The 72,089-nt window shown below is 42.4% G+C and overlaps 2 protein-coding genes across 2 annotated transcripts in view; both read right to left on the bottom strand.

The window, feature by feature from the left end:
• Nucleotides 1-31,829: 31,829 nt before the first annotated feature.
• On the bottom strand, nt 31,830-37,267 carry sost (sclerostin). Its single transcript, XM_084568330.1, has 2 exons — nt 36,380-37,267; nt 31,830-33,854 (listed from the first exon to the last, which is right to left on the bottom strand). Exons 1-2 carry the CDS (start codon nt 36,639-36,641, stop codon nt 33,451-33,453), a joined length of 666 nt encoding a protein of 221 aa, XP_084424456.1. The 5' UTR covers nt 36,642-37,267; the 3' UTR covers nt 31,830-33,450.
• Nucleotides 37,268-60,748: 23,481 nt separating this feature from the next.
• Nucleotides 60,749-72,089, bottom strand: part of dusp3a (dual specificity phosphatase 3a) — a 12,781-nt gene continuing 1,440 nt past the window's right edge. Inside the window, exons 2-3 of the mRNA XM_084567803.1 lie at nt 67,557-67,789; nt 60,749-61,103 (exon numbers count right to left, since the gene is read on the bottom strand). Coding sequence (XP_084423929.1) covers nt 60,874-61,103; nt 67,557-67,789 — 463 coding nt within the window. The 3' untranslated portion in view covers nt 60,749-60,873. The remainder of the gene's footprint in view (nt 61,104-67,556; nt 67,790-72,089) is intronic.

The raw sequence follows: 72,089 nt of genomic DNA, 5'->3' as shown, positions 1-72,089 counted from the left end.
TGCGTAGTAAAGCCAAAGTAGAAAACCACAATGCTATTTCTCAATCCACTCTTGGTGGGATATTTGTGGGCTATAAACTATCACAATGTTTCTGTTCCCAAAACACCCCCCCCCCCCCCCCCCCACACCTGTTATGCAGCCGAATACATTTTGGCAGGTAAAAGCTTTTTTAATGCGTAAATTTGTGAGGATCTATGACCAAGATGACAACCTTGCAGTAGGGTGTATTGTTAACTAAATGCTGATGCTAATCAGCATAGCAACACACTAACACTGATGTTTAGCCATTTTAGTATGGCTAAACATCAGTGTTAGGCTTGCAAGCCATAACGCAGTATGTTACGGCTTGCAAACAGTTGACACAAACACACAAAAAGGGTAAAATTCATTAAAGTAAGTACGTAAATTAATACAAAATGGCATATACCACCTAAAGACACCGTAAAGCCAGTGCAAAGGGATGTAACAACCATCTTTGTGAACATAGTGTCATGCATTTAACTTAACTAGCATGCTATTGTTGGCTAAATTGGAAGTACACCTGAGACTAGCAAACAATCCCATACTGTTGGACATTTCTATCTACAAACCCATGCAGGGTGGTCGAGAAACAAATACAAGCAAGAGATCACCACACACACAGGGAAAGAAACCAAGAAATTATCAATTCATTTAAAAAAAAAAAAAAAAAAGTGGTATAATTGGTGTAATTGTGTAGTGGTTTGACATGCTGGACAATGGCCCAAGGCAATGTGCCACACTGTGCACATTTATGCCACCCCAGCTGGGCCCTGGATTCATTGTGAATAAATTACCAATATTATCACCACTTCATCCACTGATTTCTGTCTCGCTGCTTTGAAAGGCGTTTAAAAATGGCCTTGTCCATCCGTCTGGAGTAATGCCTAAAAAATCCCAGTTTGTAGTGTACACAGGAAACACAAGGAAGCTAAACTACACTGATAATAACTCTTCACAGTCACCTCTGCAAATGCACTAAATGAACGCATCTGTAAACATTTTGCTGCCAGGTTTTACAAGGTGCGTTTCCAAAACCACTCAGAAGTGATACACACATTCACACACGAGTTGACATAAATACACAAACACACAGATAAAAGAGCAGAGGACACCATCCAGGAAAGGATGTCCAACCCAGAGAAAGGATGGTACACTGCTTATTCACCACTGGGGTGGGAAGTAAAGGTACTGTATGCAAAGCTTCTCTATATATGGCATGGAAACAGTTCTAATTGTATCAGTGAGAAAAGACACAAATCAGACATCATGTCGTGGGTGTTGTCTTGGAGAATGAAGAGAACAAAACAGAAGAGGACAAAATAAAATTCATGAGACGACAGGGTCATCCTTCACGAAGTACAGATACTAAGAAATGCCCGCTGCTTCTGTGAACTGCTAAAGTCCATCTCAAAGTTTCCTGCACGGACCCGTGCTATTGTTGGCACATTTACTCACCATCATCGGGTGTGAAGTGATATTGTTTATGTGCAGTGTTGTGTGGCGTGACATCAGCTGCATCTGTAAAAGCTGGCTTCCTGCAGCCGTGATTACAGAAATTAATGCGAAGCATGAGCAGCGTCAAGTGATGTGCCAGACTCCCACTGCGTGAAGCCATGTGCCATTTTCACTGGAGCTCCCCCACCGCCACCGCCACCACCACCACCACCACCACCACAGTCCTTCTTCTAATGTTAAAGGGCCTCTTTAACCCTGGTAATCACTTTAAGATGTCAAAAAAGAGCACTGTGTTTCTGGGCAAAGTATCTATCACAACTGATGTCTGCAGCATTCTAATGGATGTTGAGCTGGAATGATAAAGGGGCTAGTTCAAAGCAAAGCACTCCCTTGTACCTAGGAATCTTTAAAAGCCCTCCTCAAAGCCTTTGCAAGCATCTCAACTGGGCACCACCCTTAAATAAATTTGGCTCCACTGCCGGCGACTGCCAAGAATGTAATTGATGGGGACTGACCAGTAATACTTTGAATGCAAACACTAAGGCAGGATTGTGATGGTTCAACAGCATTTCTAGGAAGGGCCCTCGGTCTCGGGGCAGTTTACTGGCTCTCTGTAGGCAATGGGTGAGGTGAAGCAGAAGGCTGACATGTAATGCACACTGACAAAAGCCCCTGGTTTTCATTTGGACCTACATTTACTACATTTTCCGCTATTAAGTCTCAGAACAACAGAGAATCAACCTAAAGCCCACGCACTGAAGCAGGGGACTTAGCATCATGCACACTGAAACATAAAGAACTGCCCCGAGTTGATGCATAGATGATGCACAGAGTGTACACTGGTGTGCACAAGGGACGGACGGTAAAGCTTCGTAACGCAGCTTGAATGAATTAACCCAGAGCACCTTGAAAACGGAACTAAAAGCTCCATCTGTCAGAAGGGAATGACTCTCAGCGCACATAAAGCCTGCAGGTACACACAAACAGCCAGCAAACAGCGTGACAGCGCCTCCAAATATTTAGGCTGCGTACCCATATACTCTACTGTAGGTAAATGTTCGTGATTCATCAATGGAAGTGCGTGTATGTACTTAATCATGCTCGTGCGCGTCCGTGACTCCCATGTTGCCATGTCAGCACAGGGTGGCAGCTGAAGAATTTGGCCACAACATTTATCGGCTTCACCTCTCCTGTCGAATCCTCCATCCATCAATCAGCTGTCAAAACTGCAAAAGCTGGAACTGCTGCTCTTTTGTTCCCACACACCCACTGAGGTACTGTCCTGAATGCTGGGAGACTGGGAGCACTTTTGTTAGAAGAAAGCTAATCCATTACACTAGATTTAGGCTACAGTAAATATGCATACTGACTGGATCGCACAGCTTCCTGTCGGGATGATGTTAAAAAAGAAAGAAGAGGAAACATTAAAATTATTTAAATATCTCAAAATGTCTTCTCACAACGTAAATCACAATTAAAACATTGAATTAAATGCAGAATCTTCGGCCATTTGCATGTAATAATTTCTTGGTTTTCTTATAACTATGAGTTAAATATTATTATATTTGGTCTTTTAGTCAAATAAAAAGGAAATATGACAATACCAGTCCGGGTTCTCCAAATATATGATGGGCGTTTTTACCATTTCAATTAGGAGAGACTTCCTTCCTAGGGGGGGAAAGGGTAAGGCCGTTCTTAGTATAGGAAACCACATGGGTCTAGACGTTGGCGGTTTGGAAATCGGGATTTGACGCAGAGGGGACTCCGATCAGCTAAACCCAGGCCCCGAATGCGAAGAGGGTGGAGGATGTCCGCAGCAGTTTCCAGTGAAATTACAGCTGACAAAAATAGAGGAGAACTTAATTTAGTTTAGTTTGACAGCAAGGATTCGCTGATTGAGATTGTGGCAAAATCCAAACGATTTAGCTGGAAACTCCTGTACTCAGCTCATTAGAGGAGCAGGAATAGAGTGAGCGGTGAATAAACGAGGGAAAACACGGAGTCAATCAAAAACACGTCAAGTAGCCTCGAGACTCTTTCGCAGAATCCAGAGGTTGAAATCCCAATGCAAGCACTGGGGCGACAAGTGGCAAGGAAAAGCTTCGTTTTAACAGGAAGAATCCTTGAACAGAACCCAACTCATATAGGGGGGAACCCATCTGCTTGAATCCGGCCGGGCAGAGACAGAAAAAGAAAGAAAAGGAGATGGAGAGAGGAACACACAGCTGGTAACAGCGGTACACAAATGCATGGATAGAGAAAGAGAAGAAGTTAGAAGATAGGTGCTCAGTGCATCATGGGTCCCCCAGCAGCCTGGACCTATAGCAGCATAAGTAAGGAATGGTCTAGGGTCATGTGAGCCAACCCTAGCTATGAGATTTACCAAAGTAAAAAATCTGAAGTCTCAAAAGTGGAGAGCATGTATGCCTCCGGAACCCAAACTGGGAGCTGGTTCCATAGAAGAAGGGTCCTATAGCTGAAGGCTCTACCTCCCAAAGTACCAAAAAGTAGAAGCCTGCAATTCTATTCAGGTAATAAGGTACTATGAAGTCTTTGAGATGTAATGCACCATGGTCTTAGGGTTAGGGTTAGGGTTACATACAGCCTTGTATGTAAGGAGGAGGAGTTTAAATTGGAATCAGTTTAAACTGGAATATGTGGAAGTACGTAAGTGTCAGACACTGCAATTCAAAGAACTACAATAAATACAAAGCTAGTCAAGGGCCAAAGTATTTCATAAATAACTCCAAATCAGACCTCATGCCTCTTACAACAACCAACTGAGAAATTTCTGCAACACTTAATCAGACAAGAAAAAATACAGAGAACTTTCTTTCCCCTCTCCTGATGTGGGTTCCTTCCATGTTCCCGAGTGCTGATAGACTCAACATGCCCTTGTTTAGAGAGCCGTGGGATGACGAGTATGTGAGGCTGGTGATGGAGGGATGCTGGGACAGGGGTGTGGAGGAGGTAAAGATAGAGAAGGTTTATTGGTTCGGCTTTGACCCCAGGGCTCTCCCAGGTCGGGATCGTCTCAAGGGACGCCCGCGCCGCAAAACCCAGAGATTGAGCTCCGCGATAAGACCCCTTTGACTCCGCCCTCTCCCGCTATCTTCATCTACAACCACCGCAGAGGGGGTAAATAGGGGCTCACAGTCAACACAACCGCCTTTCCCTACTCTCCCTCCTGCACCCTCTGCATTCCTCTAATGCCCGCGGGATGGGTTTATTTCTTTTTTTTTTCTCGTACGATTGCGTATGTTCCACACATGTTGCACGCTGCAGACCTCAGTACACACAGAGACACCTTGACACATGCACAAACACAGACGCACTCGCAGGCACAATCGCACTCTGATCTCGGATTTGATAGATGTGTGAGGCCCTCTGCAAGCGCACAACATGTGTGCCATATGATGCTACGGCCCCAAAGCGAGATGATTCAATCAGGATTTGAGTACACGCTGACAACTCAATAGTCGCTGTCCATTTAGAATAGCTATCTGACATCAGCCTTTTACTGCAGCGATGAGGTTAAGACCCTCTGTGGACGCCCATGATGCATTTCCCCCACATCTGACTTGCATTTGTTTACATTCATTTATCAAAGCATTTGATGTAGCCTGATTTATTTGCATGAGCATTTTTGTTTGTCCCGAAGGAGGTTTTGAACTAAAAGTTTGGAGTTCATCAACAAATACTTAAGCCAAGCAACATTTATATGAGACGTCCACAGAGGCTGGTAGAAAATTATGCGTTGGCTTGTCAGCAACATTAATCAAAAGGCTTTTTAAACAGTTTTTTCACGGAGCACTTTTCTAAAGTTTTAAGCAATGCTGTTCTTAATCTGTTAAATACCGAAATATAAAACATGATGAAGATTGCAGTAATGGCTTTCTTTTTTTTAATCTAGTAAATTTGACAGTTATGCTGAAAATTTTGATGTTAGGCTATAAGTTTACTGCGATTTGTATTCACTCTGCATTTAGTCTGACACCTTAATAAGTCTGTGCTATCAAAAAGACAAGATTTGGATTAACTTCTGTCAATTATTTAAACATATTTTAAGTTTTTTAAAGCGGAAACAATTAGATATCGGAGAACAACAAGCTCCATATCCAGACATCATGATTAAGATATTGTAAATGGCAAATTGTTACCCATTTGCTCAGTCGGAAAAAAACTTTTTCAGTAACTCTGACTGTTTAATTTACTTCATAATGTTTCTCTGTTTTTTTTTTTGTGTGGGCAGGTGTAATTTCCACTGTGTTTATCAGAACGTTTTAACATAAAACAGCTGCCTATTGTGTCTGGAAACTATCCTGAGAGCAGTGAGAGTGAACCAAAGCCATAAAGCTGAGGCGGTAAAACCAAAATTGCAAGCTGAAAGATGTTAAAACACTCGGTAGAGCAGAAGACAGACAAACAGCATAGCCGGAACCCTTCGCCAGGGTGCATAATCGCTTTTAATATAAACGTAGCAGCTGTTCCTGCAGGAGAGCAGATAATATCCAGAATGTGCTACAGGAGCAGACTGCTCGAGGACAGCACGCTCGCATGCTAATGATGCAGGTGGCTGTAGCAGGTACATCTGCTGTGGGCCACGCGGACCTGGAAGGGGAACGATGATGCTTTCGATGATAACTCAATCCTTCCATGGAAAAGCTTGAGTCAGAGGGTGAACATCCTCTCTCGCATGTGTCTGTTGGAGCGGGCTGCACGTTGGAGGTTATTAGATTACGGCCGTACCTGCTCGCCTCGCGTCCCCCAGATGAAAGTGGTTAGGACAGCTCAATTAGGAAATTATGCTTGATGTTTCTAATCAAGCGCTCGGCTAGAACAAAGGGGAAGGAGACTCACCCCGGCCCATGGGGCTAGAGCACACGGATGTGGCCACGGCGATGTGTGTGCGCTCATATGCATGCGAAATCTGGACGAGTCCCAGTCCTTTGAATAAAAAGCATTCATTCAATCACTCTGCTTGTGCAGATATACAACATTACTCCCTGCTGCCTCCTTATTGCTCCCACCGATGATTACAACTCTGAACATAAATACGGCCTTTATTAAATAACTGCTTACACTTTAAGACAGTAATAGCTGTTGTTTGGCTGTCCGTAAAGACCTCTCTGCAGGTTTACATTACTAAACCGCTCTAATGAAATAGAAAATATCATGTTCAACCACAGCCATTCAACATCGCTTTGAGCCGCACTCCTTTAATGGACTGGAGTTCAACCATAGTGTGCCATGTTTTCTTTTGACCCGAGTTCAAGCGAAAGAAAGGGGTGATTTAAAAAAGAGCCACAAAACCCAACTGTTGTTTTAACCATTTAAGAGATTTTGACCACAAGCCAGTGCGCTGTAACAGTATCCGCTTTTATGTGCTCGTAAAGCCACTTTTTCACACCGCAGCGCTGCCTGTTTGTGAAAACACTGGCAACGGGAAGAAAAAAAAAGCGTTTGAAGTATTTTTATCGATAGATGCGGCGTTTAATTACAAGTGCCGCTTACAGTGTGCATGTCTGGAGAGAATATGATTTATTTCCTGAACAATGGTTGCTTTTTTTTATGGTGATGTGACATGTATAGGATGACAAATGCAGATTAGAGGCACAATCAAATGTATGGTACATTCTGTTGGTATGTTTTCGGTTACTTCGGAATCATTGGCATAACATTAATATTTCCACCGTGCATGGAAACAATAATAAATCCGACTTCAGCCTCTGATTCCACTCCCTGTGCATTTAATATACATTCAAACTGCATGGCTCCCAGGCCCGTAACATTATCGCAATGTAAATGTCTTTTCTGGGATTTGTGTTGTTGCAGCCACATTGGGAAACCTTGAATAAATTGACTACAGCGTGCAGAGCTGGAAACAAACTGAGCAGATAGAGCAGTGAGGTTGTCCACAGGTCACGTTACGAACATGAGGGGTCACTGTTAATATCCTCTGTGGGGGAGATCACATCACTCCAGAGGAGAGGAAACCTGGCAAACGGCCATGAGTTGTCAGTTTGTCATTGTTTCACCTTTGTGTTCACTTTTTAAAAAAAGAAAAATGTGGGCAAAAAAACCCCCCAAAAAACTACTCAAATCAAAGTAAAGTGTACTCACTACATTTAACACAACTTTGCTTCACTCCCGGCTGGTTCTCCATCCTTTATCATCCTTGTCAGCTGTCTCCATATCTGTCTCCCAGGAGGGCAAAGTGCTGTTCTAATGAAATTGTTCAACTTGACTTTGGAAGCACATTAAAAGAAGTGGGTGGACAACTTTTAATGCGATCAAGCTGAACAAAAATGGCCAAAGTAAGTAGGCTGCCCGCTTGGAAGCCGAGACGTACTCACGTCAGAAAACACACAGTCCATCTCCCCTCTCGCTTTTATTCACATGTGTTCCATGCCAAGATTTTTTATTTTGTTTTTTATTTCTGTTTTATGTCTAAGTCACAGCAACCCGACAAAAAGCAGTCCAACGTTTTGGCTGAGAAAGATGTCAACTTCATAGTCCAAAGAATGAACGTTACAGTATTTTTGTGGTTGCCTGATTTTTCCTCTTGTGTCAAAAGCAAACGTTTAGCATGTCCAGAGAGACCAGTTAAGCATTTAAAATGAAAGCCCAGTACTTTAAGACCAAACACTTAAAGTCACCAATAACAATTAACATTCGTTGCAGATGCTTGTAGTGCCAAATGTTAGCATGTGCAGCACTGCGACCATGTTAGCACGATAACATTGAAGCATTCAAATCACTGCTGTGTCTAAAGTACAGAAAGCAGCTAGCAGACACTTTATCTTCATTTTTGTTTTAAGTGAACAAGCTGCAACATAACACTGAGATAATTCAAGAGCTCAGTTATGTCAACAACCCGTGTAAAAACATTTTGGCTAAGAAAGATGGTTTCTCAGTAGAAATGTTGCTGGTCCAAATGGGATGAAACGCACTTGACTTTCAAAATATTTCCATTGACTTGACTGTATATAAAGATGGACAAACCCTCTGTGACGTCACCCCAATGAGTTTCCCAAAGAGGGGTTTTGATGCTCACTGTGGTGTCTTGGCCGCCGCCATCTTGGCAGTTCCTGATTCTAGCTACGTCCAGCAAACCCATAAAATGGTAAATGAGATGGAGTGTGATTAAAGCTGAGACAGGTTGCTGAAGTTGAGGCAAACAGCTAGCACCCACCTATCATCATAAGTCCTTAATTATGCTTAACCTTAAAGGGGATCTACTGTTTTTTACAACCTGGACCTTATTTCTGGCATAAAATACGATGTGTAATTTGTAGTCGTTCGGGAGATACTTAGAGGGTACCGAAAAACACAGCCTCTAAATAACGCATTATCTGCCGCGAAACACGTTCATTTCACCAATATTTTGTTATCGTACGCTAGTGCTATTCCCCGTTGAGTCCGGAGTTAAGTGTTATCATCATCCAGGGTCTGTAGATTGGCCTACAGACCCCAGATGATGTCTTCTGACCTGGGTGATGTCATCTCTGAGCACCGCGCGCACCCGCAACGGTCGGCTTGTTTACCTGTAATTTGCTACTTACATTGCTACAGATAATGCGTTGTTTAGAGGCTGCGTTTCGGTGCCCCAGTCACTCCCACTATATGGATATATGCAGATCTAAATATCTCCCGATGACACAAAAGTTATACGGGTGAGTGAATGATCAGATTTTATGCCGGAAACAAGGTCCAGATTGTAAAAAACAGTAGTTCCCCTTTAAGCCTTTAAACCTTAAACAGGTGAGTTTTTTTTAAATTACTCCCTATACAGTTGTCAAGAATAGTGAAAATAGCTGTAGACACCAAAAATACGTTATTTACTAGCCTGTAAGCATGTTTATTTTAGTTTCATGTTTATTAAGTTTGGCATTTCAACATGGAGGATTATGACTCGCTTTCAGTGAAAGCCTCAAGTGGCCAGTCAAGAAACTGCGGTTTTTGGCACTGCAGGCTTCATTTTTCAGCCCAGGAGTTTGTAGTGTGTAGGACTGTTGAAAAATAAATAATTAAAAACCTCAAGATCTGCGTTGTTCTTTATAAAAAAAAATGCCTCCCAATGTTTTCTCAAAGAATAGAGGAGGTCCAGAGAATGAAGTCTGAGTCATCAGGCTTGAAGGCCTGTCGAACTCTCCCAGGTGCCTTGTATGAGTGCAGCGAGCAATGGGGTGAGTGTGACGATGTTATGGGATTATTTTTATAGAACTGCAGCATGAGGACACTTTGCCTGTGTTGCCATGAATTATTCAACCCCCATCTGCGTCGTTGGCGAAAGCGGTGTGTTTTTTGGGACTGCTGAGAAAGTGGGAGCTTTTTTTTTTTTTTTTTTCACGGATGAGATTAAACGCCGGTTGCCATTTTATTATATGACGCGTCACCTTAGATGTACATTCTGCTGCCAGTGCCTCGTCCTTGGTGAGCTGTTTAAATTCATGACAGAGCTCCCTGCTCCCACACAAGACAGCCTCCCCTCCGCCGCCACCATGCACACACTCACGTACCAGCGTGAAATGTGCCACACACACTCCTCTTTCTCTGCATGAAAGGCCACTTTGCCAGGTTTGCCGCCCTGCCAGGCCTGCCTCTGAGAACTGCTGAATGCGTTGACTTGGTAGAATGAAGACCACCAGGAAAGTGGATGACGAAAGCCTCCGAAAGGAGCTCGAAAGTTGCCAGTTTGCTGGTTTGTCAGCTCAGAGCCAAAGTGCTTAAAACCCCATTGTGACAGCACACCCACATACAGGTATTTCAATGCCTCAGATGAGACTGGAATCATTTGTATCCCGGTTTTCCACAACAAAGTCTGAAAACGCTAAAAGACATCAATGTCACGCTTCGACGCAACATCATTCTGCGATCTGAGCCCAGCTGTGGACAGGTGAAATTGCTTGAAAAATAGCAATAGCCAAAAAGTACGCTCAAGGGAAAGCCCTCGTTTTCCTTGCATCATTAAACTGAAATACGTCTTGGGTAGCATAACCGCTTTCACTACCACAGACCAGCACGTCTGCCACGCCTGGCGCGGACCTTAAAGCGTGCATCATCATTTTCCAGCGCATCAGTAGTCAAAGTGGCACGACTGGGCGAGAAATAGAATGGCGGTCACAGCCAATAGTTAGTCTGCGTTAAGTAGAACACATATGGACTTCTGTTGTGACTCCTCCTCACTCAGGCACCGCAAGAAATGCTCAGAAAATATAAGGTTACCTTCAACTAAATCTCAAAGAGATGGAACAAATTTCCTCCCATATGTATTCACTCACTGGCATTAAGTGCTCTTACGCTGCATTAGGAGACATATTTGGTAGGGACACAGATCTCTGGCCAGTAAGTCTAAATAATTCCATGTATTAGATTTGTGGCATTGGCACTTCGTATTATAACCAACTCCGGTAAGGACCCAATCATTTGAATCAAGGAGTGCATAGTAGAAATCAACTTTTCATTTCTATGTTTAATTATTGAAAATGATCAGGAATAACCCCAGCACTCTATTCTATGTCTAGGTCATTCCATTAATGGTTGAAAGCGGTTCAGTCAGGCTTGCACGCTGCGTAAAATGTCCATTTTGTGAAAACCGAGCTATTAGACCACGCACAAAACCAGCATTTTGAGTTAAAATGTAACACTGAAGATAAATGGCTATAAGAGCTGCCTTGAGTCATGACAGTCCCATAAACTGTGATGTGAGTGGTTGCAGTCTATGTGGTCCCGCCTCGGTTTATGGAACTGTCTGACTCAGGATGATTAGATGACCATGCTCATCTAAAAATCACATCTACAAGAGAGATAAACTGAAAAATGACTGATGGACTGACTAGGCAACGAAACACTGTAGGCGAACAGTTTAACAGAAATGTGCAAATTGGCAAGTTACTAGGTCTACCTTCAGTATCTGCATGTTTAAATGAAAGCTTTGCAATGAAGTGTACTATTTCCTACCTTTACCTTCAGAATTTATATATTGTTCCTTTTCAGAATCATGTCTAGGAAATCTGGAAAGACCAAATGCTGGAAGGCGTAATACACCATCTTTTACTTCATGATGAGCGCTCCACTCTAATACTGTACACATTACATTGGATTCCCTAGGGGGCTAGGGACAAGATGCCAGAGGTGGATTAAGTATATTAACAGAGAGTGCTTTGTGTCCAATAACAACAGCACGCTAGGTTTTTTGTTAACAGTGATCAATTTCTATTGGGGTCAAGCTGTCTAGTAGGCTTAGCATGAGTGAAATAAGTAACGTCAGCAAAGTTAACATTCCTCAACTTCTCTGTTAAATCAAAACTTGTATAGCTGTGTAGCAGTGAACGGGGAGTTCTTGCGGTCATAACTCAGTAAATGTCAGCGCCCCACTTCCTTAACTGACCTTTGTCTTGAAATGTCAGCAAGTGTCATCAGGAATGTCAGCGAGCATGTGCTTTAAGCTGCAGTTGTTCCCTAAGTCCTCCAAACATCCTGTAAACTCATTATCACTTTTTGTTAATATTTTAACCACACAGATTTCCCTCCTTACTGTTGTATGTATTGTTATTCCTGTGCTGTATACTAACCCTGATGAAGGCTACAAGCAAAATGTTGGTCCGTTTGATGCATAATTTATGTTTGGTGTCTTGTCTGGATGCATTTTGATCAAAGTTAGAGGAACACTCCGTGACGTCACCCATAGGTTTCCTGATTATGATGTCTCTAGTCTCTGTCATGTTGCCATTCCTGACTTTACCAAAGTCTTGGCTAATTCAAAACATATGCATATAAGAGGAGCGTAGTGCTTTAATGCTAACGGCAAGAGAGCAACGAGCTACAACATATTTCCAATGAAAGGCGGCAATATGTAGCGACAAGCTTTGTCTCTACGGGACAGGCGTGACGCGCTACGTATGAAAGTAAAGCTGGCTTCATCGTTTTTCTTCCCATGTTATATATACAGTCAGTGTTTTTGCGTTGGCCTCACCCTTTCCAAACAAGTTAGAGGATGATGAGGATTGATGATGTCAATTCATGCTTGAGAGACACTCCATGGTGACAATATCTGTGGGTTTTAGCCTTTGTCGCTCATAGTGTGAACGCCCCAAAAGGCAAATGACGAGCAACCTGCGAGGCTACTAACCTGTCAATCAATCATGTCCTAAATTACTAACAACTTTAACAACTGAGCTATATTAAATCTCTCCCCTGCACATTTGTCAAATGCCAACGTATTTATTTCTGCTGTAAAGTTGGATATTTAGACAAGGAGGACTATGGAGATTGACTCGCTTTTTGGAGCCTGCTCCAAGTGGTCATTCGAGGAACTGCACTTTTCGTCATTTGCAGCGTGTTGGCTTAAAGGAGAACTACTGTTTTTTACAACCTGGACCTTATTTCTTATTTTCTTTACTCACCCATATAACTTTTATATAATCTATAGTCAGTTGGGAGATATTTAGATCAGCGTTTATCCATATAGTGGGAGTGACTGGGGCACCGAAACGCTAGTGCTATTCCCTGTTGAGTCCGGAGTTACATGTTATGTTGTCTTCTGATGATGATAACAGGATACTCCGCACTTAACGGGGAATAGCACTAGCGTTTCGGTGTACTAGTGTACGATAACAAAGTATTGGTGAAATGAACGAGTTTCGTGGGAGATAATGCTTTATTCAGAGGCTGCGTTTCTGTGCCCCAGTCACTCCCACTATATGGATATACGCAGATCTAAATATCTCCCGAATGACTGCAAATTACACAAAAGTTATATGGGTGAGTAAATAATTGTATTTTATGCCAGAAATAAGGTCCAGGTTGTAAAAAACAGTAGTTCCCCTTTAAGTTTTTAGCCCAGGTGGTTGCTACTTGGTCTTCCATGCATTGCTTTCATTGTGCTCACCTGAAGTTTGCCAGATGAATGTACCATGTGATGTTTATAAAGCCTGAGAAAATAAAACAGTAAGATTCCAAGCATAATATTTTTATGGGTGTTAAAATATGCAGTTAAACTTAATCCATTAGAGTAAATGAAAGGAGAAAAAAAAGCCATGAAACCCATGAATGTCTGATTAAGGTCACAAAATGTAGCTCATATTATTAGTTTGAAATTTGTGGAAGCATCAAACTAACTAGCTAAACTCTTGATAAGTGCTTTAAGAAAGACAGAGACACTCACAAGAGAATATAAGAGAAAACACGAATGCTATTAAATGATGGATCTTCATGTCACATGTATCCAAATGATGTCAACACTGAGCTTAACCTAAGCCACACGCATCCAGCAGGACTCAGCTGCAGCAGAGCTACACAGAGAAAAGTCACATTGAACTAATTATTAACTCCTACATGCGTACAAAAAAAAAGATGGTTCCCATAAACGCAGTCAGGCACTGATTACATATCATAAAATCTTATAGTACTGTGTTTTATCATGGCATTTCTCATCTCTCTATACTGTTTGGCGTCAAACACTTTGTCATCCGGTTTGCGCTTGTGTTCCCTGACTGCACCGAAATGTGCAAATGCTCGGCTGATTTACTGAGTGCCAGACAAGTCGTGATCTCTGGCCTTTACAGACAGCCAGTGGCAGTAAAACACACTCCCCATATGTAACCCACCTCCTGCGCTAATGAAGCCCATAAACCAGAATGTTTGACAAGCGGCAAACACAGCTGAGAGCGCAGGCCTTTTTAATCGGGCCTCTGGAGGGAGACCCACACCTACGGGGAGAGGACCCCGGGACACTCTGACATACATCAGTCACGACAGGGAGGCCCAGGGCCCTGTGCATGGCTTGAGCAAGGGACCGTCCCCGAGGTCCTCGGCTGCACAGGTGCGCGATGGAGTCACAGGGAAAGGGGGTCAGGCCCCGCCGCGAGTGACTGTGCAGGATTGGAAAGGGTTCGTGCTGTCACTTTTTTCTTTTTCTTCTGAGTCACATTGTGAAAAGAGTTATGTCATCCACAGTTCAAATCACTGGCCGCTGCAGTTTGCGTGGCCTATAGGAGGTTATGTTTTTGCTTTGTTTCTTGAAGGATAACTGGGGTTACTATAATAACATTTAGAGAATCTTGATAGCGGCACTCGCTCTAGTTTCTGAATAAATCTTGGAGGCCAGCTGTGATATATTAAAGCCTGCAGTAAATTTGTCTCTTCACTTTTTTTTCCCCATATTACAACTCCTGTGTTCAATTGCTACGATACTAAACCAAGCTTTACTACCAAAACATGGCATGGGACATTTTAGACCAGAACCAGCCATTAAAAGTGTTTATTTAATCAAACTCATCCCATTTAATATGCACTGATCTCTATTACCCTTAAACCACCTCAGGGTTAGATTTATTACTGTCGATGCCAAAAACATTTTATCAACCGTACTCAAGATGTTGGACAAAATTAAGGCTGGTCCTGCCATTATGAAAGATTAATCAATTTCACATGGTGAAAGGAATAAAAAAAAAAAAAAAAGAGCTTCCATCGGAAAATAAAAGCAACAGATGCTGAACCACTCCGAGGCAGAGCCTGCCAACCGAGGGTTTAGCAGAATGATTCCCCGGCCATTTTTTCCCTCGATCTTGCAAGGAAAATAAAATCTCTCCTTGGCTGCAGATTAAGCGTAGATGGAGGGGGGTCAACCTTGCTGATGCCTTTTCATCATAATTTATACTCCATCTGTCGGCTCAATCAGCACCTCGGAGACACCCGGCTCTATTTGTCCACAGAGCTCTTATCCCTGATGGATATTGCAGCACGTTTCAATGATCGCCATTAAAAACATACACCAACTGACCCATCCTGATCGCCTTCCTCTTTTACGGTTTCTGTAGATACAAGCGGAGTCAGATGGCACTCTGTTTCTCAAGACACAAACACAACGTGTGATCCAAAAGGAAGACATTAACTCGCAAAAGGTTTTTCTTTCTCCCTTTGGTGATCTTGGGTTTCAGCACAACAGGCCTTTTGGAAGCTGTTCTGTTGCTATTCACGAGAGGACGCATGTTTTTTATGGCGCAAACATCAGTGGGGGTATTTTGCTTTCGCCCCTCACTTGTTGAACTTGTAACATGAAGTCAAATATTTGCCGTGCGCGTCAGATAGCTTTGGCTGAGGAGTCGCATGTATTATTTCAACTCTATCTACACTACTGTGCAGTCCAGTGCAGCACTACGTAATGCAAAAAAATGACACTGACGATTTGTTAAATGTTGCTAATTCAGTCCTTGGGGTTTTTTAGTGATAAAGAAGAAATGCACCTTTGGGAAATGAAATATCGCACAAAATATTTGGATTGCTGCCGGTTTCAAAGGAAAATCCTCCCAGCAAAGCAGAATGAGGTACATTTCTAGTGCGAAGGAAGTGCAAGAGTTTTCTTTTACAGTAAAATATGCCGTATTCGATCTTTAATTAAGTCGTTCATTAGAACTGACCAGTGCTATAGTATCTGCTGGGAAAAGAGATCATTGCACATACTGAGAAGTTGCATGCTACTTGCATGCTACAGTGAGCTGCACAAAGTGTACTGTTCAGTATTTAAAGGGGAACTACTGTTTTTTACAACCTGGACCTTATTTCTGGCATAAAATACGATCGTTTACTCACCCATATAACTTTGGTGTTATGTGGAGTTGTTCGTCAGATATTTAGATCTGCGTATATGCGTATAGTGGGAGTGACTGGGGCACCGAAACACAGCCCCTAAATAACGCATTATCTGCCACGAAAGTCGTTCATTTCACCAATATTTTGTTATGATATGCTAGTGCTATTCCCAAGTGTTCCCTGAGTTTTGCAGCAGATAATGCGTTATTATAGGCTGCGTTTCGGTGCCCCAGTCACTCCCACTATATGGATATACAAGGATCTAAATAACACCAAAGTTATATGGGTGAGTAAACGATTGTATTTTATGCCAGAAATAAGGTCCAGGTTGTAAAAAAACAGTAGTTCCCCTTTAACATATTAATTAAAATGCATGCACAAGCATACATGAACATATGCATCCACATACATTTGACACACAATGGCACATTGGATCAACTCTAGACGTATACAGTTTTATGTGGATACTTCAGGTTTTAGTTTTCTATTTTTTTCTGTCCATCACATTTATTTCAGACTTGTATTTACAAGTGCTACATAAAACTTCCTGAAAAAAAGCAAAGCATGTTCCAGGGAGTAACTCTCCGTCACTTTTGGGAAGATGTGACTTTAGCCTGTAAGACATTATTGTTTATGGGATAAATATACTGCAGAAAAACTAAATTAATGACCTAGATGAACCAGGTTTGTCAACTTGTGTTTAGTCACAGGATTGGTTTCTCCTGTTTCACCTGTGTCTCATTAATCCCTCTGCCCGTGTAGCTCTGCCTTTCCCTGTCAAGTCGATGTGATGTTACCCCTGTTTGTCCTATATTCATGCTTCCTCATGTTCCTAAGTTCTCATCTTGGTTTTGGTTCTTACCTAGTTTTGAAGCTGTGTTTTTGGACACGCTTCCTTTCCTTGCAGCTGCTCCTTAGCTTGTACGTTTTTTTTAAAGTCATTTTGTTTCCAACTTCTGCCTCCACTCTGCGTCCTGCATTCGGGTCCTACTTCACCAGAAACCTCATTTGAAATCCCACTGATTTTAGTGAGTAAACAAAAACAGTTCTGGTTGTGGAAAAGGAACTTTCTCCAGAGTATGTTATGTGGATCAGGTTATACACTCTAAGTCTTGACAGGGATGTTTGGGAATCCTATCAAACGCGATTATCTGTGAAGCTTCTCAGTCATCAAGGTCATGGTATATGCAACAAAACAAGCTTGTATTTTTTTTTCTTAAAGACATTTCATCCGAGCAGCTTTGTCAGTTCTGAAAGACTGGTGGGGAATTGGAGCTCAAATCGGAACCTGCAGCGATCAGCCAAAACATTAAAACCGCTGACAGGAGAAGTAAGTAACATTGACCATCTTGTGACACTCTGGGAAACCTTTGGACCTGGCATTGGTGCGGATGTTACTTAGACATGTACCTCCCACCTAGACCAGACCAGGCACCTCCACCCCATAGCAATGACACTCCTTAATGGCAGCAGGATGCACCCTGACACATTCACACACACACACACACAAAAAAAAAAAAAAAACGGTTTAAGAACAACTCAAAAAACATGAAAAACAGCACAAGGTGTTGACCTGGTCTCCAAAGTCCCTAGATCCCAAACTGATCAAGTATCTGTGGATGATCCACAGAGGCCCCTCCCCTCAAAGGCCCCCACTAACAACATTCTGTTGCCAGACACCACAGGACACCCTCAGAAGGCCCATGTCCATTCTGAGTTACAACGGTTTTGGAGGCACAAGGGAGGTGGTCATAATGTTATACCTGATTGGTGTATGTGGGTGTTTCCCACCTGAAACTTGCATGAAGGCATAAACAAACACTATTAGGTCATATTTAGAATGTCTGAAATGAAAATGATGAAATTTCTTCTGCACACTCCTCTATCTGGATATCATCATGTTGTTGTTCCCTCATGCTCCTGCTACACAGTTACCCAGAACCCGTTTTTTGTTTAGTTTTTTTGTTTGCATATTTGGAAAAGCTGTGACCGTCTGTTAAAATTCTGTGTAGGTCTTTACAGACTCAGTGGGACATTTGCCTTTTCATCTGCTGAGTGCTTGGTCTGTTTCTTTACAAACCAAATTTTACAACCCGAGCCCAATTGGCCCGTACAGACACATACCATGCCAGGGCATTTATAAGAACTGTGTGTGCGTACAAGAGGGCGTCTGGTGTTTGGAAGGCCATTAAATGGACTAATTGTTTGTCGAGTTATTTACTTCTAATCGCATCCCTCCTGTTTTTGACAAATCACAGCTGTGGAGGCATCAGCTAGAATAGAAAGGGTTTACTTGTTGGACAGCTGTGGGGCTGCAGTGAAGAAAGACTCCAGCAAGTCTGCAGCAGCAAGGTGATCGAGTACTGTTCAAACCCTAGGAAAAAAAAGGATGACGATGAGGGTTGAAGGTCAAGCAAATAAGAGAGACATTTGAATTTATTTTCATTCTTATACTTTAAGTGTTTCTAAATTTTGGCAATTACAGTTATGTTTGTGAGGATTCTCATTCATCTGCGTCATGGTATGCTATCTAAATATTTAAAACAAAGCAACCAGACTTGCTCACTATCAGCTCTCATCCAAAAGGCTTCTTCAGTTCTAAATGGACTGGTTGATTTCTACATTACAGGCGTCTTGAGACAAGTTGTCCCTCTATGCTGAAGGAGAATCTGGTCTGGATATTTCTTTGTACCAAGGTCCGACAAAGATTATCTCAGCCTGGAAGCCAGCCCGACTTCCCCCGCCCACAAAACTTTTGTTTGCCAAAAGCTGATCTAGAGTCGCTCCGTTGGGAACTGATTATGACCCAGCAAAAATCTGCCAGGCCAATTATTTCATTTGGGCTGTTACAAAGAAAAATAATCCTCCGCTTGCAATTGAACAGTCCCACAATCAATCCGAGCCATTTTGCTGTAAACAAATTAAACTCCACGGTGCTCAGGTTACCTGTATGACTACGTCGCCACGACTCTTCTGTCCATCATTGCATAAATGATTTTATTGGCCTGACCCAACACAGCGGTTCCAGACCGACTTCCAGGCAGGGAAGGTGGTCCGAGTTCCAGCTTGGGTGTTTACGGATACACTTTTAAACCTCCTGAACTGCTCACGGGCTCGTTAGGGCCACGCCAATTAAAATATAAAATATAGCGTGTACGTGTTTGAGACGTGAGAGAAGAATTTCTGTTAGTAATAAACCTTCTCCTTGCATGATGCAACCTGATATCAAAATTGGTTCAAAACTCATGTGGTCCAAATGTATCTTAAACAATCCCACAAGAGGGTAAAAAAGAAAAAGCCCGGGACTACCACCTGTTTGTTTAGAACTGAAGGAGCATTTTGGACGTGAGCAAGCCCAGATGTTGTATTTAACATATACAGTTATGCTTTCTTGCCAAGAGTTAGAGGACAGGGTTGAAAATGTATAGCTTGCAGCCAGTTAGCTTACCTTAGCTTGGATTTGTACTCCCTGCAACCAATGAGAGACACCAAAGAAATTAACAAAACGATTTGCTCATTATTTGATGTTTCAATTTTTAAATTTTGATGTGTTTGTAGGCATATGTTTTTAAATTTTGTACAGATGCAGGCAAGCTCTTTCTTTTTGACTTGAGCCTTTATGCTAAGCTAAGCTAACAGGCTTAGCTTCATGGTAACCTTACAGATGGCGAAATTAAGTTAACCCTTTTATCTATTTCTGGGAAAGAAAGGAAATAACTCTCGACGAGTCTTTGTAGTTTTTTTTTTCTTCCAAGTTGTGTTCTCGTTGCACCAGAGTGTAGATGTACTCTAATAGGAGAATGTGTTCCCTTTTGATCTTGTACCCCTTCATCAGCACACATGCTGCTCCTCTCTCTCTAGTTGTTGTCAGATGTGACATCTGATACTTCGTAGGCCATCTCACAAGATCTCCTGCTCCGCTAAGCCCCTCCATGGCTGTGGAACGTCTTACTGAGTGACGTGATGGAGCTCAGACGAGACGGAGGAGGAGAGCCTTTTAGGGGCTGGCTGGCTGGCGACTCTGGCAGGAACACGAGGCACCTGCACAGAGTCATGAGACAGACTGCCTGGGGCCCCGATGGAGACTTATGGGTGCTGTCACAGGTCCAGGGCCGTGTCCTTACTGTCGCGCTGCATGATGGAGACCAGAGAGATGCTTTTATAATCGCACTGTCTATCCTGCAGACAGGCGCACTCCCTCACACTGTTTTCTTTTCTTTTAGGTCTCTGTGAAATCATTTTTAAAGATGGCAAGAGCAGGTGATACGGGCAGCCAGTAAATTATATGGTAATCAGTGGTTAGTGGAAATGCTTACAAATCATTAACAAGACCAATTTTTAAGGTTTCCAGGTCGTAGCAGTCTCTTTAGCTCCCTTCCTCCAGCATCATGCCTTGTTTTTGTTAGCGCTTATTAAATTAGGAAGACTCAACTCCATTGGACTGTTTGACCTTTGACCCCCTAGAAAAAGGCTGTGATATGTATTAAGATTACTAAAAGTTACACATTGACTGCATGTAAAAGATGGGCGTGGCAAAAATGGCTCGAAAAAAAATCTATTTCTTTAGAAATCCTAGTCATTAAATTAGACCCACAACTCATTATTTTGTCATTAGCTAAATCAATCCTAGTTTTGATTGACTTGTCTAGATTATGGTTCGCAAGGATATTGACCCGTCGCTCCACCCCGGCTCCTCCCCAGCTCCTCCCCCTCATCCAAATGGGGTAAATCGTTCAAAATAAATAAATAAATAAATAAAATCAGGGTGTCGTTGTCCAAATTCCAAAGTCAGTGATTCAAAATGACAGTTTAATACAATATTACCGTTTAAACGTGGACTGATTTGTGTCTGAAGACTTGTGCTTCTCATCGTATATTAATAATTTATTGAGATTTATAACTGAATTTATAGTTATTACTTTACGCACCATTGTAGACTGCTCTCTTCTCCTTATATGATAATTACTTTAAATTGTTTCTATTTAATAATCATTCAAAAGTCGTTCCAAACCCTTTGCATCGAGAAACTTGTGAAACTTGTGGAAAGTGGTCTCAAAAAATTATGTAGGTAGCTAGAAGGCTAGAAAACATATACATTTGTTGTTGTTTTTTCACGGGTGCAAACCTTTGCTTTTTACAAGCCATATAGCCCCAGTGAAATCACTACGATGTTTAATGCCATAGGGTTCAAAGACACTACAGCTGTCTGATGAAGTAAACACGCTTAATAAAACCTATTCATCAATCAAGCATCTGCTTCTGCCCAGTTGTGCGGTCTCCGGGAATTCCTGGCATGTGGAGTGCGGTTTTAAGGAGTGCTGGAAGCAGCCACCTCTTCAGTCTTACTCAACAAACACAATGCCGTTGACTCCCTGGATGACATAACCTGACTCTTTGGGATGGCTATGCGAAACCAAGGGAGACGCAGAGAGTCGATGGCATTCGCCTTTCATTAATCAGGGCGAGGTGAGATCAAACGGCCTGCACCACTCCCACGATGGGGTGGGGAGGAATACTGGAGCTGGGGATTTTTGGTTGATTTTCTTTATTCCGGCTCGGGAGTGGATGTTTGTCTCGTTTGTTTATGATTCCGTTTTTCATTTAAATTTTTATTAAAGTGATGATAACCAGAAAATCCTGTCCGAGCGACGTCTTTGTGAACTGAGGGCTTTATTAGTCCAGATGCATGCTTTTAAAAAGCTTGGGAATCTACGGAGGAGTCTGTCAAATTCAACACCTGCGTTTCACTCCCTCATAAAAACCACTTTGTTTCGCTCCCAGCGGTGATTTAAGGGACATGTTAGATGCTATCACAACCCGTTAGACTCAAAGTGCAGGCTTCACCGGCCACGCTGACATACTGAAAGTCATCTGTGTTTGTCCAGGGATCCCCGTTGTCATGGAGTCTGAGGACTTGAGATGACTTACCATCAAGTATGGCAGTAAAAAAGCCCAAAGCGTTTGAACAGAACTAATGGTTATGTAATGCTTCATCAAGGAAATTATGATTTGAGGGGAGAAATATTTGAAAGCAATCCTACATTCATCTTTAACTGTTAGAGTTGTCAGTTTGCATCTAATGTACAATGAAATCTAATTTAAACAGCCATCAAACCATAATTTTAAACACCTGCTCCAAAATCATATCATCTGCATGGTAATTCTCTTAAACAGCTTTGTTGTTATTATCATTTCCAGCTGTAATAATTGTCACTTAAAAACAGATACTGACAATGGAAACAAAGCTACTTTTCACTGAGCTCTCACTGTATTTCACATCCTACATTAACACCCATGTGTCTCCCAGTAAGACTGAGGATGTGTGCGCCTCTATTTCTCCTATATCAGCAGACTTATGTGCCTGAGATGTGCACTAAAACTTTAAATGAAAAACCTGTTGACATGTCCACGGGGACGACAGGAGAGCTTGTGGGACCGCCGCTCTTTCTTCGGTTCAGCTGGCCCGATAGCTAACGGGCTGCCATGAGGTGTTTAATGGCTGTGTGAAGTTCCCACAGGGGGACGGCTGCTGGGAACATGGATGAATCCGGCCCCCCCTCCCTTCGTCCCTCCCCGCTCTGCAAACACAGCTCCAGCTCGGTGATGGATGAAACAGGCCGGAGCCTACCTCGGCTTTATTTATGGGAGCAGAAAGCGCTCTCCCCGTCTGTCCGCACACTGCGCGGTGGATGCCATTACATGGTGGGGGGAAAAGGAGGCAAAAAAAGAAAGAAAGACATCTGACATTGAAATGAACTGCTCGCTTGTAACAGTTCTTCAGGAGATGGGAAGTGATCACAGTTTGTGATATGGACATTCCAGAGGTGGAAGCGTTGCAGACCACCAGACCTGTCCTGAGCTACTCTGCTCTTCCAATCATGTTCTTCATCATGCACAAAGCTTCTGGTCCGGAGCCTTGAAAGGATTTTGTCTTTTTACTTGGTTTAGATTGATAAAGGGTCACTGCACTGGTTGGGAACTCAATATACACTGATCAGGCATAACATTGTTTTCATGTTTTTTGAGTCAGGTTGCATCCTGCTGGGGATGGCTGCTGCCATCAAGGAGTGTCATTGCTATGGCGTGGGGGTGCCTGGTCTGGTCTAGGTGGGTGGTACATGTCTAAGTAACATCCACACCAATGAATGGTTTCCCACCATTTCCAAAAGTTTCCCAGCAGAACATTGTATTGTCACAAGATGGCCAATGTTACTTACTTCTCCTGTCAGTGGTCATAACGTTGTGGCTGATTGGTGTAATTCACATGTGATGAGGTAATTCTAAACTGCTGACATTAGCCAGTTGAGAAAGTCGTCAGTCACAATAGCTGCCCGAACATATTTCTTTCAGAAAAATGAAGCAAATGTTAACTTTCCAAAGACAGTTCCTTGAGGCTGTTTCCAAAAGTGGGTCAATCCTCATACACCTCCGTGTCAACCAGAAATGAACAATGTTTACATCTTGGTGCTCCCCGCCGATAGCTAGTTTCTCCATTCATGTCGTATAAAGGTTTACAGTTATGCATAAATAAGTGTTCGGCCGCTTTGATAGGTCGGTGTCGTCTCGGCATCGCCCGCCCGCCCGCCACCCACAGCATCACTCCACTCCACTAGTTAGGGTGAGTCAGGTGTTGCCAAGATGGCAAGGAGACGCCATGCTCAAGGTTCAAGGTTCTTTATTTGGCCATTTGTGCATAAACCAACAGTCCAGGCACAGTGGAATTCTTGTGCAGGGCTCTCACAGAGTCAACAGTTTAGTTAAAATGAGAAGTATAAATATAGAAATAACTATACAACAAAAAGTATAAATACAAAATATAGAAGCACTATGCAACTGTAATATTACAATAAACAAGTATGAAGGTGAGAGGGCAATGTTGGTGACAGAGTAATAAATAATAGTAGATAGATAAACTGGTTTGACTGGTTCTAGGAATGTGAGGTGGGGTGAGGGGGAGAGCAGGAGAGAGGGAGAGAGAGAGAGAGAGTTAGAGAGAGTATTGGGAATATTGCACTGATGGACTATTGCACATTTGTCAGGGAACTACAGAACAGGTTGTACATTGTACAGAGACAATAATATTAAGTCAGCTATTGCACATGTAATTAAAGTGAGGTAGTGTTTGGTTATTTTTTTGCACAAGTTCAATGGTTATTGTTTTGCCATCAGTCTGACTGTGGCAGGGAAGAAGCTGTTGAAGAGCTTCAAAGAGCTTCAGAATTGCAGAGGTCAGCCACAGATTCTACTCAAAGAAATTATGTTAAAACATTTTTAAAGAACTGGTAGTAAAACACAGCTACAGTAACAATGATTAAGATAGGGTCGCCCCTTTTTGACATTGACATTGGTCGTGTGTCAAAGTATTGATTTTTCAGCAAAATCTATGACTTTCCATAAGATTTTGGACGCGGCGTTTGCTGCCGTTCCACCACAGGCTCATTAGTGAGATCAGGAATGGTAGTTTTATGATGTGGAATGGCTCACAGTCGAAGTTGGAAGCTTACAATTGTCTAATCTATCTTGGTTTTCTGTAGCATTGGGGGTTCTCCTAATAGGAACAAAGGGAGCTAACCCAAACAATTAAAACTGTCCCAGGCTCATTGTTGTCCACATACTTTTGGCCAGTGTGCGCATGGGTGTTGTGATAGTCCTGTGTGGGCCATTGGCGCCTCACACTGTGACCTGAGCCGTTTCAGACCTGGAGCCTGAAGGGTGTCTGGAACTGTTGGCTGCAGCCAGGCTTTACAAGAGCGTCTGCTTTTGAGGGACTTGGACTGGTGGGTCACAAGTGGCTCTCCACTTCTGGAATTCCTTTCACACGAAAAAAGAAAGGTTTGTTTTTAACATTGTAGGGTATAGGATTACAAAACACTTAAAGTTAACCACACGAGTATGACTGGAATTGTACTGCACTTGTTTTTGTGTTCTTTCTCTCAGTGTCAGTTCAATGCTTCCACAAGTGTTTCATCGTTGTCCAGACCGAGACGGAGTCTGACCCAGACAGATCATTTATATTGCAGCGATTGGAGGAGAAACACAGCGTCTGTGCTGGGTGATTAACTGTTGACACGACAGCAATCAGGTTTTATTTATTGAACGTGTATCTGAATGTGCTCCTCCTCTGCCAAGGGCTGCAAAATATGATCGATTATGACATAAAAACCTCGTCTCCATTGATGTAGCCGTTTTTTAAGAAGGTGTTTGGCCTTGCTGTCTGTAGTTTTATATCATTTGGCACGGAGGCGTGTTATTCAAATTCATTAGAGGAGAAAAAAAAGCACATTTTCTGTCGGCAGGACAGCGCAGAGACACGCAAGTTTCCCTCCAAAATCAATGGGACGCCACAGTTTACAGTGCTCATTTTTGGCATTTGGTGGTTGAGACATACACGGTCGACTGAGATGATCTTGTGATGCGTTTAATTGTCTATATTCTCCGGCTCATAAAGGCCCATAGGCATCTGCTGTTTGAATTAACTGTCTCCGCATCGATTCCTTTTCAGTGGAGGTAGACAAAATACCGTTTGCTCCGTGTTCCTTCCTGCTGGGTCAGACATGTAGACTAAGGGATCGATCTCGGCTCGCTGCGACAACAACATGAAACAAACCAAAGGCCTCTCCAAGCAACAGTTAAACCCACGCATGTGAATTTGGCTGAACAAACCCAAGAAGGACAGAGAAGTGGAGAGAAGTTGCCGCTTTCAGTGTTTTTATTAAAGCGATAGCAGCGCATCGTCACTTCAGATGTTGGTAAAAACAGAGAGTAATATATCATCATGGCAGAACTTTATTGCTGAACTCCGTCCCATGCTTCTACTGATCTCAGTGACAATCTGGAGATGATGCAAACACTTGATGTTTGAAATGGAAAAGTTCTCCGCCGATGTGCAGATGGTAGACTGTGAGTCATAAAAAGAGACACTTTCTCATAGAGCAGTTCAACGAACAATTAGCTTTAACTGTCATAACAGTAATATTCGTGCCCACGCCCCAGTATCAGACTACTCCGCTCTCACACCACTGACAAGGTCTTTTCCATGGGAAAATCCTATGCCCAGCTATCAATTATGCTGATGTAAAGTGCAAATAAAAAAAAATTGGAACACGATTCTCAAAGTAAACTTTGTTTTATAGCATGAGGGTTGACTTATCCTCCATTATTTTTCACCACAGGCCAACAACATGCTTTCAGGGGCCTTCTTTGCAACATGGGTCAAGATTGGGACACTCAATCTGGCATGTAGCTCCAGAGGCTCTTTGACATCTGATAAGGGCTGCAGCGCTGAATTGATCCCGATCTTAAACTCTCCTAAGCTGGGGAGATTGTTGAGATATCTGCCTCGGCCTCTCCTGGGTCGTGCACCCACGGCCACATGGATAGGAAACAATTTCCACTGCACTTGGAGCTGATTGCGCTGAGCCGGTCCAGAGGGGTCAGAATAAAGCAGGAGGGGGGAAAAAAACAAAACAAAAAAACAACAACGCGATTAATCAGCAACAGGCCTTAAAAAATAAAACCGCTTCCATCTGGGGCAAAAATCGGAATACACTGACTGTATATATCAGGTTCAGGGTGAAATATGCAACGTAGCAATGTTACGCTGCTGCCTCAAAATAGCCTCCTCAGCTGGGGAACTGTGACACAAACATACAAACAAGCACAAAGGCACCAGCCTGTCTGTGGAAGTAGCCATAAACCCTCAGGGAATAAACTCCAGTTTGTTGATCTGGGAAGGAGAATACGCCACTGTTTACTTACTGGTCCTGAACAGTCGATTTTGCAATGCCAGTCAAGTGAACACGGCGTTTGCAGGATTTCTCTAGCCAGGTCGCTCTAGGTACCTTCCCCGAGAGAGAGAGACGCAAGCTAAAAAGGAACAAGCGCCGCTCCTAAGCCAGTGGGCTTAGCGTCGGTATAATGCCCAGAAGTTAATTTAATTCGAACTGGACAAAATTAATGTTGTCATCGGCTAGCTCGCGTCCAGAAAGCTTTGTCATGATCAGAATCAGCTGTAATGCCCCCTAAAAATATATGAGCATAGAGGAAGGGAGGGCACAGGGAGGGATGGATCACTAGTCACGGTCTGGCTGGCACCACCACATTAATCCAATCACCATCGCTGTGGTTAGCAATGATGACATCGAGAAAATTGGTTTGATTCACTCCTCGCATTTATTTCTGCGAGGGCTCGAAATGCGAGGGGAGGTTTTGGTTATGAGACTGACTACTGCCTGTCATAAATCTGCTTCTCATGGGCTGCATAATCCCCCCGACATGCCATGTCTACCACCCACACAAATACTTTGCTCCTGTTTTAAAATCTGATTTAATTGTTTCTGCGCGCTCTTAAAGGAGGCGAGCTTATTAACGATGGCGTTTCTATTTTTCAGAAATGTCTGCTGTATTAACTCGCCTTATTGAAAACATGCAGGCTCCGGGTGACCGGCAGATTTATGCGAGCGCGTGCTCCCGTGTGATTTTTTCGTACATGTGTGTTTCTATGAGGCTTAACAGGCCCGTCCGTTGCAGGTTCAGATGGCGTGCTGGTGCGTATACGTACAAATAGGCTACAACGTCCTTAATAAATGGATCTGGTTTGCTGATGATAGGAACTCCTGAATACCCAAGACTGAAATTGATGTAGTAAAAAGGTGATGAGAAGCAGTAATTATGGTTCTTTGAAGCCATTTTGCTACGTCACTGGGTGTGGAAAATGACCAGCAGACGGTGATGAGTGAAGAGAGTCAGCTTATTTGACAAATGTGTGGACGTTAAACAGCAAAATTGGAAATTGTTGAAACTTCTCAGCCTTAATTTGAAAAAGAAAAATACTTATTCATACATTTTAAAGCCAGTTTCATGAGTGTATTGCTGCTACAGTGCCCTAAAAGGGTTAAGCCATTTCCATCTTCTCGTTGGCCTGTTTGGCGACCACTGACTGTATATAAAGATGCTCTACGAACCCTCTGTGACCTCAGCCATAGATTTCCAGAAGAGCAGTTTTGAGGTTTAGTGTGGTGGCCCTGGCTGATGTCATCTTTATAGCTCCTGACTTGCAGCTAAGGTAAGTGGACGACTCTGAGGCAGACAGCTAACGGCCTGTAAGGGCAACCAACCTGTAGTGCAGGGCAGCTACTCCCTGATATGCCCCGATATAAGCAAGGATTTACATAAGTGTATCATGTCCAGTTGTCAGTAAGGGAGAAATTATAGAGACTAAAACAGCTGCATGTTTGTTTCTGCTGTAAATTTGGACATTTTACCATAGAGGTCAATGGAGGTTGACTGACTTTTGAAGCAACCTCAAGTGGCCACTAGACAAACTGCAGTTTCTGGACCTTTTTTTTTTAAAATCATTGGAGGTCGTTGCGTGACGGTAATGCTTAATGATCAAAACTAACCAGATAAAGTCCAAGTAGAGTGTACACTGTCTGTCCAGCTTGAAAAAACAGCTAACAACAGCAGAACAGTTAGCTGGCTAGCTAGGAGCTGCTTCTCACATCATGGTAGGTTAGCCAGCAAACCAAACCAAGGATGGAAATTTCAATTATAACAAACGTTCAACTGTTAGCATGAAACGTCATTTTGTGTCTGACAGAGGTAGTGCTCATAAAGAACCATAAGCCATGAAATTAAATATTCTCAAAGAAAATTTTACGTTTAAATAGGGTTAGGAAAAAGTTTCATGGGTTCAAGCAGCCATTAGCAAAAAGGATTTGCTAAATAACCTTGCTTGTACTTGTGACAAGATGGTGAACAGCAGTTTCGCTGTTACACATGCACAGCATAACAGTGTACACCGCATCAAATGTTCAGAGACATTTTAATTGCTTGTGTGGGGAGGTACTGACCTTGCTCATGTCAGCTTTTCCCTGACTCGTCAGGTCTGTCGACCTCAAGCTAATTGCCAAATGACGGGTTGTGTATACTGTCATTTCTACACGTGTTAGATTGACCTTTACGTACCTCCAGGCACGGTCTACAGCAGTCGCAGCAGTTACACATGTAAGCTTTCACGTTTGACATAAAGGGCCTGAAAAAGTTGGTAAGTTAACACAGATTTTTTTTTTTTTTTTTTTTTTTTGTAGCTCTGGTACAAATATCCGCAAGCCCAATCTAAATGGTGGACTGAACTTCTTTTATTATTGTTCCAGGGTGGAAATCACTTATTTCCTGAAATACGGAAACTGATTAATATTTTTGTGGGTGTTTCTTAGCCCATAAGGGGATGATTAAGCGAGGAAACGCATTCTGCCTCCAGAACCTTGGGGCTTGCTGGGGTTGTTTAGAATTGTTTGTTGACAGCCCTGTTTCCTATCCTCTGCACCTCCTGTTGTCCTGAGCACATATGGTTGGCTCGCCTCTCTCTACATGCCTGGCCTCAGCTGAGAGACCGAGGCTTACATGGCTCAGTGGAAGGCCCCTGACCCGTACGTTGCTTCTGTCCATCTCTGGAAAAGTGTCACCTAATCCTACTCTCGCGGAGATGGTGTGTTTTCATCGTAGCGGCTGTCGGGATGCTGATGTTAACATAGGAGGACATCCTCAGTCTCGCCTCCGTCCTGACCCCGGCTTCTCCCTTCCCTGATGAGAATTATATTCTCGGCTTGCAGGAAACACTATCCACCTTCCAAAGCCTGTATCGCTGGAAGAACACAAAATTAGTTGAACTTGTGCGTTCCTCATTCCTTTAGGCAGCCAGACATCTCTTCTGGTTTCCATTTGTTTTAGGCTATTAGTGTTCATGACCTGATAAGGGAGTGGTTGGTGGAGCACAAACATCCGTCTCCAAGTACATCCGTCATTGTCCATATGTGTTTGACCGGAGCAATAATATCCTCTCCTGGAAAAGTTAGACTGGAAGGCCTAGAGGTGAATCTACTGTTGAGGCATTTTGACTTTATGTAACTCTCGGTATAAGTCTGAGTATTATGTGCTCTTGTACTCTGGTAAATATATTCCACCTCAATAAACGTCTTGGGGGGCTCGAATCACTGAGTTGCACAACTGTCTGAGCAGAAACCCGACGTTTTAAAGCCATTTATACGGGTCAGCTCTTGGCGCGTGAGAGAAAGTTCCTCACATGCTACGAACGTCACCTCCAGCCACTTTCCACTGGTGCTGTTTTGCAGTCAACAGCGGAGATCTTTACTCGCTTTTGTGAGACGCATTCCGCTGGCAAAAACAAGCATCAGTCAGGCATCTCTTTATTTGCAGATGATATACAATCTATTTTATTTGACTGTGTCTTTTAGCAACTGGCAGGACATCAGTTAAGTCTGTGTTGACAGCGTCTGAGCCGTTCAAGTGGCTGCTTTTTAGACAATGTTCTGACTGCGTGTGATAAACAAGAAGTCTGCGCCGCGCAAAGCTGAAACGAGATATTTTACCATTCCTTCATGCGAGCTCAAAGGACGACTGCGCATTTGGGAACTGTATCTCGACACTGACACATAAACTGAAGACGTGGCGAGACGGAGACGAGTCGATTAGCAATGTGCTGTGAGAGTTTTATCTGACCAAATTGTGAGCTGAAAGATGAGCTCGATACAGATTGTGCTCAGAGACAAGGCATCACTTTTCTCTTTCCTGTACGGCAATCCTCTCCTGCATTTGGACAAAGGAAGACGTTAATCATTGCATTGTGGACACTCTGTCAGTTCTATAAATATTCCTCATAGAGGCCATGACTCAATAGGAACTGTTTGTGAACTTTTCTTACACTTCACCCTCAGAGACTTCTGCACCTGGTATTCAAACCTGCCCCTGATTTCACTTCGCATCGGCGCCTAAACCGAGTGTCGCAGGCTCGTAACGTTCGTCGGGAGTAGATCATTCTTGACTTCTCGTGCACCTTGGTATTCCCCAGGTCTGCTTGGGTCACCTGCAGGTCGGTTCACATGCTTTGTCAGCATCAATATGCGTACTTCACAAACCGCCGTTAAGGATGTATGATTAAATTTCTTGGGAAACTTATTCCATGCTAGTTTCCTGAGTAAACTCATGGCATGTCTGTTCTCTCTTGGAAACCGGGGCTTGAAAATGACATAATGAGTGCACATTATGGATGATGTAGTGAAATTTAATATCCACAGCTCTGCCCTGGCACAAGTGAAGCTCTCAGTCACAGTTACCACAGTGATTTTCTATTTTGTATTTGCACCGTGGTTTATTTGGTCATTTAAGGGAGATTTTGTCCCAGTAATTAAAAGTAAATACCTCACTTAGCCCGAGGGAGGTTTTCAGTCCGTGGACTGCGAGGTCAAGCCCAAAGTTTCGGCGAAAATTCGTATTTCTGTTGGCGTGTTTGCTCCAGATACGGCAAGCATCCACAAAACTTTGGACTCCGAAGCTCGCGGTGCGCGGAGCTCAAAGCCTTGAGGGAGGAGAGGCGGAGAGTGAGCGAAGAAATGTTGTGACTGAGACGTCAAGAGAGAGGATTCCTCTCGGTTTGCAAAGTTGAGCAGACAAACAGTGGCTAACCTCAACTTCCCAGGCGGCTGATTTTCTTTGCATGGACAGCGGACAAAAATGCACGTACAGTTACAAACTTTAACCCCAAATATTTTGTACTTAAATAAAAGATTTATTGCACATCATAACGTAACTCCACACAAAATCTGCCTACAACTACATTATAGTATGTCATAAGTCGCTTATTAACTGTTTATATCGTGTTTATAAAGGCTAGTAAAGGGATGAGTCACCTGCAGCACCTTCAAATACAAATGATACCAAATAAGCCAACTCTTTGCAAATATATCTTCCTTTACTTTATTCGGGTTCTGTACAGTTTTTCACTTCCAAGGTCTCTATCATACTATATGACAATAATGGCTATCATTTACTACAAAAGGTTGCATAAATAATTTAAATGTGGAAATAAAAAATAAATATGCAGTTCATTCTTTGTAACAGTCCTTCTTTGCGTCTGTTGAGAGCAGCCCTCGCTCCCTCGCCTGCTTCTCCTTAAACGTCGCGCGAGGGCCCTCCGTCGCAGAACACCGCACAGATATGATATGTACAATCGCGCCGCGCCCCTCGGCCCACGCGACAAAACCCCCTCGTTCCAGTTGCCATATCAAAACACACACGGAAGCAAACATCGCCGGCACAGCTTAGACAACCTTAAAAAAAAATAAAATCAGGAAGCAATACAAGCGGGAAAACAACACAGCGCTGACAGGAAGCGTTGCGGATAATCTCGGCGAAGTTCAGTCCAATCTGGGGCGGGGGAAGGAGGTTTGTGTTGTCCGTCAGCGACAGGCTGGACATCGCCACTTCCTCTTCCTCGCTGGATTTTCAGTACAATGATAAAAACCGTATTATTTTTATTCCTGTCTTGAGCTATTTACAGAATGGGTGCAGAGAGGAGTGGAGGTGTCTCGAATCCTGCAGGCTAACACGACAGATGGATTTTGGCTGGGGATGGTTTGAGCGCCGCAATGAAAGAATTCCAGTGTGGGTGTGTTGGAGAGCTCTCTGCCCCTAGGTAACAACATAACCACGCACATTTTCTTTATGCCTCCTACACGCCATGTGCACTGTTTTGTGTGTGATTCCAGCAAACAGGAACCGGCTATGTCTAGAGGAAATGGCTTTTTTATGACTCAAATCCTAACACAGGAATGGGCTCATTTAGTAATTAAGGGGAGTCACAGCAATGCCCCGTGCCCTGTGGTGTTAGCGCTGCTTTCTCTTTCGCTCCTGACTTTTTGCATCTAGCTGTGGGAAAACTGTAACTGACTCGGAGAGCGCCGTGGAGCTATCCCGATGAGGGAGGCCTTTAGCGGGCTGCCAGAGCGCTGCCTGGACCGCTGTACACACCAGGGCCTCTCAAAAGCTGTCAACATCCCACCGTCTGAGACCCCAGAGCTGCCGCCGTCTCCTCCACGCACATGCAGCCGAAAAGGAGATGGATTACAACCACTTTGGAGCGCGGATACACCTTTTCAGCTTTAAACAGAGCTGTAGTTCTGCATCCGCTGGATGTTTGTACAGATGGGTTCAAAGCCTCAGGGAGGACTTCTCATTAAAAGAAATCTGTCTGAGTGGAAGGCAGAGCCGAGCTCAGAGAGCTGTTGGGGTGATCAGATACATGTTTCGTATTATCCATCATGGCGCTGCATCCCCTGACTAGTCACAGTCGTGGCAAGCCCTGGCACTGACTCATGCAAATAAGCAAAGTTCACAAATAACGCTGTCAAGTGACTGAAAAATACAGACTGACGACTTACAATCAGCCTAGCAATTAGCTTATGAATTCGCTCTCCTTGAAATTGCATCCCCTCTCTATTTGAAGGGAGATATGTTGGTTGGTGTGTTGTGTTAACATGTGTGTATGAGTGCGCTTTGGTCTCTGGATGCTGCAGAGGAGCATCAGTACGAGTTGCCCACCAGTGGCGTGTTGTTCTTGCTCCGATCTTGAGACAAGCGCTTCTTGTTGCGCTGCGCCTTCGGGACCTCCTTGGCCACCGACTGGTTGTGGTGGGGCCTGAAGCGCTTGCACTTGCAGGACGTGACCACGCGGATCTTGTAAGTCCGAGTGTTGCCGTTGGGACACTGCAGCTGGACCCGGCGCGTCCGGGAGTGCGCCGGGATGCAGCGGTAGTCCGAGGCGCTGTTCCTCCACCACTTGCCCCGGACGATGGAGTTGGGCATGAGGTGCGAGGGCAGACACTGGCCCGAACACACCAGCTCCTTGACGGGCTTGGCGCTGCGGCAAGATCCGTCGGTGATGTAGCGGGTGGACCGCAGCTCCCTGCAGCTCAGCTCCGAGGCACCTGGGATGAAGAGCAGGATATCACAGTTAAACACTCGTGGAATCAGCCCAACACAAACACTTTGAAGTGCCGCACACTGGAATGGACATGTTGCAAGTTAACCGCTTCAGTGCTGTCTTTTATTCCAGTTTGCGATCATTTTCCCTGACTCCTGACTCTCCCCTTCTTGCGGTCAAATAAAACCAACACGGATAAGATAGCATCTGAATTGGAGGCAGCATTTAATTTGCGAGGAGTCCACTTTTATAAATTCAACCTAATGGCGCAATTTGTACTTTTAAGTGGAGGTTTGATCCATCGAGATCAGATCTGAATTTGATTCATGCTCCGATCATTAGCTGACAACAAGGCTCGGCAAAGACATCCAGCTGGCAGCAATCAGCTGATAGCAAATCCAGACCTGAGGGCCATTAAACAGCTCAATCAAAAGCGAGCCGAGCTGGAAGAAAAGCGCTGGCACTCGGCGCTGGCCCCTCAGGAAATGTATGTGGCGATGGAGGAGTAAATAGCTGTCTGGTTATTTTAAAGCGGGACACTTTCGAGCAAACTGGACATTTGCCAGACTGATTTGAGACCACGCACTCAGCCTGTAATCCTATATTTCAGCCACAGCTTTTAAACAGCCGTACGCATGAGTTATTGTCCCGTGTTTTTTTTTTTTTACAAGCTGAGTGTAAAAAAAAGGGGGGGGGGGGGGGGGCAAAAGGACTGTTGGTTCAGAAATGATACACTCAGAGAGGGATCTGTTTTCCTCTGAGGCTTTCTTCGCAAAAAGGGCTGAACAAAGGATTTATGTGAGGTGACTTCCTTTTTTTTTTTTGTTTTCTCCCCACGAGAACCTGATCTTGTGTTATTCTGTGGCCACTGCTGAAGGGACCACAGTAGTATACAAGTCCTACTGGGCAGCAGTTTCAACCAATTACCATTAAAATAAAAAAAAAGTCAGGCCGTCTTGTTCACGAAGCCCAAACTCTAGTTTTTCTCCTCCACATTTCCTGCTCTCCTCTCTGCTGCCAGTCGGAGGAAAACCTTTCTAATGAGGGTGGCCTGAAAATGAAAAAGCATCGCACACTAGACTACTGTACAGTTGCGTGAGCTGCTTCTTTTCCCTCAGCTCCGAGAGACAAGCCTTGGGAGAGGACTGGAGGGAGTCCAGGCTGTGGTCAAAGCCTGCGCCGTGACCCCCACGGGGACCACGGGGGGAGCTGTCCCAGGACCAAAACTGAGAAAATAATCCAGGAGATTTCTGTCTCCGTATGCGAGCACATGTGCTTCGCATTCACTGGGAAAACAAAAGATGTGTTTCCCCGTCTTTTTTTTGTTTTTTTTTTGTTTCCTACAAACGAAGCAGAAAAACAAGTGTTTAGTGTGAGGATTTGTTTGCTTCGCGTGTGATTGCTTATCCCACCTCCTGAAGACAAAATCAGTCACAATAACTGACCTTGACGTGCTAATTCGCTCCATCAGCGGTTGCTCCTCTAATCTAATCAATCACCTCCTCTGATCTGTAAATGAAGTGGCCGTGATTAAGCAAACACATCGCGCCACCCATCTCGAGAGCAGGCGCGAGATCATCCCGCATGCTCTGCTCAATCAGAACAAACAAGCCTCACTAGCCACAGGTGGGAATCATTCTCAAAAGGCAGTGTTGCATTTAAAAAGCCATTTCTAAATCCTCCTCCCCCTCCTCCAAAAAAAGACTTTCACCCCAAAGAACAAACTGTGTGTGCTTTTCTATTTGGGAGACATGTTGTTGCAATCAGATAGTTATGGCGTAAGCAGAGCTTGACTAATAGCATAAAGAGAAGAGGAAACAACCTGGAAGACAACGTGAAGAGAAAAAGAAGAAGGAGAGCGAGAGAGAAAAAAAAAAAAAAGAGTGTCTCTGAATGCTCTGCTCCAAATTGTGCAGGGGAAGAAACCACAAGAATGTGCGTCTGAGGCACTCTCATCACCCTCATCTTTGGATTAAACACAAAAAAACACTTCCCACACGAGAGAGCTGCTCCTAATCAGGGAAGTGGTGTGAAAGTGAGGCTGAATGTGAAGGCAGGTTGTCTTTATGTGCTGTAAAAATAAATAAAAAAAATTAAATAGTCAACTGGAAAGCCTAGATTTCCCACATCTAAATTTATATTACCAAATGAGAAAAATCTGACAAATTTAATTTATATTTTTGAGGTAAACTTAAGCTTTGTTGAAGCATTTGACGAATCACAAACATAAAATATTTTTTAAATTTTGCTAAAATTTAATTAAATTTAAGTCAAATCACCCGAACTAAGTAAATACTTATTCACAAAATAGATTGAACTAACCTGAAATTTGTCAAAAATTATCTTTATCCTCAAAAAGCTGTGATGTTCCTCACTTTTACGCATGAGACCACAAATAAAAACTCAAATAAAAGCTATAATGTAATGATTATTATAAAACTAACGGTGAATCTGCTGCTGTATTTTTTATTTTCCATTTGTAAATTTGAACAATTTGAAGATTTAACCAGTTCAAAATATGGCACTCACTGAATGAAACGGTGTTTGCCGTCCTTCCGCCGCTTTTCGCCCTGTTATTCACTGTGTTGCTGTTGTTGTTGTTGTTGTTGTTATTGTTGCCGTTGGACGCCTGCAGTATTGCCTCCTGGGGCGTCCGAGAATTTTCTCTGTACTCCGGTAAAATCTCCGTGCCATCGTTTTTTAGTACCTTCCATCCCTTCACGGCGGTGCAGCATCCCTGGAGCAGCAGGAGCGCCGAGCTGGAGACGAGGAGGGCCAGAGACACCTGCATGCTGACTGTCGGTCACTTGGCGCCGCGGATAAACCAAAAAAAAAAGAAGTATCACACCAGGAGGAGAACCAGAACTCAAAGAAGAAAAAAAGTAGAACACGCCAGAGATGCCCTGCTTTGGACACGTTGGTCACTTCCACCTTCAGTGCGAGAGGCGCACGCGGTATTTAAGCTTTACGCAAGTTTCCGTCGGGGCTGACAATTAAGCCTTTACACAAAGTGGGAGGGGTCGAACCTGGGAGAGAGATTCATTGAGAAAGGAGAGGAGGGGGAGGAGGTGGGGAGGCTTGGGTTAGTGCGCAAAGAGAGAAAGGGCACGAGAAGCGAGAGTGAGAAGGTGAACAGAGAAAGAGAGGAATGAAAAAGGGGGAGATTTTAAAGAGTAGAAATAAAAAGAGAAAGGAGACATATACAAAAGGAGGGGGAGGTAAAGATGTAGAGATCGAGGGATGAGAGTGAGAGAGCACGAGCGGGGGAAAGAAAACAAAACCGACGCGCACATCATTCCGCCCCTGCCGGTGTTGTTGTTGGAATTAAGTTCACAAACGCATCTTCTCGCCCCTTTTAATGACTTCCGCAGCATTACGTGTCTCGAAAAGTATTTCTGAGGTGGTTTATCTTGGACTGGATCTCGAGTTGTTCCACTGCCGCAACATGCAAGCCCCGTTTGACACGAGGCTGCGCACAAACGAATCATTCATCCCTCGCATTAATTACACATTGTCTCGGCTCTCAGCAGACACATCCAAAGCAATGAGATGTTCAATTCTGAGAAAAATAAATAAAAGACAGAATATATATATATATATATATATATATATATATAAATATAAATCTCAGCTGGGATTTATTGTTGTTGGTGTTTTCTCAGCCTACCCCTTCCTCCTCTTGCAATAAGACCACACTTATGTTTGAATTCAGCTAATGTTCTTCATGAGAATCCAATGTTCTATATCTGGTTTGAATAATATGGACCGAGGACTGAAAGTTCTTGGCATCCCCCTTATCCCAGCGACATGATGAGTGCTGACAGATGGAGGCTCCCTCATTCAAACACTGCCCTCTTGAGGGAGAATAAACTTGTGGAGGGGGAAGAGATAGGATTAGAGCTCATTAGCATCACACTGGTCTTTTTTTAGTGCCCACTGGGTTTGATGGTCATGCAGAGGCAAGTCACGATAGCGGCCCGAAAGGGAGAAAGTAAAGTCAGAGATATAGAGCGGTTATCTTGGTCAATAACACATTACCGAACCTGCTCATTGCGGCTCAGAGATGCTTCCATAATCATACACGTCCTCCTGTTTTATACAAGCCTGAAATCAGGGTTTGCAGCCGCGGTCAGATGGCCGTCCATCACGGTTCCAAGCGGTGGACATGACTGAGCATAACACTAAATTAAAATGATTTTATCGTGAAAAATGAGGCTCCAAGCTTTTTATTTTCTGCTGAAGATGCAGTGACGACGAGGAGGCCTTTCACCGTTGCACAAAAGTCTAATTTCTGGAGAGTCAAGTCCAGCCATGCTTTCTGCAGTCCTACTACAGAACAGAAAACGTGACATGTTGCACATTCAACAGTGTCCTCGCACGCATGTGTTTACTAAAGGTTTAAGGCAGCATTGTCTCTTAATCTACAAATTCCTTTATCCCACAGCTGTTACCGAAGTTGAGATGTTGTCAAGTGCAGTTAGCGTCTGGAGCTGAACCACGGGGAGTGGACTGAAAGTGGAAAAACATTGTACATATTTATGAAATCTGTCCTTAGGGAGCAAAAGATGAACATGGATTATATTGTTTGGGGGGATAGCGTGAAAGGTGTGTTAGGAAAAGCTGAAAAGCACAGCAGTGAGATAATAGCTGTCGTGGCTAAAATCTTGCGCCTAATAGCCACGCAAACGCTTGATCTGATCATTTCCTCTCGTTGGAATAAGTCCAGTTCTCTCCGAGCATGTTTGCCCCAGGTCTTCTTTTGTTTCATTTCCAGCAGATTTGATGCTCCACAGAGGACACATCCACTTTGTGCATGTCAAGAGTTACTGATCATACTTCTTTCCGTCAGGTTGAAGAAAAACCGTCCATGTAAACATAGCCACTGATGTGCAAGAGCTTTTGGAAAGGAGTTAAAAATTATTTGACAAAAAAAAAAATCTACATCAGCTTGCACCTTGAGAAGCTCAGAAGGAATTTTTCACCAAGTGCTGATGGAACTTTTGTAACATTTATGAATTCTGATGTCGAGCATGATTCTCCGTTTTACGATCCAAAACATTTTAAAGTAAGCAGAGCAGACAGCTATGTCCTCCTATTGTGTGTAACCCTCCAGCTCTAAGGTTGTGCCAGATTTTTTTTTTTTTTCAGGGAGGGATTGATGGTCCCCACTGTCTACACTAAGCCAGCTCTGATTACAGCCTTTCTCGCCGACATCGCGACGGATGTCAGTCACGGTCTCAAATTTAGACCTCTCTGGGATTTTTTATAGAACCCTTGGGCCCCAGCACAGTGGTTTTTTTTTTATCATGATAACAGTACTATGAGGCCCAAATAACAATCAGATGCGCACCAGATTGCGAGAAGGCCTCCAGCGCCGCAGGAGATGGCGGAGCATAATTTTTATGGAAATGGAGAAAAGCAGTGTTTTCAGTCTATAAACAAACCCTTCCAACTCCTCGTGCCTCGTGTTTCAAAGTGTGATTCATCATCAAACTTAATTAACTACTTGATCGCAAAGGTTGGAAGCAAATTCGTCTTTTCCCCCGACACATTTATATAGTCCTCTGACAGCAAATAAGGAGATATTATTACGGCGCTGCCTGTTTTAAACTCTGCAATGTTTAAAGTCTAGTATGAGTGAAGGAATTATTCATAGTGTGTCTACCGCAATTATGCAAAGCGGGCTCAGGTTTGACTTTTTTGGCGTTCTCACATCAGCCCCGAGAAAGATATTACAGTCAGGACTAGAAGAACATGAAGAGGTTTGATTTTTTTCTGATACGAATGGTGACACCTTGGATTAAGTATGAATTATTGCCCTTCTTTAGCCTCTCTGTTGAAAAAGAAAATAGTTTTCTATAAGGCCTGGGCTTGGTATTGAGTATATTTGATACCAACTGAAATGTGTCACAAACTGTCAAGTAATATAATATCAAATTTAAATTTTGGTATTTTTTTGGGAAATTTTTCGCCAATTTTAAATTATTTAAAGGTACAATATGGGCCGTGTCTCTCCCCCTCTGGTAGTGCGAGTAATTACTTAAACAGCTAAGCCATATAATTTGTTCAAATTTAAATTTCCATAATCTTGGTTAATTCATGTGTAGAAATTTAAATCAAAATCTCGCCAATTTTAAATTATTTAAAGGTACAGCATGGAACATGTGTCTCCCCCTTCTGGCAGTGAGAGTAATTACACAAACAGTGTTAACACGTGTGTGACGTACTTTATTTGGAGTATCAGAAACTTTTCTTAGATTTTATTTTTGTCTTCCTGCCCACCAGAAAGTGGAAATGAATTCATAGAACCTTAGTTACATTTGTAACCCTGCCATACACCTGGGTTGCTCCACTCTTCACTGTGGTAAAACAATCATAGCTAGTTGATTGAATACAAATTGCTACAAAACACTGATTTAAAACTTCAGTATACTGGAAAATATAAATTTACCTGTGCCGATTAGAAATATTTAAATAAATGTATCTTAATTTATTTGTAAAAGTCCTGCACTATAGATTTAGATCAAGATCTTGTACATTTTCTCTTGCCAACACTCTATGCTTAAATTAGACTGTTTAAATAAGTATGCCACCAGAAAAAGCACGCTTCTAGCATTCATACCATAACTGGTATTTCTAATTCTAATTCTAAATCAAATGCTGCCCCAGTATTACAGCAGTAAATGTACCCAAATCTGTTGTACAGCCGTATAATTTATGTTTATGTTCTCTTTTGCAAAAACAAGATATTCAATACAAGCTTTCTGAAAATGTGTTGATGTGTTCTCTTTAGATGTGGATCAGTAATAATTACTCTGATGTTTTATTGTGGTTTGAATCATTCCTGAATGTTAATTCCAATTGAGCAGCTGTCATAAACTGTATATTTAGGAACAAGTTCCTGCTCAAAAAAATGGGGCGTCAAAAGTACATTGTTTTATTGCATGTGACAGCACAAATCTGAGTACAGATGATGTTACACTTTGGAAACGTCTGTGATCATGTACATGCAGATGTTTATGAAGTGTTTGTGCATCATATTGACATTTTAAGAAACTACACATCTGGATATATTTAGCTCAGATTTTAAGTGGATTATGTGAAGCAATCCTCATTATTATGCCACAGCACAGGGTGTATATTTCAGTTCACAAAGGTTCATTGAAATGGCTAGTGTGGTGTGATTTAATTCTGTATATTTACATGTATGCCGCAAAAACAGGAAGTCAGGGAGAGTGCCCATCCTTTCGAAAAGCCCATTCTGTTCTGATTGGTCAGCTCCAGCGGCCTGAGCGGGCGACGCCCACAGGACTTCCAGCTGAGAGACAAAGCCGACCGTGCGGTCGGTGAAGGAGAGACACAGGAGGAGGGAGGGACATGAAACTTCCAGAAAGCATTTCATTGAGTGCAGAAATAGTCCACGCCCCCAGTGCAAGATGAGTCATAGGCAGTTGTTCCGAGAACTGATAGATGCTTTACCTAAGATTATGACAAGAATATATGCACCTAAATGTCAAAATTGACTCTGACAACTTTACATCTGTTATGGTTTATGGCAACAGCTTCTTTTTTTTCTCCCAACATTGCAACAGTCTTGTTAACAGAACTCCCTTAATGCTAAAAGCAGCAGAGGTCGCTAAACTGGAAATGTTGCTGGACTAAAACGATCAAAAATACATGTGCGCTTACGTTCACGTTTTCATCGCTCTCATGATTCGTAGACATGTAAAGAATCTAAAGGTTGTCAGTCACTATAAAAATGATCAGTGACGTATAATGTATTGTAAGTGCGTCATTATTGACAAGGGCCCGGCTCGGCATCATTTTGTGGGGAACACTAGAGTTCACTCTCTCCATAAAATGGAAGGGTTAACTGATTTATTGATAGATTCTTTACTCACAGCTCTTTCTAAATTATATCCGTGCATTGTCCTATGAAGAAAACTATTTATCTATGATCAGAGGAACAATATTGTAGTGAAATAAAGCAATAATCTTCCTCGTTTCTGTGATCCAGATTAAGTTCTGTGAGTTGTGGGGGAGAGAAAAATGGAATTAAAAATAACATCGAAGATCGGATTATAGCACAGGATGCTTTCAGTGATTAGTATTGTCCTTATCTTAAGCCTTAACTGTAGGTACAATCTGTTTGTCTGCTGTCAGCCATGATGGGTGACTCCAGCAGAGAGAAAGGTCACTGCGAGGTGACAGACTACTCCGGGCGAGCTCTGGCTGAGAGACATGATAAGCCTTAAAATCCAAAGTGGAATTCTTCTTCCTCGCTGATCTTTTATGTGGTTTCCATGCGAGAAAACTGAAAGACGTATCTCTGGCTGCCATAAATCAGGCTACAGCCATTTCCATTGTTTGTCTTTGGGCTTTTTTCAGAGAATCATCAAAATAGAAAGTACGCCCATTGAATCCGACTTGCAGCCAAGGAGTAGGAACTGTGGGAACTCGTCCGGCTGGACCTCAGAGACCACACAAAGATGTTTGCTAACCACCCTGATCCTCTCAGCGCACCGCTCGCCACCAGCACGCTGCCCGCCAGCCGGCCACGGGTGCTATTCTCAGCGCCGAGAGAAATCACCAGACAAATTATTCACTACACAGAGTACACCACTATCGCTATGTGTGTGTCTCCTTTTCCGTCACACATGGACACAATAGATATGTCGCGTGTTGTCGGGTGGTTTTGTCGCAGTGTCAAGTCTCTGTTCTTGTACAGCTGAAAATATTTTGTTGTGAGTGTTTCTTACTCAAACTTGTTTTGCATTTCATAAACTTTTCTTCAACTTATATATACCATATGATATAACTGCTGAATTTGTACTTTTCCATGTTATTCAGAAGTGCCTCCTTTTGACGGTTAATGGTTGCCAACATGTTTCTCTATGATTCACATAATCCTGATTGTAATATGTATGCACAGATGTGAATGTATGTCAGGTAAAATCAAGTGTTAACACACAGTTATCAGGGCATTATCAGCCAAGTCATCATCTGATTATTCCTGTAACCATGATTTGAGTACAGGTATGAATATAGTAGGTCACAGAAAAGACTGGATATCCTGTATTGAAGTACATGAAAGGTTTAATACACAGATATGAGAGCGATGTCCTTAAAGGTCAAACAATTTCTCAAATATTTAGAAAACTAGCTGATCAGCTGCCACGAGCGACAAAAGTTATAAAACAGCCAAGTGTTGCTCAAGCGCTAATGGACGCCATTGGGCGTTTAAAAGTTAACTGGTGAGGCAAATGCATTTTATTGGTTTAACGTGTAACCGCGTCATTAGGGCATTGAAAAAGTTGAAATCAGCTCATGTTTCATTTGTACCTCACTCAGCGACGAGTGGGGACTGGTTTGTTGCTTCATACTGCCAACTTCCATTGAAACTAATTGTAGCCTGTTGCTTTTTACTGCTATTGCTGACACAGCATCATTGTTATTGAATCGTTCCTTGTAACCAGTGGAGATCGGGCTTTTGGTGTTCGTAGTTCCAAGTTATGGTTAGCTAAGTCAATGTAAACTCTCTTTTGTCACAAGGCCCTCTTTTATATAATTGTTGTTTGTGTCCGATCGGTGTAATCCTTTGTACTTGAACCTCTGCTTTGTTCAGCACCTTGCCGTTTTCTTTTTCTGAACAGTGCGATAAAGTTATTATTGATGACAAGGTAGGTAAGTGCGTGGCGGCTGTGAAAACATTTTACACTTCGGCATGGACAGATGTGTGTCCATAAAAGTTCAATATCCCATCTGTTCCTGCCCACGGAATAAATGAAGTAGATAAATTCATATTGACAGCGTTGGGTTAAATGATGAGCCCGTCATGCTAGCGTCTTGTTCAAGGTGTTCCCAGCAGCAGCTTTCTGCTGACTAACGTGCCTCACACGCTGCACCTTCCCCTTCAATCTAAACTGCATCCTATCAAACAGCACATAAAAGGTTTAAATATAACCTTCGTAGCAGTCATAGAGGCGAGGGCTGCAATTAACGCTCCGGCTATTGTCAGACGGATGAAGGTGGTGTCTCTCATTTTGACAATGCCTGCAGTTTAAAGAAGAGGCCTCAAGCTAAGTTTCTCCTTTATATATATATATATATATATAAAGTGTGATGTGTGTATATATTGTTAGGGCCTCATAAGGCATCTGTGTGCATAATACATGAGGCATGGTTTCAGGCTAGTTCTCTAAAAAAGTACTTTGTTTGTACTTTACAAATGGAGCTGGAGCCTAGATTTAGCATAGCTTAGATAAAGACCAGAAGCATGATTCAGAAATATACACAAGCTCTAAAGATCACCAGTTAATAGAAATATAAAATGATGGTTTGAGGTTTTATGGGTTATGGTTATGTCTTACCACTACCGTTTTTTACAACCCGGACCTTATTTCTGGCATCAAATACTCCGGACTCAACGGGGAATAGCACTAGCGTATCATAACAAAATATTGGTGTAATGAACGAGTTTCGCAGCAGATACCGTTATTTAGAGGCCACGTTTCGGTGCCCCAGTCACTCCCACTATATGGATATTCGCGGATCTAAATATCATCTGAATGACAAAAAATAACACCAAAGTTATATGGGTGAAGAAACGATTGTATGTTATGCCAGAAATAAGGTCCAGGTTGTAAAAACAGTAGTTGCTCTTTTATTTTTAATAGTATTAATAAAAATAACCTAGTTATGAGGTGTTTATTTTAGGCTAGCTAGGCTAATAGTCTCCGTAGCACACCCGGGAACTTAAAGCTTGTCTCCGCCCCATTTTGGGGGAAAACCAATTTCGCTTGCCATAAACTTTAATGTAGACTAGAAGTACAAAACTAAACCAGAAATAAATTATCTGATGAATGGCCCAAAGACACTATGTCAGCTCTGCCTGCCATAGAACGTGCAAGTTATATGGAAGACTTCTTTAATGCTAACTGGATTTACTAGTCGTGCAACCAACTAGCCGCGTAGGTACTGATTTCAACTGGTTTCTGTAAAAGTGTTTACACAGCTTCTTTTTATGAAGAGCACACATGATTGTTTTACCCTAAAAAAGGTTGAGGGGGATGCAAGCTCACTCTGGATATGACATGTTGGCGGTCTGATCTGTGGTTCCACATTTAATACATGAATGAGCCACATGAGAGTGGCATATTTTTATCTTACTTTCAGCACCGAAGGAACTACCTGAATTTGCCAGAATAAATCTATAAATTGCACATGATAGAAATCCAGTCAGATCGTGTCGTGATTCATGTTATAATTGAGCTATTTCTGTGTTGGACCGTCAGGTGCCAAGTAATGACGGACAAGTGTTTTTGCAAGAAGAAACAAGAAACTCTCCCAGTTTATGAAAATATCAGAGGGAGCCTGCAGCTGATATACGCAGGTGGTGAATGAGAAGTCTGGTGCTGCGTCGGTGCTGTACATTCTTTCCCAGAACACTTCGCAAGGTGTGCTAATTAAGCATGAAAGTACAAACAGGCTACGAGCTCTCACCAGCTCAGAGACAGGCTGATACTGTTAGCGGAGAATCGCTCACAATTTTACAAGATTAATAAAACAAGATAACAAGCGGGTGAGAATAATCCGCAGCTCTCGTATTTAATCCAATAAAGGCTAATTATAAGCAGAGTTTTTTAAAAGGGGTCGTGCCTCGGCTCGTCGCGCAAAGGTGCTGCAGCTTGCCGTCAGCCCCGAGCCCACCCACCGTGCGGCTTCCTGACAAAGTCCAGCCTTTGTTTTATGCAGAAATGTTGCTTTCCTGCACCTCTTCACGAAGTCTGACCGCACGCAGCCGGGTCATTTGTGACTGGGAGGGTTGCATGCTCCGGTACAGCTGAAACAGTACTCGCTGGCCTCTCTTCTAAAGACAGATTTCTATATAAACAAGGCGGATCACTTCCACGCATGAGAATCCCATCGGATGTGCCAAATCCGAATGTGATGTAAGAATACATAAGGTGTATTTATGCAGTTGTGCATTCAAATAAAAAATGAAATCAATAAGCAGCTTTATGATTTCTCATGAACAGGATACAGCTCGGTTTCCGTCATGTCCTAAAGTGCTGCACACACACATGCTTTCTAGTTAAAGACTGAAAAACATAATGAGCTTATTAAAAACCTAAGCCATGCCTCAAAGAAGGAAAAAAAAAAAAACAACCTCCTGTTAATGAAGTGTACGCTGCTACAGTACAAAGCCTGAGCAGTGACTGTATTAGGAATGTGAGGCAGTTAACCTCGAGCAGGTGATGTTAATTGAGTGGTACAGCACATCTGGAGCGGATTACATAAAATGCATCACTCAAGTGCAATTCCTGTAAAAGGACAAGCACAAGCGCAGGGATGCAGACGCAGTGCGTATTTTGTTTTGTAATAGATGGAGTTTGTAGGTAACGGTTGAGCAAATAGTTAATGTTTCCAGTGTGCATAAACTATTCCACTTCTGGGGACACAAAACCCATTTTAAGGCTGAAAATGACGCCAGTGTTTCAACATTGTTACCTAAGTCCTTTTGAGATTCCTGCTTTTTACGTGTACACTAAACATGTTTAACAAGTTTACATGCCCTAAAACATCAATCATGTTTTAATAAAGTAGTTCTGCCGCTGTGAAGCTTCGAATCTGCCAGAAATTTGACAGAAGACTACGATTTTTTTGACAATAGCAGAATGACTCAGTGGAAGAAGATGACCAAGATGAAGTTTTCAGTGTTGCTGGCCACACAGATTCTGGCTTCTTTCAACTATTTCCTGCACCTGATGTTCTACCCCACATGAGGCAAACGTGTGCAGAAAGCATTGATTTAAAAATATCTGTTCATCTGAATATCTGATTGAAGTGGTTACACTGGGTATTTTTTTTCATTCAGACTGGCCTATTATTCAGATTATTAACTACTTGAGATTAAAAAGACAACAAAGAGGCAACAGGTGAGACATGGAGAGCTTCTGCAGCTGAACAGTTGTCATCTTAGGTCTCCTCAACCAGGCCTTCTTATTCACAACTTCTCAGGTGTGGCTGGTTAAGGTAATTAAACACAAGCACTGTCAGTGCAAGGCCAGTGGAGGTGCAGGGGGGCGTGGCAACACACACACTGCTCAGGCATAACATTATGACCACCTTCCTAATATTGTGTAGGTCTCCCTTGTGCCTCCAAAACAGTTGTGACTCATTAGAGAATGAACATGGGTCTTCTGAGGGTGTCCTGTGGTGTTGTCAGTGGGGGTCTTTGGATCCTGTGGGTTGAGGGGAGGGGCCTCTGTGGATCAGGCTTGTTACAGTGCATCCCATAGATACTTGATCAGTTTGGGATCTAGTGAATTTGGAGGCCAGGTCAACACCTGTTCTTCATGTTTTTTGAGTTGTTCCTAAACTGTTTTTGTGTGTGTGCCTGTGTCAGGCTGCGTCCTGCTGGGGATGGCTGCTGTCATCAAGGAGTGTCACTGCTATGGGGTGGGTGGTACATGTCTAAGTAACATCCACATGAATGCCAGGTACAAACGTTTCCCAGCAGAACATTGCATTGTTACAAGATGGTCAATGTTATTGTACTTCTCCTGTCAGTAGTCATAATGTTATGCCTGATCGGTGTATATGGTATTTTATCACACAATTTTCCATTTTAACAGTTAAGTTTAAATCTCTGATCAGAATGATTCTAGTTAGGCTGAAGGAATACTGTCCACGTGAACGCAGCCACTCATTATGTGCATCCTTTTGCAGTTGGTGAAATCAGTTCTGACGCTGAAAACGAGGCCCGTTTCGCCCGAGTGCTTTCCACGATTATTAAATGTCGCTCTGCTGTTCAGGGGATATTGTTCTTATTAAGTGTTTCTCGTCATTATTACCACATACATGTCCCTCCTTGTTTTTCAAAGGGATCCTCAAAGTATTAATGTCTTAAGAGTCTTTTGTTTGGCCCGGCGACGGCTTTATCTTCCTGTCAGTGTGCAGTTTTGATGTGCAAACTCTGGCCCCTCGGGGCCAGCACAGCAAGTGCACTAAAACAGCACTCGAGAGATGAAACAAGCAGCGAGCTCCACGGGCACAGGCGCTTGGAAGACGATCTGAGGGCCGCTCGGCACCAAAAAAAGCCCATTTTCTCTCTTTCTGCTTTTCTGCTTGGTATTTTATAATAATTAGCGCTGCGCCGCAGATGTGCGTTTCTCCTTCTCACCCGCTCCGTACTCTGAATGCTGAGGGTTTAAAGCGAGCGTCATGTGCTTTCTATTTGATAAACATATTAAAAACAAGGATTGAAGCTGAATGGACCACATGAGGGAACGTGTATCTGAGCCATTTGACGAATCCTGACACAAAAAAAAATAAAAAATGAAGGCGCGACGCTGGAAGTTTGCAAACCGACTCACTGGACTTCACAAATAAAGTCTGAGGGAAAGCAGGATAAATGAGTCGAGGGGCAATAAAAATTTCAAAGGCAACTGATAACTTTATTTGGTGAGATTATAGGAAAAAATTCAAGTCTATCAAGAAAGTGTGTGTGACTGATTGGATATCCTGTTCCTCACCAGTGAATCATTTCCCCCATAAACAAGTATCAAACACGAGCTTCCACCCGTACTATTCAAACTCGATGAGTGACTCATAATATGAGATCAGGTACGAAAGGCGCACTCTCATCTGGGAAAGAAAAGCTACAGATGGTGAGAGTCCAGCGAAAGCAGGACATTTTAATTCACTTCTATTTGAAAAGTAGAAACCCCCTAAATCAAATCCATCTTGAGTGTAAACACATCCTTCCGCGGAGTCGCTGGCTAAAGTGTCGCCAGCGAGAACGTGGGCCGCGCCATCAGCCCGAGAGCAGGAACTTGTCTGCTTTGATTCCGGCTTTAGCTATAAACATTTCCACGCCACACAAACCGCCGCTGCGCATAGCTGAAATAAATGGCACTTCATCACACGGAGCACAGCGCTGTTATTGATGAGATTTCGGAAACAAGCACCCTGGATTCCTTCAAATGAGCAGCAGAGAGGGACCTATAACCTGCTGCAACACATAATCCCTCCATTTTACCCGAGCTACTTCCTGACCCTCGGCTGTCCCTGGTGAGCACTGTGCATGGCATGTTTCTCAATCAGGCACCCTGGATGTGGAGTTACGACGGAGCCTAATAGGTCTGGCTTTTTACGCTTTTTATTTCAATTACAGAAACCTTCAACTGTTGACCTTTTCCGTGTTTCATGAAACGGCTATTTGAAATTCTTAACTTGTAGCGAGCTTGAATTCAGGCGTAGCAGGGAGGAGGTCCCTGGTTTACTGGGGGCCCCGAAGGGACCACACAGCTGGTCTGCAGTAATTGCTGTGCAAGGGACCGTGGAGTGCACAAGGTAGAGAGAGAGTAACTCCAATCAGTTTTAACCCTGATGGATGTCATGCTGCGTTACTGGTCCATCCCAGGTGTGCCGGTGTAGTCTTGTGAAACATAAAATAGCATTTGCATCAACACTTGGAGCCTCAGACTTGGAAGGCTAACTCGTTCTGTCCCTGTCATCTCATTCCCGCTCTTGATGTAATTTCCCCTCAGACTTTTCCTCCCTTTTTCCTCTGCTATTTTATTTTTTTGTCATTAGTCCTCATGGCTTTCCTTTCAGACGCCAGGTTAGAACAAGGGTATGCCTCCACCTAGTGGCCACACCACAGCAGACTAGTGCCCCAGAAGTCTCACTCATCCACCCCTGCATTATCCAAAACCTTGGAGGGCTGGAGGCTATCTCAGCTTGCATTGAAGCCCCCTCAGAAAAGATAGTATTAACCGTTTACGTACTTCAGTAGTTCATTATTTGGATTGATTGTTCAGTGCGTAAAATGCCAGAAGACTGCAGCTGATGTTAACGTACTCAGATTACTTCCTCGTAAAAGAGTTGGTGATTATTAAAAACAGGGAACAAGATAATGTTCACATTTGAGAAGCACATGCCTACAACTTTATAATCTTAAAGAAAATGAGCCAATATTACATAGCTGTGAGGTGCAAAGGTAAGTGAACCCTAATCAGAAATAAGAAAGACTACAGAACAAACACTACAGAAACAATGACTCCTGCTGCAGTAGCTGGGAGAAGAAAGTTTGAGTGAGAGTGAGACATGGTTTCCACCCCCTATTTATCAGATCCTGCCGATTACCGCAGATCAGCTTCACCTGAGGGAGAGAACGCAAGACACCTGATTTACCTCGGTCTTTACCTCTCTCGACCAGCAGAGAGGTAAAGTTAATTTCAAATAAGAGTCCATCTGTTTGGACGTGTTTTCAGTAAATATAGTGAGGCTCAGGTGTTGTTCACTGACAAGTTTTGTTTAAAAGAATCGGGGATTCGTCACAGTCTGATCTTCACAACGCATGGTTTTGGAAGTGTATGATGATATAGGACAAATGAGCTTCCTTAGAAAAAGAGTTGTTAATGACCATCAGTCTGGAAAAGTTTAAAAAGAAATCAGCTTTAAAGAGACTGGAATCCACAAATCCGCAGTCAGATATATTGTGAACAAATGGAGGAGATTTAAGACGACTGTTACCCTCCATGGGAGTGGTTGACCAACAAAGATCACTCCAAAAGCAAGACGCACGATAGTCTGAGAGGTCATGAAGGAACACAGATTAACTTCTAAGCAACTAAAGGCCTCTCTAGAATTGTTTGGCTTAAATGAGAGGTTCACGTCTGGAGACTAAACAACACTGCCTTCCAGCATCAGAACCTCCTCCTGTCTGTGAATCACGGAGGTGGTAATGTCTTTGCTTTGGCCTGTTTTACTCCATCTGGGCCGGGGCGCCTTACCAACGTTAATGGACCAACGAATCCTGAACTAAACCAGAGAATTCAAAGAGAAAATGTCAGGACATCTGTCCATGAGCTGAATCATAAGAGAAACTGGGTCATGAAGTGAGACAACAACCCTGAGAACACAAGCCGTTCCACAAAAGAATGGCTACACAAGAACTAAATTAAATGTTTTGGAACGACCAAGTCAAAGTCCTGATCTTAATCCAGTAGAAATGTTGTGTAAGGCCCGGAAGCAAGCAGTTAATGTGAGGAAACATTTTCAGAACTGAAGTGGTTCTGTTCTGAGGAATGGGCTAAAATTCCTCCAAGTTGCTGTAGACGACAGATCAGCAGTTACCGGAAATGTTAAGTTGTTGTTGTTGTTATTGCTTCTACAAGGGGGTCACAAAACAGGAGTTCAGTTGTTCAAAATTATTCATTTTCTTGAATTAGGAAGCACAAAAGCAATATATTTCAGTTTCATTTGTTTAATTGGGTTCTCTTTAGTTCTCTTAGTGAAAATCGTGAAAAATGTTTATGTTTTGAGTCATTTTTATGCAGAAAATTATGTAGAAAGTTCTAGGGATGCAAATACTTTTAAAATGCATTATACATAGTATGTATAAGTGTATATAATATGTGTTCTACCTGAGCTGGTGAAACTAGTGGACATAAAATACAAAGATACACTGCAGCCTGTCACTTTAATAATCATTCACATTCCGTTTCTTCTTCTGCGGTTCCAGGGTACAAAGCCAATAACTCTCCATAGAAGAGGTGATGTTGACAGGAGATTGTACCAGAGAGCTTTTTTGGATCCGCTCCTTAGAAATGCTGCAACCTCTAGGCCTCAATAAGGATTTAGACATGAGTGTTCTGCTATGAATAAGCTGCAGTAGATTATGTACGCTCTGTGTTTTCATAGTGGCTGAAGTCCAGTGCTTCCATCTACTTGTATCTGATATGTCCTTGTGTATATTGTGAATTTTATCCATTTGATGGAGATACTGGGATCTAAATTTGTCGCCTGTACACCCGTGGAATACAGTTCCCATGATATTTAGCAACACAAGTTCAACTGCATTAAGGCTTTGGTTAGAATGAAGCAGTGCTGCATTCATTTGTTACTCGCAGATGCTTTTTCATTCAACATCTTACCTCACCAAATGATTTTAATTATTAATAAATAATCTAAATTGTTCCAACAGAGGCCCAACAACAACACATATTTTGTGTCTTTCTTGTACCTGATTTTCTTAAAAGTTGAGGACAGTTTGGTAACTGTTTTTAAAAATATTTTAAAGCTGACTTACACTGAACAGTGTCACTGCTTCTAGTATTTTTATTTCATTCTAATGTATTTTTGGCTCTCCCTAGTCTTTGTTGTCTTTGACTCTGTGTTCTCTGTGTTAGTCTGTTTTTGATGTCTTTGCTCTGTACCCATGTCCTATGTTGTATTTCCTTGTCTTTTATAACTTATACTGTATAATTGCTGCCATCTTGACCAGGACTCCCTGGTAGAAGAGACACTGTGTCTCAATGGGACCTTCCTGGTAAAATAAAGGGAAAACAAAGCTGTGGACAAAAAGCGCAGTAACCAGAAAAAATTTCATTATTATTTAGTAGGTTCACTGTAAAAGAAAAATTAATCTTCATGTGAAGCATTTTTCTAAAGACAAACAAATTAAATAATTGATGTTGAGGTCACGTCTTCAGTTGAAGACATCAACTAGCTGAAGTCTGTTAATTAAAGCTGCAATAATTCATTTTTTGACCACTCGGGGGCAGCAGTAGTCATTTAAGTAGCTTGTGTGTCTTTTTATCTGCTCTTAATACCTACATGTTTAATGGAAAACCCTTTAACTCTTCTTTTTGAAGGATGCAGTACCCTGTAAATGGACCACACTCATTTTAATTAAAAAAACGGTCTTCATTACGAATGAATGGACTCCGTGTTTAAAAGGTGCATACTGGTTTCCAGTAGATTTGCTGCCAATGGCATGCCTCCAGTTTGGAGAATCGGACAGGAATATCGGCATCAAAGACAAGCAACGAATTGCTGTTGATGGAGCAAGCAACAAAAAATTTTTAGACACCTAAAGCAAAGATCAGTTTGAGTGTACAACATAATTAGAATATTATCACCACTTCAGGTTGCAATTGGACAGCCTTTTCCAACAGGGAAATGACGCCGTTGTATCACCCTCTTCAAAGCCACCAGACTCCACTGACAAAATTTTAACTCACAGAGCACTGGAGTTGCTGATCTGTATGAGTTTAAATTTGGTGTTTTGACAAGTTATTTCAAGTGCAAATGAACAATTTAAGACACCAAAGTCACACAATAACACAAACATAATAACAGATTGAGACAGAGGCACAGCAGCAAATCTAGTGTTCTTCAGCGTAAAATTACTGTTTTTGTCAATGGAGTTTGATGACATATTTTATAGTTTGTTTCTTGTCAGAGAGGGTTGTCGTAAACCTTTTCAGCCTGCTTCAAAAAGTGATTCAATTACATTTTGTATCCCAGATAAAACAAATAATGTAAGCTTTGAACATGTCAGCTGGTTTACCTCTCTCACCTTTACTTCTTTAATTCACCTTTTTGGTTGCTGAATCTTTTGTGGATAAATGTGTGTCATTTACACATAATTTTAAATAGATAGTTGTTATACACATAAAAAATACTTAACTCTACATTAAGAAGTTCAAAATGGGGTATGGTGTACTTGATTTACAGTATTTTTAAATCTCATGTCTGGCATCAATATAATAAACCACGCATTATTCCAAGATGTCAATACCTCAGCCATTTATTTCTTAAACATAAGAAAGAAGGGACGTCTCCAAGGTAAGAAAAATAACATCGCCATTTAAAATCAAGTGCACTTCATCGCTGTCTCGTCCTGTAAGGGAGCGTCCCCTTTCTTTCTGCGTGAAGTGAGATAAACAAACTCAAAAAACGTACCTAAAGAATCAATCATCGCTGTAAGGCTTCGGGTGCCGAGTGCCGTGTCGTTACTGTATGTTCAGATGTCAGTGGGGGGGGTGACAAATCTGTATATATAGATATGCTGTATATATACACCAATCAGGCATAACATTATGACCACTGACAGGTGACGTAAATAACATCGACCATCTTGTGACAATACAGTGTTCTGCTGGGAAACTTTTGGACCTGGCATTGATTCATGTGGATGTTACTTAGACATGTAGCACCCACCTAGACCAGACCAGGTACTACCCACCCCATAGTAATGACACCCCTTGATGGGAGCAGCCATCCCCAGCAGGATGCAGCCTGACACAGGCACACACACAAAAACGGTTTAGGAACAACTCAGAAAACATGAAGAACAGCACAAGGTGTTGACCTGGCCTCCAAATTCACTAGATCCCAAAGTGATCAAGTATCTGATCTGTACCCAAAGGCCCCCACTAACTAACATTCTGTTGCCAGACACCACAGGACACCCTCAGAAGGCCCAAGTCCATTCTCTGATGAGTCACAACTGTTTTGGAGGCACAAGGGAGACCTACACGGTATTAGGACATTAGGTCATAATGTTATGCCTGATCGGTGTACATACACATTATCAGCCAATCCAACATCACAACAACGTCCTCCATGACATCTGTACACAAACAGAAATCTAACCGTGTGACGGGAGAGTGTAATGGACTCCAGGAGGAGTCAGGCAGTGGACTCATTTGTGCTAAATCTCCTGCTCTAAGCTGTTTATCAGAACGAGAAGCGAGGAAAAGATGACAGCTCTGCAGTCAGCACCTTACCTGAGCCAGACGGTATTTGTAAGTAATTTCCGGTGTTTGTTAGAACGCCCTCCGGTGAACCAGAGGGACGGGGTTTACTGCAGAGAAGTTCAGCCAGATGATTTTGTTTCCATGATGTCAGACATGAACTGTCAGTCACAGAGGCTTTAAAACAGCTCAGCTCCTTGCCCACAGATGGCTGGAGTTACGCCACACGGGACAGCGAATTTGATCGAAAATCACAGGAAATTATTTGTAAGTCAATTTAATGTACTTTTCTGCGATAATAAACACAACTACCACGCTCTGTTTGGCTTACCTAACAGCCCTGCTCTCTCTCTACGCTCTGCTTTTGAACAAGCACCATGAATGAAGCACAATTACCGCCTGGCCCAGGCCTGACTACCATTATACATGGAGGTGACTCACCCAAAAGCAACACGGATCGTGACAATGTGGATTTAACTGAGCGGCAGGAAAAGCAGGTCACAATCACACTTTTCTATATCCCTCTGTACAAAAAAAAACTGTCTTTATTTGCAAAAAATTAATCAAACCTGTAATCAACTCCTTAAAACGGGACAAAATCTAGACAAAAAATTAACTGAACTCTGCTTTGAGAAGATACGTTAATGTTTGATCTGCGATTTCCACTCTCTAGAACCAATATCGAACAATCTTTAGAACGTAATAGGCCTGTTAAGACGGTAAAATGCAGCAATTCACGATTGCCTTAGTGCGTGTTACATACTCAGTATATATAACAGTATACATCGATGGCATTTCACGTTTGACATTCTCGATAATACGCAATGTAATACCCACAAAATGATGCTGGTACCTTTTAAACAAGTCACTCGCTTAATATTGATATTACAGGGTTTCACTTTTGGGGAGAAAAATAATAATTTGTGACTAATTATGATGATCGTAATCAAGATGAGTGACTAAAACAGAACGGCAGGTGGCAGTGTTTATCTGTTCCATGATGCATAAAAGTGTGTTAAGACAAGTGTGTAAACCATGGTGGAAATTTTACTTGGCTGCCATCTTTGCTTCGTCAAAAAAGCGTTTCCAGTCATTTCTCCGGCTGTATGTCACGTTCAAGTTGGCTAGTTGGGCTCCAGCAAGAGTGTTTGAATGTTTGGGGCCAAAAAAATTAAAAAATGACCATGATTTACAAAACAAGCAGCTCAGTTAGGCAGTTGATGCTATCAAGTACATACCCTCGTTCTGGACAGATTTGAAGAACCTTACCACGAAATCTCAAAGAAATCCCAAACTGTGTAAGGCTCCAGCACAGTACCGCGTTGGTGCTACGTTCAAGAGCTTCTAGCTGTTGAAGTTGACTGTTGCCACATGAATGTTAGTGTCAAAAGAAAGAGGAACAATCAAAATCGTGGGTTTCTTGTTTGCTTTGCCACTGCTGCTGTTGCAGGGAGGACAGGTCTACTATAATCACTCCCTTTCCAAACCAACCCTTCAACCAATCTGCATTTCATCGGCGCACCACTTCTTCATCCAGTTGTGATGCCCTGTTGGCCTGTTCATCTCAACAACCTTCGCACTCGCTAATAGACCCATCATCTTTTGCTCTGCGTAGACGGACACCAACGCGGAACCATGCAATTCTGCATTTTTGTGTGTTCAGGAAGAGGGCAGTACTGTAGAGCGGATGCAAATATCCTTACGAGTGAAACCCCGGGCTGTTTGAATGACGGCAAAGTCAGCCGTAAACATTTAAAAGGCCTTGTGTAAGGTTGAGTCGGTCACTTGGCACGAACCATTTTGGCGTGTAAGGAGAGGTTCTCTTTGCCTGAAGTCTTCACTGTTGTGGTGGTGCGGGGGTTCATGCAGCAGTGGTGGGAAAATGCACTATGACATGCATTAAATTATACTTGAAAATGGACTTAGCGTTGAACCGCTGCACTTGATGCGTCTTGCCAGACACTATTCGGCAATCACAGAGGAGGGAGTTGTGTTTGCTAGAAATCAAATGCTTCACATTTTCACATGTAATGAATGGAAAGAAATGAGAGGGCTCAGAGGCGACTGGAGCAAACTGTGCACAGGCCAGGACTGAGACACATCCCAACTGAACTCTTGTTCTCACTTAAGAACAAGTTAGCCCTCAGTTGTAACTCCCTGTGAGGATATTCCCTTCTCTGACTGTTCCTCCTGGCCAATAATGAGGCCAAAGCAGCAGTGGACACTTCAGTGTATATTTTGGGATCTAAACGTTGGGTTTTATGAGATTAGAGGGCTTTTAAAACGTCTCCTCCGGCTGTATTTATGTGTTCATGTATACTTATTTGGACACTATCTGGAGCAGGAATCAAATTATTTCCAATCGACATTTTCTGAGGTTTTTATAGACCAAAATGGGTCAATAAAAAATACTGAATATGAACATAATTTCCCAGAGCCAAAAATGATCAGAAAGATATTCAACATACTATAAAGTAAGACGATAAATCTGCACATTGGAAAAGCCGGAGTCATTTAAGTCTCATGCATTTTTTCTGTACATTAAACAATTGATGTTTTGGCTCTAGTTTGGACACTACCGTGCTTAGTTAAGAAAGATTTGATTGTAAAGTGAACAATTCTGCATCTAGAAAATTAAAAATTAAGAGGATGACCTAGTATGTCCTGTTCATTCAATAGTTTAGAAAGGGAAATGACTGAATAAATAAATAAACAGGCATTTTATAAAATCAATTGTACACATTTGCAGATTTTCTGCCGCTTTTCTATGGGATTAATATCATGCCATAATTCAAAACTTCAGAACCAGATGTGAAAGTCTGAAAGCTAATAGATTTTGAAGTTTTTAAAGCTTGCATAACATTTTATAGTGAAGAAAATCCAAATTTCTGTGTTTTTGTGTCTTCCTTCCTCACAGCTGCAGGACTCTTTACTGTGTTTCACGTCTTTTTAATGTTTGTCACTGCTAAGATTTCAGTTTCAAATTATGGCCTGATATTAACCCCATACCTTTCTCTTTGTTTCCTGCACGTGTTCAAAGATCAAGAGATCATCTCATTGACATTTTAAACGGCATTTAAAGCTCATTTAATTCTGAAGCTTTCTATTAATTCTGTGTAAATTAAAAATGTTTTTAAACTAATGAAACATTAGATTCAGCCTTTAAAATTTGAATGAACTAAATCAGGAGTCCTGGTTGAATAATGACTCTGTAGCTCCCCCTAGTGAAGCGTCAGCAGCAAACAACTGTTCAGGAGTGAGTCACAAGCCAGTTTCAGGAAACTCAGTGTTGCTTAGCAGGAAAAAAAAAGTGTCAGACATGTTTCGAAGCACCGTATCAAAAAAGTGATGAGATGAATGCTTTTTGTGCTGCCACCTGCATCTTGCTGAATTTTATGAATAAATTAGCATTACAGTGGAAACATGTACAAAACACTGATAAACACAACGATGATTACATGCCCCCAGTATCCTGGCTGAGCCTTGGAATAAAACCCTGTCATCATAAGCAAGTTTCCGCACAATTGTGATATAACGGCATCACAATTACGCCACATTTTACATGCACATCATATACTGAATATCAATGTGCATGTAATTAAACGTGAAAGAATGAAGGAGCTACTCTGCGATACAAATATAACATGATACATAAGGACTCACTGACGATACCTACACATTATAGACACATTGCTCGTACATTCATATATGTCAACACTTAAATATGTATATACAGTATACATACAGTATATATTTGAATGTATACAGATATATCACATGGGGAATAAATAGAGCCATTAATGATGTGAGACAGCCACGTTTTCATCTTCCTCTGTGGTGAGAAAGCCTGGATTCATGCTGACATGCCTCAGAACTTAAATTCAGGAGACAATCTGAACTCGTTTCTGAATGTAATCTGCAAACTGAGGCGAGTCCCGACTTTCCATCTCAGACTTTTCTCACTCTCGCGATGTCTCTGCTGCAGATTTTTAGGAACACTCTTTCCTGACACTACGTAGGTCTATTTATGTATTAAATACAGTGTCTTTCAAACTGTCGTCTATATGTGACAACTACTGCCCGGTTAGTCATATTAAATGTGATTACATTCTATATATCTGATGGGGTATTGACATATATTGCAATGCTTTAGTACATATAAACAAACAGAAACAAGGCTTTGTGATTTTGTGTGCATAAATTACTATATGAGACACACATTGAGGAGGTGCATGGAGCTCTGACAAAACTGTGTTGATGAAACGGTGGTGTTGGATACTGGCTGAATGGCCGTGTCAGGGAATTGGCAGTGGACAACTCTCTGGCGTGATGACTGTGACTCTCTGTTAGAAGTGGGTGACATTCTTCCCCCTGGGAAAAACTAAAAGCCTCTAGTTTGACAGTGGTAAACAGGGTGAAACCGGCGTCTAAAGCTGGAACCGTGCCTCTATGTCAGTAGCCAAGGGGCCGAAGATGTTTTTTAACCATCTGTACGTGTGTGCTGGTGTGTCGGCGTCATTCTGTGATGACGCCTCTAAAATGTCAGTCAGCAGTCTACTCAGCTGTATTTTATTTCTTTGCATACTTCAAACAAAGGTGTTTGGAGCTTCTCTTTTATGAGCCATAGACTGTATAAAGATGGACGCGAAACTGCTTCTCAAAAGTGAAGCCAAAGCGAGTAGAGCGCCCCCTGGTGGCTGGCTGCAGTATAGGTCATAAGCTCCACCCCCTTCACATTAGTGGACGGGACTTGGGCCAAACTAAAACACTAAAACACACGTCAAATAATTTTTTTTCAAGGACGGTTTCTGCCATTTTAGGTTGTTAATATAATGTTGATGCATGTCCACGTGTCAATTGTTTGGATATGTTTTGCTTTAGTTAGTTATTTGACTCTATAGGAACAGGATGTGACATGATGGCGACTACCAGTTGCCATTCCAGGGAGGTGTATGTGAGGCTATGGTGTCGGCTTTGCCATACACAGAAGCATAAATCTAACTTAACACTGCCATGTTAGCTGTGGCAACGACTGACAACTCGCATTACGCTGGCTAAATTAGAAAATGCATCTTATTTTTGCTATTTTGGCCTTTTGTTCAAATCCATTTGGAGTACTGATCCGCGTTGGCAGATCACACTGCTATACTACACTATAATTTCTATATGTGAAATATGAAAAGTGTTCATCATAGATCATTTAAAAAGACTTTTGTTAAAGCAGTTGTACATCTACTAAGGTAAAACTGTGATATTGTCTTTATAGTATAAATAAACGTTAAAGACCCTGTACATCATTCCAGGTATATTATACAAGGTATTACATCCTAAAAGTGGACTAAATGTACCTCTGACACACGAACTGAACCTGCAGTTTGTATTTAGAGTGATTTTACTCATCAAGATTAAGGTCTTCCTTGGAAAAGTAACTTATAAAACTAACAAACAAATATCCCGCTGCTTTCATGACTAAATCACAAGAAGCTTGATATTACCACTATTTTACGTAGAAGGATACTGACTTCAAAAAAATGTTCCCCTTAGATTACTGCCCCGACTGTATTCTCCTTCTCTGGATGCTAACTGAGCCGAGCGTTTAGCTAAAGCGAACATTCGTCAGCTAAATACGGCTGCTACAAGAACAACCCACGCAGCTCATTATTTTTAATCAGCGCGACCTTTGCACTGACGATACGTTTCAAGCTGCCGCTGTCAAACTAGAGGCCGAAGAGTCAAGGGACGGAAATATGCCACACAGAGCTCGAGCTTGCACTAGAGTGTGAGCTATTTGTGCATTAAATATCTCCCCCTAGAGGCAGAAGATTAAAAAAATAAGGATCTTAAGGATTTTGAGTCTGGAGGTCATTTATTTTTGTTGTCTTCATGGAATGTTTGGGATTTTCCTCCATCCTGACATCCTGGCGGACTTATGGTGCATGATGTGTGGCCATTTTGTAATTAGGAGTTTGTTAGGAATCTATGGAGGACTCCTGCTGGCGGAGACATCGCTGATATTCCCGGCAGTGGAAAACTATGGAATGATTGTGCTATTATCTTCTAATTTAATCTACAACTTTGTAAGGAAATCTTAAAAATCAGGGGAAAGTTTTCACCTTCTTAACTTGTGGGAATGCTTTAGGTAGCTCAGCTCAAAAACGAGGCAGATTTCGAGCTTTCGGCAGCGCGATCTGCACATCTCTGTCGTGTATAAAAAGGGGTTTCGTTTGTGTTTGAGAGCACACTCTTTAAAGAACAGCAAGAGACGTATGAAGGAAAAACAAGATTTGGAAATAAACAGCATGTACGTGTGCGTGGGGAATAATTATTTACACAGATAAATGCATGTATGTTTGAGAATACCCCTGATGTGTTAAGATGGGTGCTGGTTTGGTCAGGGTGGGGTCAGTCTCCGAGAGCAGGTGAAGCCTGCGAAAGGCATGATGGGAGGAGACACAGCGGAGGGTCCTGCTTTCATTTGGTCTTTAGTTTGCCCACCTCCCCGTTGAGCTTGCCCTCCTTCGCCAGCTTCTCGTTGAGTTGGCACAGTTGGCGAAGGAAGCCTTCGTTGGGGCCGATCTCTCTCTTATGCCGCACGGTGGCCACGGCCTGCCGGGCATCCATTTTATGGCGCAGCATGAGGTAGGCGACAACCATGGTAGGGGAGCGGCTGTAGCCTTCTCTGCAGTGGACATACACCTTCCCTGGAGGATACAGAACAGAGCGATGAGTGTGGTGCGAGGATAAAGATCTAGCGACGAGTACTTCACATTGTTTTTATATGGAAGGTACTGATTGAATTGTATGCACTCTGATTACGTCTGCCCCCCCTTCAGTTAGTGTCTGGTCGAGAGTTGTGTGTATCTCATCTGCAGAGTTACACAGTTCTTCTCTGTAAACCTGGTAACACCAAAATGCCCAATGTCCATTGCTCACAGTTGTTCGCTCCTTCCTAAATGTCTTACATAATTCTCCAATCTGAGAATCTTCATATATTCATACAATATACAAGCCAACTCACCTGTAATATACACCAATCAGCAAAAACAATAAAACCACTGACAAGAGAAGTAAATAACATTGACATCTTGTGACAATTCAATGTTCTGCTGGGGAACTTCTGGACCTGCCATTTGTGTGGATGTTATTTAGACATGTAACCCACCTAGACTAGACCAGGCACCCCCACCCCATGGCAATGACACTCGTTGATGGCAGCAGGATGCAGCCTGACACAGGCAATTATCTGTGGGATGATCCACAGAGGCCCCTCCTCTCAACCCATAGGACCCAAAAAGCCCCCACTAACAACATTCTGTTGTCAGACACCACAGGACACCCTCATAAGGGCCATGTCCATTCACTGATGAGTCCCAACTGTTTTGGAGGCACAAGGGAGACCTACACAATATTAGGAAGGTGGTCATAATGTTATGCCTGATTGGAGTATCTAATATCATCACAAGTTTGCTGCCTCTGTGTTCCTGCTTATTCTTTGGATGCTGACTATCTATTCTTTTTAACCACTATCAATCTTCCATGCATCATCTAGTATCGTGAACACTTGTTTGTATCATGTATTAGTATGCTGCTTTATCCAGATGTACTCTTCATAGGAATTCATCTACTTTCTTCTTAATCTCTTTTCTGCTCATCTCCTCCATTCTCTTCCATCCAACCTCACTCTTTCGTTTCCGTCTCTCTGGCTAGAAGATTTCTTCCATTTATTTTCTTGCCATCATCACCTTTGCATTTCCTCTGGGGGTTTTAGGCTGTGGGTTCTGTCAAGTGTTGCCAACAACAACAACGCATGAGACCGTTTTTCTATGTAGGGCAGAGGCAGACATCCACAAAAAACAATTACATGAGCATATGAAGTTGCAAAAATGTTTGAACATTTTACTGGAAAAGAGAAAATTTAATAAAAAACACAAACAGACAAACGTCAAGAGATAACTTTAGAATTAAGTTGAAATGATTAGAACATGGAGAATTCATGTTTTGTGTCAGTGGCTTTGAAGTAATGCCTAAGTAATCTCTAAGACTGAACAGACATACCAGATTTATTCCTTAATGGTGAATGTTTGCTCTATGAAAAACAAACAAGGAGGCTGAAGTAAAATGAGGAAACAAGGAAGAATTGAATTAACAAAGAAAACAAAAGAGAGTAAGAGTAGTTGTGGGAACATATGCTGCGGATAAAGTTGCCTACGAAGCAGATTCCTTGCCAGGAGATGCAAATACAAGACCTGACCTCTGCTGCAGACTCGGCAAAGTCAATCATCTTCACTGCACCCATGTGACGCGTCCTGCATACGGCAGAGAATCAGCGCTGGTGCAGAACACACCTGTGTTCACCGCATTTCTACTTTCAAGCCTGTTTGTACTGTTTCCATTTCTCTGTGTGTAACCTACACTTTCATTACAGTCTAGCTGAAGCGCCATGAGGGATTTGACTTGGCAGAGCAGCAGACGAGCTGGACTCAGGTCAGATCTGCAGATTCTGCACTTTATTTGAAACTCAACACCTCTCCATGTCCCTCTTCTACTATTATCCCCAACATCTTACTCCTCTCTTCTCCTCTTTCCTTCCTCAATAGTCCTCTGCCAATGAAATGACCTCTTCAATACCTAATCACCGGGCCTGCCACAGATCGATGCTGATTCCACTGTATCCTCTTGTTAGACACACAGGAGATTTGGCTTCACTCATCTCCTCACTCCATCACTCTCTAGTTGACACATTTCCCAGTCTCTACTCCTTTAGGGCGGCAACGTCGCACTGATTGTGTAAATATGTGGATTTGTGTGGAATACTACTCCAATCACTTTCCACATGTACATCACCAACACTTTAAAGAGGAGATGGTTTGAGCGTGTACACCATTTGAAGGATTATAGACAGTTTAGGCTTCTGCGTCAATGTGATGCCGTAGCTACACTATATTGCCAAATGTATTCGCTCATCTGACTTTACACGCATGTGACATCCCATTCTTAATCCATAGGACTTAATACGACATCGGCCCGCCCTTTGCAGCTATTACAGCTTCAACTCTTCTGGGAAGGCTTTCCACAAGGTTTAGGAGTGTGTTTATGAGAATTTTTGACCATTCTTCCAGAAGCCCATTTGTGAGGTCAAACACTGATGCTGGATGAGAAGGCTTGGCTCGCAGCCTTGGCTCTAATTCATCCCAAAGGTGTTCTATCGGGTTGAGGTCAGGACTCTGTGCAGGCCAGTCAAGTTCTTCCACACCAAACTCACTCATCCGTGTCTTTATGGACCTTGCTTTGTGCACTGGCGCGCAGTCATGTTGGAACAGGAAAGGGCCATCCCCAAACTGTTCCCACACAGTTGGGAGCATGGAATTGTCCAAAATCTCTTGGTATGCTGAAGCATTCAGAGTTCCTTTCACTGGAACTAAGGGCCCAAGCCCAGCTCTGAAAAACAACCCCATACCATAACCCCCCTCCATCAAACTTCACACTTGGCACAATGCAGTCAGACAAGTACCGTTCTCCCGGCAACCGCCAAACCCAGATTCGTCCATCAGATTGCCAGATGGAGAACCATGATTCGTCACTCCAGAGAATGCGTCTCCACTGCTCTAGAGTCCAGTGGTGGCATGCTTTACACCACTGCATCCGACGCTTAGCACTGCACTTAGTGATGTATGGCTTGGATGCAGCTGCTTGGGCATGGAAACCCATTCCATGAAGCTCTCTACGCACTGTTCTTGAGCTAATCTGAAGGCCACATGAAGTTAAGAGGTCTGTAGCGACTGACTCTGCAGAAAGTTGGCAACCTCTTGCTGTCGTTCCCAATCGCTTCCACTTTGTTATAATACCACTGACAGTTGACTGTGGAATATTTAGTAGCGAGGAAATTTTACGACTGGACTTGTTTCACAGGTGGCATCCTATCACAGTACCACGCTGGAATTCACTGAGCTCCTGAGAGTGACCCATTCTTTCACAAATGTTTGTAGAAGCAGTCTGCATGCCTAGGTACTGGATTTTATTCACCTTAGGCCATGGAAGTCATTGGAACACCTGAATTTAATTAATCAATTTTGGGAATACAGTGTACGTAGCCAGCCTGACATGCACCTCCCCAGAAATGTAACTACGCACCACGGCGACGCAGAGCGCAACAGCTTTAGTATGGAGTTATTTTAGTATATTTATTATGGGATATGCTTATCCATCTCCACAATTTTCAAATTGATTGTTTTGGATCAATAAAGATGGACCACATAGAGGAAAGGAGGTTCGGAGATAGAAACATTTGTATGACTCGTCTTCAGCAAAATTTCGGCGAAAGTTTCTGTTGCCATTATTGAAAGTGAAGCAGGAAGTAGAAACAAAAATTAACCCAACTGGCAAAAAAAGACACAACGCCGACTAGTGTTTGGGTGTCGTTTTTACAGAGCGAGCCAGACTGACGAGTGCACAAGTATAAATTGCTCGCATAGGCGTAGGCTACGTGCGTAAGTTACGTTACGTCTAGTCCCACAATACCTTAAATGAGCCTTTAAAGTACCATCAGTTGTTGCAACAGGCTTTGTTGAATGTCAAACCCCTCTTGTTCTCCCCATATTTACCCAATATGAATCTCTGCACTTAACCTTAAAATAAAAGGAAAAAAGCAAAAGGAAATTAATCACAAAGAAGAAAAAGAACAAGAAAAGAGGTCGGGGAAAAGTGTTAAGAATTTGAAGCAAGCTTTAGCCTTTGTTTTAAGCTACTTGTTAATTCTCACACATACAAAAATAGAATCACAAGCACACCTATGAAAATTTTAAAAGACTGGCAGCAGGATATAACGTTGTTTGGTTTAGTGCGAGAAACTCACTGCAAATTTGTCACACCTTATTTTCTGCATGCTGCAGAATTCAAGGTTAATAGATTAGACTGATTGATTAGAAAACCTTGAGCTAAAAGACGCTCAATTCCTTTGTGGGGCCGTGGTTTCTGATAATTCTCTTATTCTAACACTTTTAAATGACTAATTTCAAATCATAGTAATTAGATGAAAGTGTGCAGAGCTTGTAAACATGACACGCTGAAGCCTTAAGGCTTTGCTACAGGAAACTCCTGGGAACAATGCATCACTGCAGTCCCTCATTGAAACCCCGGACCTATGACCTTTTTAGAGCTCACAGCTGAGGGTCATGAAATGTCACAGATTATGATGCAGGAAGCACAACATCGAGCTGTAGCAAAATTCTCTCTTCTGCACAGCTCTTCACCTTTGATACTCGTGCACATTTTGACAAACTGCCTGGGAATGCAGGATGCTTTCTGTGTCCTGTATTCTTCTATATCCTCCACATGCAGTGGCTAAATTTAGTCGTAGCTTTGGGAGAACAGGGGAAGATTTTTCTTTCTTTCGTTATTTTTTATTTTTTTATTTTTAGAGTTGAGGCCCACTGGGGTTGACTGTTTCTTCAATTCTGCTTTCCAAACTCCTGTACGGACGTGTGAGATGTAAGAATATAGCACATCTGACCCGGCAGCATGTAGCCTTTTAAAAAATATATACAGCAGTGCTTGTTTTGTTCTCTTAAACAGTCCAGAAGTGAAGTGTCACAGCGCCTGTTTAACACTGCTAGTAAAAACTATTTCTACAGGTGCATGTATGCATGGAAGATTCTGACAACGCTGACATCGAGGGACGTGATCTGATAACATGGAATATGGAGCAGGGCTCAGGAGTGTGTCAGATTTAGCTTAATGCAATCAGGGCCAACATGATTGTCTCCAGTCTTCAATTTACGGCAAAGACGTGGACTGAGATTGAGTCAATGAAAGAGGCCTTTGTTTTTTTTTTAGACAAGCAAGAAGAGGAGCTTGTTTTCACGTCTTGAATTGTGGGAGCAAATGAGGTGTGAGCTGCTGCAGTGAGAAAAACATTGTTTTACTGTTTGTTCTTTAACAAAACCGTTCTGAAACCAATACAGTTATAGCAGAACCACCATATGGCTACTTTAACATTTCACTCTGAAGAAGACCTTTACAGACATGGAATACAAGTTAAGCTGGCTGTGTGTCATTCAGACACGGCTGACCTTTACAGGAAGAGATTTGGCATATAATGCAAAAGACTACACGGTGCAGGAAGTTACAGCACATATAAAGCATGACCCTGACAGTTCCATTAAGTTCTTGACGTTACAGCTACTGGAACCATTTCGATTTTTATTTTTTTTGTTAAATACACCGCCTGGCCAAAATAAAAGTCGCCACCTGGATTTAACTAAGCAAATAGGTACGAGCCTCCTATTGGATAATTACTGCATGGGGGATTATCTTTCAGTTGGCAACAAGTTATTTAACCCCAACTGATGCAATGAGTAGCTCCTCATTTCTTAAACAACCATGTCGAAATACAAAAAGATGCCAAATGTTAACCGCAGAGAACCACCGTCCACGACTTTGGTTCCCACCACCAAAGTCACCATGCTGATAGTCTTGGAGCATCAGGTGAGCCCAGATGGAGTCATTGGTGGTATTTTATTCTCAAATAGAGAGCACTGGCGGCAAGAACAAGCGCCGTCCATACAGTAGCAGTATTTGTATGTTTAGCTTGTTTCACTCATTCTGAGAGGGAAAATGAAAGAGGGTTACCTTGGCGACGAGAGGCCTGGAATATCCACTAGTGATCAACTTTCAGCTACAAAGCAAAGAGTGACGGGTGAATTGTTTTATATGCAGATGGGGCTGAAGGAATTGATGGAACAGCTCTATGCTCTAGCAGTGCAACCAAAGTCTACTGAAGCAAAAGTATGTTGAACAATGGTGCATGTGTTTGTAGTTACCAGGTAAGTCCACTTTCCTTTCTGCTTTACCAGTTCCTGACGGTAATATTAGTTTTTTTTATTTGCTAAATGGGTCACTATGTTCACTTGGTGGTTGCTACCTTTACTTGTGGTTGGGTGCTTTGCAGGAAATAAGATGTTTATTGGGGTTTTGCAGTTGCTTGTTGCGGTTGGAAATAATCCCATGTGAACTGAAACCAAGCAGCAATGTTGAAGTGCAGAAACTAAGTTGGGTTATAATTTCCAGTGGTGATGCGATCTCATTGTAAAACCGTTCAAACACCATCTGACCATTCAAACACCTGGAAACAAAGAAGGGCTTCTAAATAGCCTCACCTTTGCCATTATTGTGTGCTAAGGCCTTGTCGATAAAGTCAGCCCCCTCCTCAAAGAAGGCACAGAGGCAGAACTGATCGGTGTCGTTGGCCTTGATGCCGTGGTACGTGATGCCCGTGCCGGCGTAGAACTCCGCACTGGTGTTGACGTGCATGAAGGAGGTCCCCTCTGCCACGTTGAGGACGTGCGTCACTCCGAGTTTCTGCAGACGCATCGTGTTCTGGGCGACGAACCTGGATGGGCGAGACGGCGATAATGGTCAGAGTTGAAAAATAAGACTTTCAGGGCGACTGTTGATAGGAAGATATATGTTTTGGTTCTGTCACATCATAAAATGATGAGAAGCAGAACAAGGCACATACCAGTGAAGAAGTGTGTCGGCACCGTTTTTATTTCAAAGTGACATTTTGACAGTACAGGTTGCATCTTTCGTAACAACTCTGCATGCATTTCGTGGACACCATATGTCCACTGGGAGATGCAAAAAGGGCTTTGCAGAACTTAGCAGTAGAAGGACTGTCCATCAACTTGAATGGTTCACAGAGCTAAAAGATGATCTAAACATAGGGGACACAATACAATAGCGGTATTTGTCACCAAAATGCTACAGACACTGGATGGCTTTGAGACAAAACCGATTTTAAATGAGCCGTGCACAGAAAATAGCGCAAAACAGAGCAACTGTCTTCAAAGGCAAGAATTATGAGGCAGGAAAAACCAAACAAAAGTGAAACAGATGGATTAAAAAGGAATACAAATGTAAAAGAAACAAACACGACACGATTTCATTTCTTTCGGCACTGGATGATTTCAAGCGGGACAACAGACAAGTACAGCTCCACTCCAGCAGCTTCATCTCTATCTCCACCCTCTCTCCTTCCAGGAAACAATAAATCTATTTCTGCTTACCTCCAGCTCTAATAAATGCTGCCTTTCAGTACTGCAATACTGCATATTAGATCTATACAGAGCAATACAACGTTCTGGGCTGCCTGGCTCAAAGCCTATGGTGACCATCCAACCTGGCCAAAGACACTGATCATCGATTCTGATTAAGACATCTTTTTGTGTATCAATATAGTAAAATGTATTTAGGTTTTATGGAGCAATTAGTGTCACTAATTCTACATAATTTATCTTTAAACAGTACAATATACATTATAATGTTGCTACACAGATCTAATAGACAAAACATATATGGCAAAAATGGAAATTGAGGCTATCTAGGGTAAAGTTGTCACCTCTATATTTACCTTTATTCAAATCGAAGCATTGTAAATCTTCCTTAATCTATAAAAACGCTCACCCTGACAGAGCTGTGTGCTTTTATTGCCATATCTGCTTACAGTCAATACCAGGCTGCAGGGGGGAGGCTAGGTGACCCCGGGCAGCTCCCCAGAGGTGGTGACTGCAAAGCCCACGCCACAAGAACTAATAAAAAAATCCTCCCCGCCACTATTTTGCTTTATATGAGAAGAGAGGAAGCGCTCTGTCTGACACCGTCTGCCAGCTGCAGGACAGAGAAATGTGATGAAGCAACGTTCATCATTTTCCCCGTTTCATTCACAAAACGTCTTGTGTATATTTAGACCGAGCGTAAACTTGTGCTCATGAATGATTCAGTAAATGCTTACAGTGAGAGAGAGCACTTACATGCAGCGCAAGTAAAGCGAACATAATCCCGAAGCCTCTCTGTGTGCTGGAGCGTGGCTCACATTTACTGTACTTCTACGCAACGCGACGCGGAGGCGCGCCGGGTTGAACCGGGTTCACAGCCAGTGGTTTCCTTTCCGATTTGCCTGGCCTGTCCTAGCCTACTCACCCGGGGATCTGCAGTCCCAACGCATCCATTATTAAAGACCTGCTTCACAAAGAGCCAGAGTGTTTCTGCAAACAACCACACCTTAAGACGTGTCCCTGAGCTGCGCGCGCTGGTGTCAGACTGCTGACTACTACTGATCTGAAAAAGTTTGCAAAGTACAGTCATAATGCATTTATGGACATTTTCACTGAGTAGCTGAACAAACACAAGTGCTGTGCTGGTCACCGACTTATGCAATGAAATAACTCACAGAGGACTTCTTCAAACGATGGATATTGAAAAGAAAACAGTAGTTAAAATAAGAAGATTTTCTTACACAAACGAACAATTAACACGTGTATTTAACTGGGTCATGACCTACAGTCAAACTAGATATTGGAGCTTAATTCCCGAGGGACGCCATCATGAGAAGGTTTAATGAATATTTTCAAGGACAATTTTTTTTTTTTTTGGAACTGCAAAAAGACATCTGTGTCATTCGCCACACACACACGAGCACTGTGTTAATAGGTGCATTTGTTTTTAAATTGGATTTTGCTGGCCAGCTCGCCGATCTGATTTGTAACAGGGTACAATTAATAAGATGCATCAGCAGAGATGCCTACCGGGTCCCAAGCGGTGGAAACGGTGGACGAGGCCCAGGTTTCAATCAACAATCAATACCACCTCGCTCTGCCTGAGACATTTGTAATATCGCGTTACATTACACCAATGCTTTCAGCCTGTTCAGACAGACAGTCTATAATACACTTTAATAGTAAACTTGTTCACTAATTAATCTCAAGTTGTTTGAAGAGAGAACACAATTTCTTCATCAAGAGGAAATCATAAAGCTTAGAGCTCATTCGAGTCTCCTTTTGAGGCCGACAGTGTGGTCTGATCAGCTTCAGCTAAGCACCGGAACGCCTGCACTTTGCGTGGAGACTTGGCCGGCCAGGTTGGCACATTCAGATTGATTTAGTTGTAGCACCGCGCTACAGTAATGCGCTCGTATTCTGTCCTGCTCGCCCCTCCTCCTCCTCCTCCGGCACTCTGCTGGCAGAGGCCGGAGCCACATGATGGACTGCACGGAGACAACAACTTTCTCTGGGGCATCCCCGGATCGCTTCTCCACCACGAATCCATAAAAGTTACATTAGGAGCTGCTCTGTGAAAGCTTGGATTACATTACAAGTCTGCAGAATATATTTGAAAGTCAGATTTTCCGTAACCGTTTTATTCTTTATTGGGTGTTCCGAGAAAGCTGAAACTTGAGACGTGAAAAGGTTTTTTGTTTGTTTGTTTTACACTGAAGATGGAAAGTTTATTTTGTATATTTGATGCTATCAGCTCATCTGCTATATTTTATTCATCCTTCCTCACATTTTATATTAAAACAACCATTTGTTGGCCTTTACCCGCCTGTCTCAGTTCAACTAATGCTAACTAACTATTTTTGAATCAGCCGGGAAGTAGATGGAGTTAAGGTGGTGCCAACATGGCGACAGCCGGAGACTCCACACTGAGCTTCAAAACTGCTTTCCAGGGATCCTAAGGCTGATGTCACGGTTGGTTCGTCCATCTTAATTTCTTTCTTTCTTTCCCAACATTTCCATCTGTCTACACTATGGCTGTCCAATAAGAGCAAAAATTATTAAAAAAGAAAATAATCCATCTGTTTTTTTTAAGGGTTAGGGTCAGTTTGTCAGCGCACTGACACGAAGATTGAAGAAGGTTGTGTACTTGTTTTACCGGTTCAAACACTTGTGTCGGATGGTCAATTCCATACACAATCAGAGCAGGAAGTACCAGGAACTGGTTTTACTGGAACGCCAAGCTGTAAATTACTAAGGAGACAGCAATTTAATTTCCAAGCCAATGGCAACCAGTCAACCAACAACTGTGGATTTATGGTTCGGTCCTTGACATGTTTCCATACACATATAAACTATATACGCTACGGGTCTGAGCGCACAGCATCTTTCACAGAGGGATGGAGTTCAATTGCAGCTACTCATTTGTCCCTCAGTATGATTTTATACACAGAAAACTATGTCTGGTTTGTGCTAATGCTAACGTTCAGTCTTAGAAGTTCAGCTTTTGACGAGCAGAATAAATTTTGCTTCTAAAATAACAAAAACTTCTCTGATAACCAAAACTGAGAATTGTCTCCACCTAAAATTGTATTACTTGTGCAGTTTAGCTGCACATTTACTTGTAGGCTAATGCATTACTTATTGGGAACAAGGCTGCAACAAATTCAGATTTTCATTATTGATAGGTCTGGCAGTTCAATTCATTATTTGATCAATAAAATGTCATAAAATTAAACAATAAATAAATAAAAAAAGAATGAAACACTCAGTTAATTTCATATTTAGCAATTTCGTTTGAAAAATAATTTAAAAAAAAAACACTGACAAATGTAGCTACAGATTATTTCTCAGTTAATCAACTAATTAATCAGTTTTTTTTTTTAAAGAGCATTTCTTGAGCTGTTAAATTGCCGTAAACAACACATCCTGTTACACTTGATGTTGTGAGCATTTGCACATTCACCGTTTTTTTTTTCTGCACATTAGATCACAATGTGTACTACTGCTATTTAGAACCACAATTTCAAAATATTCTTCGTACATTTCATGTCGTTTCTTATTTCTCTGTCCGTGCTGCGCCAAACACCAAGACAAATTGCTTGTATGTGTGTGGCAGTAAATCAGATTCTAACATTC

The sequence above is a fragment of the Chelon labrosus genome (genome assembly GCF_963514085.1).
Source record: "Chelon labrosus genome assembly, chromosome: 19".
NCBI lineage: Eukaryota > Metazoa > Chordata > Actinopteri > Mugiliformes > Mugilidae > Chelon > Chelon labrosus.
Note: the sequence above shows the minus strand (reverse complement) of the source record. Positions and strands in the feature narration are given on the sequence as shown.

Excerpts from the sequence above, each read along its gene's own strand:
- sost (XM_084568330.1), bottom strand. The coding sequence starts at position 36,641 with ATGCAGGTGTCTCTGGCCCTCCTCGTCTCCAGCTCGGCGCTCCTGCTG. Across the intron at positions 33,855-36,379 it reads GGCAAACACCGTTTCATTCA|GTGCCTCGGAGCTGAGCTGC; the intron begins GTGAGTGCCATA and ends TCTTCATCCCAG.